Here is a 72089-nt window from a genome sequence, read left to right as displayed (position 1 = left end):
TATCTGTATGTAGGTAGGTAGAGATAACAGACTATCTGTATGTAGGTAGAGATAACAGACTATCTGTATGTAGGTAGAGATAACAGACTATCTGTATGTAGGTAGAGATAACAGACTATCTGTATGTAGGTAGAGATAACAGACTATCTGTATGTAGGTAGAGATAACAGACTATCTGTATGTAGGTAGAGAAAACAGACTATCTGTATGTAGGTAGAGATAACAGACTATAGTGTATGAAGGTAGAGATACAGTAACAGACTATGTGTATGTAGGTAGAGATAACAAACTATCTGTATGTAGGTAGAGATAACAGACTATGTGTATGTAGGTAGAGATAACAGACTATCTGTATGTAGGTAGAGATAACAGACTATGTGTATGTAGGTAGAGATAACAGACTATCTGTATGTAGGTAGAGATAACAGACTATCTGTATGTAGGTAGAGATAACAGACTATCTGTATGTAGGTAGAGATAACAGACTATGTGTATGTAGGTAGAGATAACAGACTATGTGTATGTAGGTAGAGATAACAGACTATGTGTATGTAGGTAGAGATAACAGACTATCTGTATGTAGGTAGAGATAACATACTATCTGTATGTAGGTAGGTAGAGATAACAGACTATGTGTAGGTAGGTAGAGATAACAGACTATCTGTATGTAGGTAGAGATAACAGACTATCTGTATGTAGGTAGGTAGAGATAACAGACTATGTGTAGGTAGGTAGAGATAACAGACTATCTGTATGTAGGTAGAGATAACAGACTATCTGCATGTAGGTAGGTAGAGATAACAGACTATCTGTATGTAGGTAGAGATAACAGACTATCTGCATGTAGGTAGGTAGAGATAACAGACTATGTGTAGGTAGGTAGAGATAACAGACTATCTGTATGTAGGTAGAGATAACAGACTATCTGTATGTAGGTAGAGATAACAGACTATGTGTATGTAGGTAGAGATAACAGACTATGTGTATGTAGGTAGAGATAACAGACTATGTGTATGTAGGTAGGTAGAGATAACAGACTATCTGTATGTAGGTAGAGATAACAGACTATAGTGTATGAAGGTAGAGATACAGTAACAGACTATGTGTATGTAGGTAGAGATAACAAACTATCTGTATGTAGGTAGAGATAACAGACTATGTGTATGTAGGTAGAGATAACAGACTATCTGTATGTAGGTAGAGATAACAGACTATGTGTATGTAGGTAGAGATAACAGACTATCTGTATGTAGGTAGAGATAACAGACTATCTGTATGTAGGTAGAGATAACAGACTATCTGTATGTAGGTAGGTAGAGATAACAGACTATCTGTATGTAGGTAGAGATAACAGACTATGTGTATGTAGGTAGAGATAACAGACTATGTGTATGTAGGTAGAGATAACAGACTATCTGTATGTAGGTAGAGATAACATACTATCTGTATGTAGGTAGGTAGAGATAACAGACTATGTGTAGGTAGGTAGAGATAACAGACTATCTGTATGTAGGTAGAGATAACAGACTATCTGTATGTAGGTAGGTAGAGATAACAGACTATGTGTAGGTAGGTAGAGATAACAGACTATCTGTATGTAGGTAGAGATAACAGACTATCTGCATGTAGGTAGGTAGAGATAACAGACTATCTGTATGTAGGTAGAGATAACAGACTATCTGCATGTAGGTAGGTAGAGATAACAGACTATGTGTATGTAGGTAGAGATAACAGACTGTGTGTATGTAGGTAGAGATAACAGACTATCTGTATGTAGGTAGAGATAACAGACTATCTGTATGTAGGTAGAGATAACAGACTATGTGTATGTAGGTAGAGATAACAGACTATCTGTATGTAGGTAGAGATAACAGACTATGTGTATGTAGGTAGAGATAACAGACTATCTGCATGTAGGTAGGTAGAGATAACAGACTATGTGTATGTAGGTAGAGATAACAGACTATGTGTATGTAGGTAGGTAGAGATAACAGACTATCTGTATGTAGGTAGAGATAACAGACTATGTGTATGTAGGTAGAGATAACAGACTATGTGTATGTAGGTAGAGATAACAGACTATGTGTATGTAGGTAGAGATAACAGACTATCTGTATGTAGGTAGAGATAACAGACTATGTGTATGTAGGTAGAGATAACAGACTATGTGTATGTAGGTAGAGATAACAGACTATGTGTATGTAGGTAGAGATAACAGACTATGTGTATGCAGGTAGAGATAACAGACTATGTGTATGTAGGTAGAGATAACAGACTATGTGTATGTAGGTAGAGATAACAGACTATGTGTATGTAGGTAGAGATAACAGACTATGTGTATGCAGGTAGAGATAACAGACTGTGTGTATGTAGGTAGAGATAACAGACTATCTGTATGTAGGTAGAGATAACAGACTATCTGTATGTAGGTAGAGATAACAGACTATGTGTATGTAGGTAGAGATAACAGACTATCTGTATGTAGGTAGAGATAACAGACTATGTGTATGTAGGTAGAGATAACAGACTATCTGCATGTAGGTAGGTAGAGATAACAGACTATGTGTATGTAGGTAGAGATAACAGACTATGTGTATGTAGGTAGGTAGAGATAACAGACTATCTGTATGTAGGTAGAGATAACAGACTATGTGTATGTAGGTAGAGATAACAGACTATGTGTATGTAGGTAGAGATAACAGACTATGTGTATGTAGGTAGAGATAACAGACTATCTGTATGTAGGTAGAGATAACAGACTATCTGTATGTAGGTAGAGATAACAGACTATCTGTATGTAGGTAGAGATAACAGACTATGTGTATGTAGGTAGAGATAACAGACTATGTGTATGTAGGTAGAGATAACAGACTATGTGTATGTAGGTAGAGATAACAGACTATGTGTATGCAGGTAGAGATAACAGACTATGTGTATGTAGGTAGAGATAACAGACTATGTGTATGTAGGTAGAGATAACAGACTATGTGTATGTAGGTAGAGATAACAGACTATGTGTATGCAGGTAGAGATAACAGACTATCTGTATGTAGGTAGAGATAACAGACTATGTGTATGTAGGTAGAGATAACAGACTATGTGTATGCAGGTAGAGATAACAGACTATCTGTATGTAGGTAGAGATAACAGACTATGTGTATGTAGGTAGAGATAACAGACTATGTGTATGTAGGTAGAGATAACAGACTATCTGTATGTAGGTAGAGATAACAGACTATGTGTATGTAGGTAGAGATAACAGACATGTAGGTAGAGATAACAGACTATGTGTATGTAGGTAGAGATAACAGACATGTAGGTAGAGATAACAGACTATCTGTATGTAGGTAGAGATAACAGACTATGTGTATGTAGGTAGAGATAACAGACTATGTGTATGTAGGTAGAGATAACAGACTATCTGTATGTAGGTAGAGATAACAGACTATGTGTATGTAGGTAGAGATAACAGACATGTAGGTAGAGATAACAGATAACAGACAGTATGTAGGTAGAGATAACAGACTATGTGTATGTAGGTAGAGATAACAGACTATATGTATGTAGGTAGAGATAACAGACTATATGTATGTAGGTAGAGATAACAGACTATGTGTATGTAGGTAGAGATAACAGACTATGTGTATGCAGGTAGAGATAACAGACTATCTGTATGTAGGTAGAGATAACAGACTATGTGTATGTAGGTAGAGATAACAGACTATCTGTATGTAGGTAGAGATAACAGACTATGTGTATGTAGGTAGAGATAACAGACTATCTGTATGTAGGTAGAGATAACAGACTATGTGTATGTAGGTAGAGATAACAGACTATCTGTATGTAGGTAGAGATAACAGACTATCTGTATGTAGGTAGAGATAACAGACTATGTGTATGCAGGTAGAGATAACAGACTATCTGTATGTAGGTAGGTAGGGATAACACACTACTCTATCTGTATGTATGTAGGTAGAGATAACAGACTATCTGTATGTAGGTAGAGATAACAGACTATCTGCATGTAGGTAGGTAGAGATAACAGACTATCTGTATGTAGGTAGAGATAACAGACTATCTGTATGTAGGTAGAGATAACAGACTATCTGTATGTAGGTAGAGATAACAGACTATGTGTATGTAGGTAGGTAGAGATAACAGACTATCTGTATGTAGGTAGAGATAACAGACTATCTGTATGTAGGTAGAGATAACAGACTATCTGTATGTAGGTAGAGATAACAGACTATCTGTATGTAGGTAGAGATAACAGACTATCTGCATGTATGTAGGTAGAGATAACAGACTATCTGTATGTAGGTAGAGATAACAGACTATCTGTATGTAGGTAGAGATAACAGACTATCTGTATGTAGGTAGAGATAACAGACTATCTGTATGTAGGTAGAGATAACAGACTATCTGTATGTATGTAGGTAGAGATAACACACTATGTGTATGTAGGTAGAGATAACAGACTATCTGTATGCAGGTAGAGATAACAGACTATCTGTATGTAGGTAGAGATAACAGACTATCTGTATGTAGGTAGGTAGAGATAACACACTACTCTATCTGTATGTAGGTAGAGATAACACACTCTATCTGTATGTAGGTAGAGATAACACACTCTATCTGTATGTAGGTAGAGATAACACACTATCTGTATGTAGGTAGAGATAACACACTACTCTATCTGTATGTAGGTAGAGATAACAGACTATCTGTATGTAGGTAGAGATAACAGACTATCTGCATGTAGGTAGGTAGAGATAACAGACTATCTGTATGCAGGTAGAGATAACAGACTATCTGTATGTAGGTAGAGATAACAGACTATCTGTATGTAGGTAGAGATAACAGACTATCTGTATGTAGGTAGAGATAACAGACTATGTGTATGTAGGTAGAGATAACAGACTATCTGTATGTAGGTAGAGATAACAGACTATGTGTATGTAGGTAGAGATAACAGACTATCTGTATGTAGGTAGAGATAACAGACTATCTGTATGTAGGTAGAGATAACAGACTATCTGTATGTAGGTAGAGATAACAGACTATCTGTATGTAGGTAGAGATAACAGACTATCTGTATGTAGGTAGAGATAACAGACTACTCTTTCCCGCCATGGACCCTGGCTGTCCGAGTTGGAACTACAGTCCGGCCTCGGTGGGACACATGTTTTGGGCATGTCACTCTCTCAACAGCTACCGGGAACAAATATTTGAGGTGGACAAACAGAATCCAGGAGGTCTTGCTTGATGTCAGTCCCCAGGTTTTGATGCAGACTACCATGGAATAAAACTAAGGCACTCCGTCTTCAAGTAGAAATATGTATTTAATCGAGCATAAGGCAAATAGACAGACCAACGCGTATTGACCTGCTAGGTATTTCAGGTGTTTTCACATATGTATAAACAAAACATAGCCCCAGATTTCCATACAGCCATTTTTGGTATACCAACCCCTGACTGCAACGTCACAACTTTACAGGCAAATGCTCTGGCCTTTGCCTCATGATAGCCCGTAGACTTATTCTCTTGAATTGGAAGTCAAAGAAAGCCCTGTCATTTCTACAGTGGTTGAGGGAGGTACTCTCTTTTTTACCCCTAGAAAAGCTCAGATATAAACAGAGCCCACGAAAACTTCACTTTAACCTGGAGTCCCTTTATAGACTTTATCGAGGAGTCTTCTTTTCAGTGAGGGTACTGCCTACCTAATTTATAGACTTTTATACAGCTCCATAATACTTGAAATCATGTGGTTGAACTGGGGGGGGGGGGTATTTTTTTTCTTTTTTTTCACTTGTCTTGTTTTGTATCTGTACTGTGTTTAATTGTTTTGTTAACTGAAATGCGAAAAATAAAGTATGTAAAAAAAGAGATAACAGACTATCTGTATTGTAGGTCGAGAGATAACAGTGAAACTATGATCAAAATATGAATTATTCTCTAACTGTGTTAACTTCTTGTAAATTAAATGACATGAAATGACAAGACGTTTATGCAACACAGAATACACCAGGATAGTCAGAGAATCTTTGAAACAGCTGGTCTGCGCTGGATGTGTACTGTACTGTACATCGCCCTGTGGTGAACAATACTCCCTGAAACCACCATTTCCTACTGTGCAGCAACACGGCGACTGCAGCAGCGTGCGACAGGGCCGCATACCAGAGCCGGAAGCCACAGCTGACTGCCCTGCCTCTCTCCCTCTCGCTCCCACTATCCCTCCTGTGTTTTCAGCTCCCTCTCTCCATCCTGTGTTTTCAGCTCCAACACTCCCTCTCCCTCCTGTGTTTTCAGCTCCCTCTCCATCCTGTGTTTTCAGCTCCCCCTCTCTCTCTCGATCCTGTGTTTTCAGCTCCCCCTCTCTCTCTCCCTCCTGTGTTTTCAGCTCCCTCTCCATCCTGTGTTTTCAGGTTACCCTCTCTCTCTCGATCCTGTGTTTTCAGCTCCCACTCTCCCTCTCCATCCTGTGTTTTCAGCTCCCACTCTCCATCCTGTGTTTTCAGCTCCCACTCTCTCGATCCTGTTTTCAGCTCCCACTGCCCCTCTCCATCCTGTGTTTTGAGCTCCCACTCTCTCTCTCCATCCTGTTTTCAGCTCCCACTCTCCCTCTCCATCCTGTTTTCAGCTCCCACTCTCCCTCTCCATCCTGTGTTTTCAGCTCCCACTCTCCCTCTCCATCCTGTTTTCAGCTCCCACTCTCCCTCTCCATCCTGTGTTTTCAGCTCCCACTCTCTCTCTCCATCCTGTGTTTTCAGCTCCCACTCTCTCTCTCCATCCTGTTTTCAGCTCCCACTCTCTCTCTCCATCCTGTTTTCAGCTCCCACTCTCTCTCTCCATCCTGTTTTCAGCTCCCACTCTCTCTCTCCATCCTGTTTTCAGCTCCCACTCTCTCTCTCCATCCTGTTTTCAGCTCCCACTCTCTCTCTCCATCCTGTTTTCAGCTCCCACTCTCCCTCTCCATCCTGTGTTTTCAGCTCCCACTCTCCCTCTCCATCCTGTGTTTTCAGCTCCCACTCTCCCTCTCCATCCTGTGTTTTCAGCTCCCACTCTCTCTCTCCATCCTGTTTTCAGCTCCCACTCTCCCTCTCCATCCTGTTCTCAGCTCCCACTCTCTCTCTCCATCCTGTTTTCAGCTCCCACTCTCCCTCTCCATCCTGTTTTCAGCTCCCACTCTCCCTTTCCATCCTGTTTTCAGCTCCCACTCTCCCTCTCCATCCTGTGTTTTCAGCTCCCACTCTCTCTCTCCATCCTGTTTTCAGCTCCCACTCTCTCTCTCCATCCTGTTTTCAGCTCCCACTCTCTCTCTCCATCCTGTTTTCAGCTCCCACTCTCCCTCTCCATCGTGTTTTCAGCTCCCACTCTCTCCATCCTGTGTTTTCAGCTCCCACTCTCTCTCTCCATCCTGTTTTCAGCTCCCACTCTCTCTCTCCATCCTGTTTTCAGCTCCCACTCTCTCTCTCCACCCTGTTTTTTCAGCTCCCACTCTCCCTCTCATCCTGTTTTCAGCTCCCACTCTCCCTCTCCATCCTGTGTTTTCAGCTCCCACTCTCCCTCTCCATCCTGTGTTTTCAGCTCCCACTCTCCCTCTCCATCCTGTGTTTTCAGCTCCCACTCTCCGTCCTGTGTTTTCAACTCCCACTCTCCCTCTCCATCCTGTGTTTTCAGCTCCCACTCTCCCTCTCCATCCTGTGTTTTCAGCTCCCACTCTCCATCCTGTGTGTTTTCAGCTCCCACTCCCTCTCTCTCGATCCTGTGTTTTCAGCTCCCACTCTCCCCCTCCATCCTGTGTTCAGCTCCCACTCCCTCTCCATGTGTTTTCAGCTCCCACTCTCCCTCTCCATCCTGTGTTTTCAGCTCCCACTCTCCCTCTCCATCCTATGTTTTCAGCTCCCATTCTCCCTCTCCATCCTGTATTTTCAGCTCCCACTCTCCCTCTCCATCCTGTGTTTTCAGCGGTCATTTCGATCGGCGATCAATGCGGCAACACATGATCAACACGGCCCCAGATCATGATATCCATCCCGTTCACTTAGGGCCAACCGGGTCTGTGGAGCCGATGAGCCCCTGGTTCAAAGCGGTTAGGAGTTCAATGCCCACCGCAGTCAGACAAGACAGAGATTGGGCGATCGTCTGGGTGTCAAGTTCTCCTCACAGTCTGTCTGGCTCGTTTTGATCTGCTGAGCGCGGGCAAGAAAGCTTGTGCTCTAGCCTTGGACTAACAGCGCCACTCCCTCCCGCCTCCTCTCTGTCTCCAGCCGACTATATTTCTCTGCTTCTGTCCCTACAGTTGCTCATGGTGAGCTAATGGCGAGCACATTGATCATGCTTGCTCGACCTCCAAATTGGGGTCAACCACAAAAGAGGCCCCTTCTCCAATGTCAGGAAACAACTGCCGATTTCAACCGTCATCTGTGCATGTTTTTCTTGAAAATATCTTTAAGAATGTCCCGCATTTTGCGCCGGCCGTGCCGTGCCGTGCCGTGCCGTGCCGTAGAGCGGTTTGCATCACTGCGTCCTTCAACCCACGCGGTGGAGGGGAGGTCACCGACCGAACACCCCCCCCCCCACTGAACCCCCTTCTTCCCCATTTTTCACCTCTCTTTTCTGCCGTGCAATTAACCTTTATGTAATTTCTTTAATTGTGGAAGTTGACGTAGGGCTAGAGCCCCCCGTCACCTTTGCATTCGTTTCCCTGACACTTTCATTATCACAATAGGTATATGAAATAGACAGGTGCAAAATGCATGGCAGCCCTCTGTCCTTGCTCGGCCGGTTGCCATGGAAACGGCTGATAGAGTAGGTTATCGATTGCTGTGTCCAGTCCCCCCCCCCACCCCCCACCCCCTGAACCGACTTTTTTTCTGCAGTGATGGGCGTGGATCAATAGCCTGTATATTGTATGCTTTTCTCGCCATCCGTCCTCCATAACAGCGAAAAGGGGAGAGAAAAAAATAATTGTAAAAATGGAAGAGATAGTATTTAAGGAGAAAGAAGACGATTTGAAAAGGGGAGAAGATGAAATAAAAGGAAAAATGCCTAGAGTCTGATGCCATTTAAATCCAGTAAAGGTGTTAATGTATTGTGAGTACTCTAGGGATCCTTTTACGTGAATGAGGAAAAAGAAAGAAAGAAAGAAAGAAAGAAAGAAAGAAAGAAAGAAAGAAAGAAAGAAAGAAAGAAAGAACGGACGAAAAATCAAATGTATATAATGGCTGGGGCCATCAGCATTCCTTCTGTTTCTGTCACAGCCGCTCGCATATCAAGCCTTTCCATCTGTCTGGCAACACTATTTACACATATCTGTCACGCCACATTTACCCATATATGTATGTTTTTTTATATCAATTTATCCAAATCTACTCTCTTTTATTCGTATAAATTTGATAATCAACCGTTAGAGAGGGCCAATTCATGTCTTTTGAGAGGCGACGGTGGAAAGGAGCCGCCGAGGACCTGGGGGAGCTCGTTTAAATCTGGCCTGAGGGATCCCTCCAGCGAGGGGTCATGGTTGAAGTCACGGAGCGGCGGATTTAAAGGTGGGCGCTCCTCAAGGTGTCTCTGTCGCCCCGAGGCATGTGTGTGTGTGTGTGTGTGTGTGTGTGTGTGTGTGCGTGTGTGCGTGTGTGTGTGTGTGCGTGTGAGGCATGGTCATCACAATTGCAAGAGAGGTGGAAATAAAAGTGCACGGAGGACACAAAGGCTTTTGGACACTTCTGGAGAAATTACGCGGCCGACTCCGTGATGGTCAACAACCTTGACTTGCCCAACAGTACAAACACAACCCCCCCGTTCCTGCCCTTTGAAAACACTTGAACCCCATACATCACAATTCACCATTCAAGCCATTTCTCCATACACTATTGATATTACACTGACAAATGATTGTGAGAAAGACAGTTTAGTCATACTGATTCCAGTGGAGCACTCTCAAAAGCAGGAGAGCTCAAGAGAAAAGGATATTGCGTACATTTTTTTACTCTGACCTGCCAGGTTCTCCATGCATGCATCACGTGCATGGGCCCTCACACACTCACATTGTAAAGCCACATTTACAGAGAAATGCGAGACACAACATGTGTAGATTGAAGTTATTTTTGTATTGGGTGTCACGCTGTTCATTTTTCTCCCTCAACAGCAGGCTGATATTATATACAGTCTCTTCCCCCTATACACACATATGTCAATATGTTTGGTCTTCACTAGGAGGAATGTGCCCTGAGGCTCCCATATGAAATTAGCGGACCATTCCCATGTTGGCTGCCTTTCATGCCCCCTACTTGCAACGCGGCCGACGCCACTGTATCAATAATTCAGCCACAATTTAGTTGTAGTTGGGCCACATGTTATGGGTCAATTGTAACGGGCACTCTTGCCCCTGTATGCCTGATCTGCTTGATGGGCTCGTTGGAGGTTTGCGGTCAAATCGCCTCATGTCCGACCATTGTGGTTTGTGTAATGTGCACACAGAGCTGACTGCGCTTTGGGAGCAGCTCGTCAACTTTTGTATAAAGTTTTCAGGCTCTGGCCGGCCTACATTGAAAGTGGTAATCCGCAATATTAAAATATCAGTTTTGCTACTCTCTTTTGTCAATTGATATATAAATAGTGGTTCAACCTATATCCAGTTCATGATGACAGCTTTTACACAGCTGGTGTCTGGTAGCGCTAGATCTGGTTTTAAGTTTCTGGTTTATTTGAAACATAGACCGTATATTAATAAATATGGATGTAGTTACCGTCAGGTCAACCATTGATTTGTGGACTCCCGTTTTAAAAGCCTTGAGTTTGGCATTTTCACCATCGCCATCTTGTTATTTGGAGCCAGAAGTGATGTAAATGGACAAGAACAGCAGCAGCGTAGCCTGCTATTGGTCCGCGATCGGTGAGCTGCGCGATAACTGGACATGTGAGCTGTCAATCACGCCCCCAAAGCATAGTCTGTTTTATCATCTATTTTACTCAAAATGCTGTATAGAGACAGTCGGCGTGTGTGGGAACGCCCACAAAATGTTAAACGGCTGGCGCGCGAGTGGGGTAAAACCGTCCATATATCTCAATGGGCTGACTCACCAAAGGAACGTGCTGCAGCTCTAACTACAGTTTTGGGGATTCTAGAGCAGAACACAAGACGTCTATTCAGATGTGCGTTTACTGCGGTGTTTGAATCCCTGATCGTGTCTGCCTGGGCTGGGCTAGCCGCTAAATTCTAACTTTGCTGAATGGATAGAACAGGGAATTTACCCCACCCTGACCCCGCCCCCAGCCAGGCTGAGCCAGCTAACCCAGCGTCTATGACGAGACATCGCCTCAACCTATTGGTTAAGGCTTGAAATGAATGATTGAGCCCATAAACTCGTTAGGAAAGTGTTTACTGAGGTCAAGTCAAGTGAGAAGTAAGGCCATTTTCCCATTGACTTCCATACAATTAGACTTGTTTTTGGAGCCAGTGGAATCGCTGACTGCTGACCATTAGGATGAACGCGGGTTTAAGTTACTTCCGCATTGGCCTACTTTTTCAGAAACTGAGGTTGCCCCTTGATTTTAAATAAATATAAGAACTGGGAAGCCAGCATGAGCAGTGGATGGCAACCATGGCTGAACAGACAAAGAACAAAGCGCCACCTACAGAAACTCCAACTTTACAAACAACAGAAAATCCAAGCAGAAAGAAGTGACAGTATCGGACACACTGATTGAAACATCTCGTTAAGTGCAGAGCTTAGACAGCAAAAAACATGACTGATCTCAAAGTACACTATGCTGCAATAATATTTTATTTGGTCAACAAAACAAAGACAATCCCCTTGGAATTAACAGCTTTCTCCAACAAAAACCTCCAATTACAATCAAGTCAGACTACAAATTGCCACTTCGCAAAGACAACCCATCCTCAACAACCACATGTCTGTTTTGAGGATTCATCCACAGGATCACCAGCGGTTTCAAACAAGTCTCAGAGGGTCTTCTCCCCCACATCCATCCCACCAACACTGCTGGATATCTGCCCTCCTGTCTTAAGCCAGCCTTGGGCTGCTGAAGCTGCTAATCTAGCACACTATAGCAGAAAATGGAAATGTGTGTTTATGTGCATGGCGGATGGGAGGAAGGGGCTGGGAGAGAAGAGAAGTGGCTGCCCTTGCACCTTGGTGAGATGAAAAGCCCTCACAGCCTGGAGAGGTGGAAAACACTAGCAGGGCAGAAGTCAAACTCCCAAGGCCTTGAGAGAGAGAGAGAGAGAGAGAGAGAGAGAGAGAGGGGGGGGGGGGGTCGACCAAACTTTTCTTCTCCCCCTCTGGCAGATTGTATATGAATCAGTGGTCAAAGTGAGAACGTGCAAAAACTTACTGTTACTGTATATGAAATGTACATGCAACACTGTGGCAAACTTCTGGCCAACTGATACTAATATAGAGTAGGCTGCCAGACTGCAGTTACCTTGTTTTGTTGTATAGTACAGTGATTCTCAATCTCTGACCCAAATCAGACAATATTTGTATTGTTAGATATGGTTTTGCCCAGAATTCCATGACTAATTGTTAGGGGTGTCACAATATATCGTCCCACGAAATTTCGCGATAGTAAAACGTCACGATATGTATCGTTGAGATGAAATCTCATATCGCAAAAAAAAAAAAAAAAAAAAAAAATTCAAAAAATAGACTAAGAAACGTCTTTGTTTGTTGAAGTTCAATGTGTGGAAAGTAGTTCAGTTGAACAAGTCTCTGAAGAGACACATGAGAAGTTATACAGGAGAGAAACCATTCAATTGAGTTTCTGGCAAAACTGTTTACTTGACAGGAAAAACTGAAGATGCATAAAAAATAGATTAAGAAAAGTCTTGTTGTTTGAGTTTGAAGAAAAACTGAAGATGCATAATGAGAATTTATACTGCTGAGAAACCTTTTAGTTCAAAGTAAATCTAAGTGACGGTGTAACTCATTCTATTTCAAGATAAGCCTTATCTCCAATCTCATGTTTTTTCTAGTTGTTATTGTAATAACAATTTCCCACAACAGCATGTTTTGTATTTGTGCATTTCAAATAAAATACTACTTTTCCAGTCATATATTGTCATTATTCAAGTTTAAAAAAATATTGTTAAAATCGTATCGTATCGTATCGTTATCGTGAACCCACTATCGTGATACGTATCGTATCGTGAACTGAGTGTATCGTGACACCCCTACTAATTGTAGGTAGAGAGTTAACAGTGATACTATGATGATCAAAATAGTCATTCTTCTGATTCTTCTAACTTCTAGTGAATTAAATAATGCTGAAGTTGAACAATTGATCAATCAGTCTGTCTCAGAGATCATTTAGGCATTTATTTTGCTTTTTTGTTCAACCATTTGCACTTTTCAATGGTTTGATGCTGACATGTTGCTGGGTGGGTGTTTGTATCTAGATCTACAGTGGGTGTTCCCTCTGTTATGTCTCTGTGTTTGTATATTGTTTGCACTGAGACAAATTCCCTACAATTATGGACAAGTTGTTACTGTGGCTGTGTAAACAGTAGTGACAAGTTGTTACTGTGGCTGTGTAGAACAGTAGTGACAAGTTGTTACTGTGGCTGTGTAGAACAGTGGTGACAAGTTGTTACTGTGGCTATGTAGAACAGTGGTGACAAGTTGTTACTGTGGCTGTGTAGAACAGTGGTGACAAGTTGTTACTGTGGCTGTGTAGAACAGTAGTGACAAGTTGTCACTGTTGCTATGTAGAACAGTAGTGACAAGTTGTTACTGTGGCTGTGTAGAACAGTGGTGACAAGTTGTTACTGTGGCTATGTAGAACAGTGGTGACAAGTTGTTACTGTGGCTGTGTAGAACAGTGGTGACAAGTTGTTACTGTGGCTATGTAGAACAGTAGTGACAAGTTGTTACTGTGGCTGTGTAGAACAGTGGTGACAAGTTGTTACTGTGGCTGTGTAGAACAGTGGTGACAAGTTGTTCCTGTGGCTGTGTAGAACAGTGGTGACAAGTTGTTACTGTGGCTGTGTAGAACAGTGGTGACAAGTTGTTACTGTGGCTGTGTTGAACAGTAGTGACAAGTTGTTACTGTGGCTGTGTTGAACAGTGGTGACAAGTTGTTACTGTGGCTGTGTTGAACAGTGGTGACAAGTTGTTACTGTGGCTGTGTTGAACAGTAGTGACAAGTTGTTACTGTGGCTGTGTAGAACAGTGGTGACAAGTTGTTACTGTGGCTGTGTAGAACAGTGGTGACAAGTTGTTACTGTGGCTGTGTAGAACAGTAGTGACAAGTTGTTACTGTGGCTGTGTAGAACAGTGGTGACAAGTTGTTACTGTGGCTGTGTAGAACAGTAGTGACAAGTTGTTACTGTGGCTGTGTAGAACAGTGGTGACAAGTTGTTACTGTGGCTATGTAGAACAGTAGTGACAAGTTGTTACTGTGGCTATGTAGAACAGTGGTGACAAGTTGTTAGTGTGGCTGTGTAGAACAGTAGTGACAAGTTGTTACTGTGACTATGTAGAACAGTAGTGACAAGTTGTTACTGTGGCTATGTAGAACAGTGGTGACAAGTTGTTACTGTGGCTATGTAGAACAGTGGTGACAAGTTGTTACTGTGGCTATGTAGAACAGTAGTGACAAGTTGTTACTGTGGCTATGTAGAACAGTGGTGACAAGTTGTTACTGTGGCTGTGTAGAACAGTAGTGACAAGTTGTTACTGTGGCTGTGTAGAACAGTAGTGACAAGTTGTTACTGTGGCTGTGTAGAACAGTAGTGACAAGTTGTTACTGTGGCTATGTATCTCTCTACAGATACTCATGGAATTCTGGACAAAAGCATAATCTAACAATAAAAAATATTCTCAGATTTGGGTCCTAGAGACAAAATCTGATAATCTTGTCTTGTGAGGCAGCTGGAATCACGAAATCACGATTTGTGCGAGAAATCCATCTTGTCATGCTCCAAGCTATTGGTTTAACTCCGTCCTAGCAGTGGGCCGAACCAATGTGAGAACAGAGCCTGTGATAGACTGACGCTTCATCCAATCACCTGCCAGGAATTTTTTGAAAAGGCCTGCCCTTTTTCCAAACAGTTTTCCATGGACAACAAGTTCCAGATGGTTCTGTGTAACAAACCATCTGGCAGGGTCAGGTTAAAAAAAATCTCATCAAATGTCGGCGACGTATAGCGGCAGGTATACGGCAGTCAGTAGTTCTTCATCATCCATAATGTTAACGATTACAGCATGTCGATAGCATACCCAGGAGTTAAATGAGTTTGTGCACTCAGCTACGCCTGCGCCTGGCCGGTTCAAGGTCACTCCCTCTCGTCCCTGACAGGAGGGATGATTCCCGGGCCGAGAGGCAGCCACACACATCTTGTCTCAAGGTCAAGTGTGCCACTATTTAGAACAAATAGATACATAAAACACTCAATCTTGTGGGTGGGTAAAGTGTGTGTGTGTGTGTGTGTGTGTGTGTGTGTGTGTGTGTGCGTGTGTGTGTGTGTGTGGGGCCAGGACCTTGGGCTGGGATAAAGTCGGCTGGCATGCTCGTATATTTGGTCCTGTACTTGTATTTCAGCTTGACACTTTGTCACCCCGCCCCTCCTTGTCCTCGTCTCCCTCGTCCTATACTTCCCCCCCCTGACCGTTAACGTTTTGAAGTCCCTCTTATGTGACTGAATGTAAAAAGTTTGCATTGATTTTTTTGTCGTGTAAGAACACACCGGAGTGCAATTGTGGGACGGGTCTCGGGGCGTCTCCGAATGACAAACTCTGTTTATCATTCAGCCCGGTGGCCAGCTGAATTTCGACTGTACATCCCCTTTAAGCTGTTCTGGCAAACATACCATGACCAAAACCTGCTATTCACCTATGGGTGGTTTCAAAGAGAAAAGAAAAAAAAGACGGGGCCATTGTGTTTGACCAAGAGCACAACAGGGCGAGGGCGCGTGGCGAGAGGATACACTTGATTTGGAGTCAGTTAGCAGCTCATGCTTATCGTTATGGACAATGGGGTGAGGGCAAGTGTCTCCCTCCCCTTGGCTTTGCTCCCTCCCCCTCTCTCTCTCTCTCTCTCTCTTGGCGTGCTTCCCCCCAGAGACACGAGCCTCTCTCTCTCTCTCTCTCTCTCTCTCTCTCTCTCTCTCTCTCTCTCGGCGTGCTTCCCCCCAGAGACACGAGCTGGGGGCCGGGGCGCTCTGATGGCCAAGCGTGACATTTAAACCCCTGCCCTCCGGTGGCTTTAGGGGGGCTTTGTGGAGAGGAGATGGGAGGGGTGCAGAGAGAAGCTGAGCACAGAGAAAGAAACAAGGGGGTACGGTCAGAGGCTCACCCTACTAAACCCCTTACAACCCAGCCCCCCCCCCCCCCCCCCCCCCCCCACACACACACACCATCCCACAATGCACACACGCCACCCCCCTCCCCTGCAGGAATCAGCAGTGTGTCAGTGCTGTGGGGGCCCCATTGTGAGCCGGCCTGCCGCTGAAGAAAAGGGCCCTTTGGTGGGTAGACAATTCAGCTGTCCACTCTGATCACAATGGGGGCACATCCCATTGCTTTGAGCATCTGTTTCGACTAGGTACTGGTCCCCCCTCAGCGCTCAACAGCACTGGCCATACATACCCGGTGAGAGAGGCTAAATCCCTGAATCTGGCCCACTACCACCTGCTCTCAGCCGCACCTCCTTTTATCATCTTTTATTCGGATCAATACTGCGACTCGGCGGCTCTCAAAAGACACGCTGAATAGGCTGGTGTTGGCTGTTAGGGAGGATCGCATGCTTTTTAAATTGTGGACAGTGTGTAGGCCAACTGCACACGCCTATTAACGTATGTAAGAGAAAAGAAGATGCTTCTTCTGCCATGACATAAAGCAGTTATCTATTGGAGGGTGTGGAGAGTGGGTGAGGGGGGTTTCTCCCCAACTCATTCCATGGCCACGTAACGCCCCCTTGTGGTCATTTTGGGTATTTCATCTCCCATGCGATTTCATGTACAGCCATTACATGTGAGGTTGACGGCTGTTCCCATCCTATTTTCTAGGTAGGCACACAAGGCTGTTGTGCACGTTAAATGTCCAACATGCTTCAAATGTAGGTGCGTAAATTCAAGGAATGTGTTGCTTCAACCAGCAATGAGGAGAATCCACAGACGAGAGGAAATAAATCCTTCTCACTGAGGGATCAAAAATATTGTATTATTCGATTTGATAACATGACACATAAGACAATGAAGTACAAAGTGCTGCACAAATGTGTGTCTACTGATGTGATCACATCTTCCTCAGTGACCCAAATAAGAAATAACTTCCTGGTATCTATTCACCCACATGAGTTATAACTACAGGAACAGGAAGTACATCACAGGACATACAACCATTAGGTGTGAAATGGCAAAATACTGTTAATGCATGGTAGGGATCTAACAATATGAAATTTGACAGTACGGTACAGAATTTACCAAAATATTGTGGTATACGGTATTTCATATATTGGATATGGTATTAATCCCCTTTTAATTAAACACACTGTATATGGCCCATCGAAAAAGCAAGTGTTTTGCCTTGAAAGAAATATTGCCTTACTGAACTGAAACTAACGTTTACACAAGGGTCCTCCAGTATGAACTTATTTGTAGTGGCATGTGGCGCCGTGCATATTGCACAACACATTGTGGGCACAGTATTACAGGGAAAGCTTACTATCATGTTGCTGTTATTGCGGTACAGTATAACTTAAAACGCTATATTGTTATATCCTGAATGAGGTTCAATGTTAGATCCTGAATGAGGTACAAAAAGAAAAGTTACAATCCACCACATCTAAGTCAAGAAAACATCCTCAAGGATCCATGAACAGAAGACAGCTAAAGAAACCATTGTAGACCTAGTTCCTCCTTCAGTTCTCTATGTAACATGTATGTGCTGCTACTGTATGTGATTACCTAGTTCCTCATTCAGTTCCCTAAGTAACATGTATGTGCTGCTCTGTGATTACCTAGTTCCTCCTTCAGTTCTCTATGTAACATGTAGCCTATGTGCTGCTACTGTATGTGATTACCTACTGTAGTTCCTCATTCAGTTCTCTATGTAACATGTATGTGCTGCTATGTGATTACCTAGTTCCTCATTCAGTTCCCTAAAGCCGTTTTCACACATGCGCTTTATACCGGGAAATGAGCGGAAAGTGGTCTATGCCTTTCATGTGTGAAAATTGTTTTGCGGCACAAGCGCGTCCCCGCGATCGCTGATCTTTTACTAGCTCCTCGGTAGTGACAGGACCGGTATGCTGGCAGAGCGACTCAAGTGTGAAACGTGTCAAGTCATTTGCCGGTCCTTCTCTCATGGCCGAGGTGTACACGCGTTGCTTAACGTTCACTTCCAGCGTGCATCATCTAATCATTCGCGCACATCAAAGCAAACTACTTCCACATTTAGCTTCGTGCATTTGCTTTCTCTACATACAAGCGTTGGGCGGCTTGCAAGCCGCTGCCATTTTCAATGTGTCTGTCCTGTGTCGGGCTGCTGCGAAGTGCGGAGGACTGAAGGACTGGCCTCTCTCGAGCAGAGAGGGGAGGGGGGAAATCGGCTGTGTTTATTACGCTGGCTTGACGCTGCCTGGATACTACTCTGCACTGCAGCCCATGAGCGACTGTGAAGGATACAACATAGGCTACATGCCCTCTTAAGTCAAACGAGTGTGATTTATTGTGTGACAAGCAAACTTATTTCACCATCGGAGTTTTGCCGACCCCCAAAATAAGGACGATTCCCCATCCAAGTGGACACGTCACTCCCCACCCGCTCTGCAGTGCCCCCCCGACCCCCCCCCCCGACCCCCCTCAAATACAGGTAATTTGACTGCTATATTCACACATGTGAGCCCTCAGGTGTGAAGGGAAATTCCGGGAAATGGCCGATATTGATTTACCGGCAATGTTCCTGTAGGCATGTGTGAAAACGGCATGTGATAACATGTATGTGCTGCTATGTGATTACCTAGTTCCTCCTTCAGTTCTCTATATGTAACATGTATGTGCTGCTACTGTATGTGATTACCTAGTTCCTCATTCAGTTCTCTATGTAACATGTATGTGCTGCTATGTGATTACCTAGTTCCTCATTCAGTTCTCTATGTAACATATATGTGCTGCTATGTGATTACCTAGTTCCTCATTCAGTTCTCTATGTAACATGTATGTGCTGCTATGTGATTACCTAGTTCCTCATTCAGTTCTCTATGTAACATGTATGTGCTGCTATGTGATTACCTAGTTCCTCATTCAGTTCTCTATGTAACATGTATGTGCTGCTATGTGATTACCTAGTTCCTCATTCAGTTCTCAACATGTATGTGCTGCTATGTGATTACCTAGTTCCTCCTTCAGTTCTCTATATGTAACATGTATGTGCTGCTACTGTATGTGATTGCCTAGTTCCTCATTCAGTTCCCTAAGTAACATGTATGTGCTGCTATGTGATTACCTAGTTCCTCCTTCAGTTCTCTGTGTGACATGCACAATGTGTGCTGCTATGTGATTACATGAACCAGTGGGTTCCCCATCATTACCTTCAACCCCTGTGTGTTCATTGTTTGAATTGACCTAATCCTTGTTCTGCCTGTTTTTTTTCCAGGTGTGAGAAAATATTTGAATGACACATGTGGTGGATTTCCTCCTACGCTCCCGCCCCGCTACCTGGTTCCAAAGGGTTAACACGGAGCGGGGTGCTGTGCTGGGGAGCCGCTAATCAGCTCGGAAACATTTGCTGCCCTTCTGGCAAGGTCAGAGGGGTCACGGTCCCTGGGCTGGACGTCCACTCCACCCCCTTCTGCTGTACAGCCCAACCCCCCCTGGGGCCTATAGGCCCTGCAGGCACAATCACCGCACCGCGGCTATAGGCTCACAGAAGCTGGCTTTAATCTATATGGAGCCCTGGGATGTGCCACGGCTGTCTGTCCATCAGTCTGTCAGTGCGTCTTGCCTTGACCGTAAGCAGACGGCCATGGACCCGCAATTGACATCAGGCGGGCTGAACCCCGACTTCTGATTGGTCCGCAGAGGCGTCCGGTGGGCCCGCCCGCTGTTTGACCAGCTGATTGATCTGTTAACACTGGCTGCACGACGTGTGTCCCTGAATTTAATTTCAGAATTCATTTCAGGGAGACATGTGTGCACAGAAATGATGTAGAGTCCCGGGATCCGGGTGAAAGATTGAGGGTGGAGGCGAAATAAAATTGCAATTTAGATTCCCTTTCCGCTCTAATGTTCGGTATTTGGAATGTGCTCTACTTTTAAAATATGTCCTCATGTTCTGTGCGTTTCAGATGAAAAAATGTGATGGCTTGGAAATGGTCCAGATTCACCCACATTATTGCCTTCAAGTGTCTTGATTCCCAATAGTTACTTAAAATGCTTTAGGTGCCAGAATGCTCTGTATCAGACAATCTTGCAATAACTGCATTGTTCAGTGCGATTCTTTATTTTCCATGTCACTGGATATATGTTTGCCTTTTGGGTGCTATCTGTCTGTTCATTTCATACGGCACTATATGATATAGTGTTTCTATAATGTTGACGACAGGGAACAGTATGACTTTGACTAGAGCTGCGAAGGCACCTTTACTGTCATTGCGTTTCATGACTTATCAATACCCAGAGAACCGTCCCTGCCGTCAAAATCATTTAAAAAAAGTGTGGATAAATGCCAGCGGAGTCGGGTGGGTGAGGTTTAGCAGACCCTGATTCATTTCACAGCTCATAAAGGCCGTCAATGCCTCGGTGTGTGTGGGTATTGTCCACCATGGATTTCCCAGTCCATTCTGCTTTACGCTTATCAGAAATAGCCATAAAAAGACACAGAGACAATGAAATAAAATATGGTGGCCAAGACAATGCCTGTGTTAGGAAGTGACGGCTGATTTGATGGAGTCTCTCTCCCCCCCTCTGGCCTGCTACAGAGAGGAGGGGGCTGCTTGGATATGCATCACAAAGGCTTCCTGCAGTATTGATCCGCAGTGGGTTAAGGCAGTCTATCAGCAAATGTCCCTCAGTCTCTCTGGGAAAAACAACAGGAGATTAAAAACACACAGCTTGCCGGGTGGGAGGCTGCTGATGGCCCCTTATCTGGGCCCTAAAGGTCACTGTGTACAGATATAATCCACTTTCACTTAACAGCTTCATTTAAGGCACCTCACATGCAAAGTAAGGCATTCTGTGGGTCTTTTCAAAGAGTGAGGCCTCTCTTCTTTTTTTTCAAGAAGCAGGTGAAGTTGAGTATCTTTCCGGAGGCCGACAGCAGGCTTTTAGATACAGGAAGCTGTTTAAACTGTAGCAGACGCCTGCGTTTCCTTTTTCCAACAGAGACACGAGTGCAGGTGTCTGACAGCGTCTGATGGAGGCAGCTGCCGCAGCGTTACGACTGTACAGCCCCTAGAGCTGTTTTTTTTTTATCTCCACTCACATCCTTTGTTGCTCCTAAGAGCACTTTGTGCCCAACCTGTTTTGTTAAAAGTGCTTTATAAATCAATTAGACTTGACTCGATAGCCGAGTGTGATGTACAAACTGAAACACCTCACTGAAAACACACGAGACGCTGATTTGAAACAATGCCAATATTTTATTCACTTTACAATTGAGAACGCTAACAGTAAAACGACGTAAACAGCCACACAACTTGTAATAAAAAAACGACATTCAAAAAACAATTCATCTAAATTGGCGTAGCAGTGCTGCTTTTTTGCAGTGGCTTTGGAGGTTAGTAGTGTTTTTGGGGTTTGCTGACTTTACATTTCTTCTTGAGCCGGAGCTCCTGGGACAGGACATCCTGGAACAGGAGCTCCTGGGACAGCGTCTCCAAGACCAAGGAGATCATTGTAGACTACAGGAGGGGGGGGGGGGCACCCCCCCCCCCAATCACCATCAACGGCACAGTGGTGGAAAGGGTGGACAGCTTCAAGTACCTGGGAGTCAACATCCACCAGGACCTGACTTGGGCCGGCCACACCGCCACTGTTGTCAAAAAGGCCCAACAGCGAATACATGGACTCAGGCGCCTGAAGAAATTTGGGCTAAGGCCAGAAATCCTCACGGACTTCTACAGAGGCACCATTGAAAGCCTGCTGACTGGCTGCTTCACCACCTGGTATGGGAACTGTACCACCATGGACCGCAGGGCGCTACGGAGAGTGAGACGCGTGGCCCACCACGTAACAGGATGTGAGTTGCCAGATCTGCATGAACTGTATAAACAGCGGTGCCTCAGGAGGTCCCTGAAGATCATCAAATACACAAACCATCCCCACAACAGCCTGTTCTCCCTGCTACCCAGGGAGAAGATACAGGGTTCCAAAAGCACGCACAAATCGCTTGAGGAACAGTTTCTTCCCGCAGGCCACGAGACTCCTTAACATACACAAATAGTGTAGTAGCCGTACTGTACCGTACTGTAGCTGCTACCATTACGTATGTCTAACGTTTAATTGTATGTTTAATAAGGAATATGCTATTTGCACCCGTATGTCAAATACACCGAATTTAAAACGCAGAGTTTAATTGTATGTTTAATAAGGAATATGCTATTTGCACCTATATGTCAAATACGCCGAATTTAAAATGTTTAAGCACGGCTAAAGTATGCACAGGACATGTGCACCTATGTGCAGTGAATATGCCACTGTCTCTGACTTGTCTTATCACTATACTGTCTTATTGCTTGTTGTGTCTCTTGTTGTTTTTGCACTCATATGCCTACATTTGTACTATGTTGTAAACGGAGTCCACAGCACAAGAATTTCACACGTGATACTTGTACCATGGAGTGACAATAAAAATCTTGAATCTTGAATCTTGAATCTTGACAGGACCTCCGGGCTGTCGCGGAACTCAAGCTTAGACATCTGAAAACAACAGAGGAAACAAAGAAGACACAACGTCACCACAGCGTGCCACAACTGACAGGCCGAGTCTGTCTCTGAGACACAGAGGTGATCAAAACTGATTACCGGTAATCTGTCATACAAGTCAGAGGTTCCAACTTCCTTCGCATTTTCCAGCTCAAAAGTCTTCCATTTTCCAGGCCTTAAAGAGGACATGAAACATTTGATCATGGTAAATGGTAAATGGCCTGCATTTGATCATATGACTCTAGTTCATTTGCATTTCACCTCAGACAAGACAGGACACTGCTTTCAAGTCTGAAATTGACCTAGATTTGCTGGAAAGATGACAACATTTCACCTTTTCGCCAACGAGGGCGCTGCTAGATGATGTCACTAGGTTGACTGTACAGTAGAGTACAGTAGGGCAGTGGTCTTCAACTGGTCTAGTCTCAGGACCGACATTTTTCCTTGCTCATTGTCGTGATCCAAATTTCAGATTTTTTAATATCACTCAAATTTATTTGACAAAAAATACTGCACGAATACACAATGTCTTCATGCAGTGTTAAAAACATGAAATAAACAAATAAGTGCAGCAAAATTGCAACTTTAACCAATCATCATCAGTATATAAAAGGGAGCTCGGGCTCTGTCTGTTCCTCTGTTTCTCTGTCTGTCTCACTGATGACTACATCAGTGATGTCATAAATTGTCATAAATTCACTCTCTCACACACACACACACACACGCACGCACGCACACACACACACACACACACACACACACACACACACAGCTATAGTTCAGTGATGATGTCACTGATGCCATCCTGATGATGTTATCAGTAATGATGTCATCAGTGATGATGTCATCAGTGAATAAAAGGGAGCTCGGGCTCTGTCTGTTTCTCTGTCTGTCCCGCTGATGACATCATCAGTGATGTCATAAATTGTCCACTGATGATGTCATCAGTGATGTCATACATAGGCATTGTGACATCATTGTGACACACACACACACAAGAGCGACTGTAGGAGAGTGAGAGAGACTGAGTGAGAGGAGAGAGTGGGGGGAGAGACTGAGGGAGAGAGAGGGGGGAGAGAGACCGAGGGAGAGAAAGAGGGAGACGAGAGCGACTGAGGGAGAGGGAGAGAGACTGAGGGTGAGGGAGAGACTGAGGGAGAGAGAGAGGGAGGGAGAGAGAGGGAGACATTGCACATGCGCCAATAGGGCAGGCAAGGGCACACAACAGCTGAGCTGCAAGCGAGGCCACGCAGCGGGGAGCTGCGTATGCGAGCTGCAGGGTGGGCGAGCCTAGGCATCGAGCGCACGTGATGCCTAGTGAGATAATAAGGCAGACTTATCTTGAATTACAGGCCTATATGTTTTTTTAAACAAGTTAAACTGGTGTGCTCACGTGGCACACGTGGTAGCACGCGTACGACGGAGGCTCGGTCCTTCGAGCGGCCGGCGCGGGTTCAAATCCGACCCGAGGTCCTTTGCCGCATGTCAATCCCTCTCTGTTTCCACCTCTCCTGTTTGCCTACTATCCTATCTGAATAAAGGCAAAAATGCCCCAAAAAGAATCTTTAAAAACACACACACAAAAAACAAGTTAAAGGTACATTCAGCGATGTTTTTGGGTTAAAATAAGTGTTAAATGGCTCCATATTCTGACAGTAATCACTGAAATAGAGTGTTTGGTGAGTGACATGAAATGTTGGGGTTGTCCTACAACCCAGGTTTTACGAGTGAGAACGAGGAATCTCTATGCCAAGCTGCTCCCTGTAGTGGACCAACTGGACAATGTCTATTTTCTCAAAATTGACCCCTATAAAACCATCCATTGCACCTGAATTGTGACCAGCACGTCACGTACGTGCCGTATTGCCCAGATCGTCACTCAAAAGCGTCCAGCAGCCCACTGTTCCGAAGAAGCAGCGAGGCTAGATATGTGAGATTTCTCGTTCTCACTCGTAAAACCTAGGTTGTAGGACAACCCCAACGTTTTACTTTGTTTCGAACTTCAGAATCTCACACTTTGAATCTCACCAAAGTGAGGCTGGACCTGACTCTGTCTTGAGTCTCATGATGCAGCAATACGAGCAGCTGCCCCCAGCCTGGCAACTGGGAGGAAATGGACTCCATCAGAGGCTGTACAGCAAACTACATCTGCTCTCAGGCATGGAGACATAGTAGGACACGTTCAACAGGGAAGAGCAGGGTTTGGATTTGGGACAAGTCGACCAACGTGGCACAAGGCTTCATCCACCCAGAGAAGAAAACTGGTGGTCGAGGAGGTTCGGCACCAAGAGGAGGCAGAAAGATGCACAAAGGCAGTCTCACAGTCCAAACAGGGACAGTGGACCAGCTGGGAAAACCTGGAACATCGCAAGCTCACCTGGAGGGATTTTTGGGAAATGTAAGGAAGCAGACTCAGCTTCATCATCAGAGCCACCTACGATGTTCTTCCAACTCCCAAAAACCTACACCAGTGGCTAGGAGAAGATCCCACATGTGCGCTCTGCCAAACACCTGCAACATTGAGGCACATCCTTACCGGGTGCAAAACCAGCCTGTCCCAAGGCCGCTACACCTGGAGGCACAACCTGGTCTTGCGTCAGCTGGGGATCACTCTAGAAGGAAGGAGAACCACCACCAATGCCCTCCCTCATCTGATGCATGGACTCCAAAACACCACTCCTTTTCTGAGAGCGGGCGAACGTCCGGTCAAAACATCGCCAAAAGCGAACATGACCCTCCTTGACCCGGCCCGTGACTGGGAAATGCGGGTTGACCTTGACCACAAACTTGTCTTTCCAGCAGAGATATTAACAACTACTCTCAGGCCAGACCTCATCCTGTGGTCAACTTCTAAGAAACTCCTGTACATCCTGGAACTAACCGTACCATGGGAAGCTGCTCCCGAAGAGGCGTACGAGCGGAAAAGCCTGAAGTACGCAGAAATAGCAGCCCAGGCAGAACAACGCAACTGACGTACGAGGGTGTTCCCTGTAGAAGTTGGATGCAGAGGGTTTGTTGCCAAGACCACAACCAGGCTCCTGAAGAGAATGGGGGTCAAAGGACAGGCCTTCCGACAAGCAGTGAAGTCACTCTCAGAGGCTGCGGAGCGAAGCAGCAACTGGCTGTGGATCAAGAGGAAGGACTCCAGCTGGGCTGCGAGATGACCATTGAGGGTAAAAACAGAGGGGGGCACACCTGGGACGTGGGCCTAAATCAGCGAAACACTGAGGATGGAGGGTGCCCATCTGATGACCCCAATGAAGTTTTTACCTCTCTCCCACCCAAAACACCAAGCAAGAAGCAGTGCTGATTATTCAAGGGATTGTACCATCAAGTCCTATAAGCTCTACTCTACTATCTATACACCCAACCTCGCTGCAAGGAAGCACCTCGTGTGACCCTGAGACGCGAGGCTGGCAACGGAGCACATGGCCTCAGCCCATGGCAATCCATAGGCATAAGAGTGACTTAATTAACTACCGCCTGGCGGCTGACAACACAGCATGCGCAAAGGGCGCGCTGGCCACATCAAGGCTATAGAACCTAACAAAGGTGTGGTGGGTAGACCATGAGGCAGCCGCACACATGTCTTCCACTGACACACCACGCAACAACGCCCAGGATGTCGCGACACCTCACGTAGAGTGGGCCTTAATACCCTCCGGGGAAGCCTTCCCCACGGCAGAGTAGGCCAAAGCAATGGCCTCCACTATCCAGTGTGACAAGCGCTCCTTGGACAGTGACCCACCCAGGGCCCAAAGCAAACCAGTAGCTGGTTACAGATGCGCAGCGTGTGTGTCCTGCCCACGTAGGCCAGGATCACACGCACCGGGCAAAGCGTGTTCAAGCGTCGCTCCTCTGCCGAGCTGGAGGGGGAAAAAAGGCAGCCAGGTTCATGACCATAGATCTGAAGCTGGTGTTGATATTCTTAGGCTGGTAGGCGGGGTTGGGCCGGAGCGTAACCCTTCACTCGTCATCAGCAAATACCAAGCAAGACTGCTGGACCGACAGGGCAATCAAGTCACCAACCCTCTTGCCTGAAGACAAGGCTAACAGCAGTGCAGTCTTCAAGGACAGGAACTTTATATCCACAGTTTCCAAGGGCTCGAACGGGGGACCTGAGAGACCCTCCAACACTGTGACCAAGTCCCATTTAAGGAAGACATTACGCACCCGGGGTCGCAGTCTGCGCGCCCCTTTCATAAACCGGGAGACGAGTAGGAGGCTCCCCACCGGGTTCCCTTCTATCTCCATGTGACAGGCCGATATGGCCGCCACATAGACCTTAAGGGACTGAGGGGACTGGCCCTCATCATACAGGCTCTGCAGGAAACAGAGGATGGGCTGAACACCACAACACACTGGATCCTCATTACGATCCGCACACCAGTGGGAGAAGACTCGCCACTTGTAGGCATACTGAGAGCGCGTGGAAGTGGCCCTAGTGCTCTGAATGGTGTGCACCACGCTCATGGGCAACCCCTGAGCTAACAGGCACTCCCGTTCAGGGACCAGGCCGCCAACTTCCATCTGGAAGGGGCGGGGTGGAGTATTTCGCCCTTCGCTTGCGACAGGAGGTCCTTCCGGCATGGCAGCGGCCACGGCGGCCCTACAGACAGCAAGATGAGGTCCGCAAACCAGATCTGCTGTGGCCACTGCGACGCCACCAGGGTAAGTCGCAGGCCCTGCTCCCTCACTCTGTCCAGGAGGAGGGGGGGAAAGGGGGATGCGTAAAGGCTCTCCCTGGGCCACACGTGCGCTAACGCGTCGTGGCCTAAGGGGGATCGTCATTTTCGACAGAGAACCACAGGGGGCAGGACGTTGCGAGCCGCGATGCGAAGAGATCGACGTGGGCGCGGCCAAATCTGGCCCAATCTGCTCCACCACTTGAGGGTGTAAGCGCCACTCCGTCTGCCGGGGTTGCCCCGCGACAGTAAGTCCGCCCCGAAGTTCAGCCGGCCGGGTAAGTGTGCCGCTGACAAGGAGAGCAGGCGGAGTGCGCCCAAAGGTGTATCTCCGCCGCCACTTGGTTCAAGGTTCTCGACCGTACACGCCCTGCTTGTTCAAGTAGGCGATGGTGGCCATGTCGTCTGAGCGAATCAGGACGTGGCAACCACGTATCTGATGCCGGAAGTGGCGTAGAGCTAGGCGAACAGCTGACACCGAGTGCACTGGCGAGGGGGCCCGTACCTGACCATAGCTTAGAGAGGCGGGTTCGCAAACAGTCTGACTAGCAACAGGGGAAAGGAAAAACTTGCTAACCCGTCCGTGAAGCGAGCGAGGCAAGCCGCAAGCGAGCCGACTAACCGTGCCCAAGCAACAGCTAGCAGGCCTAGCGTAATGTCAGCTAACCTAAGCTTAACGGTGCACACAAGCAACAGTCACAGTAAGCATAACAATTCCACCCCGATTAACAAGGGGAAGCTGCCTCAGCACGGCACTGGCCACACTGATGGCACGTTCTTGTCCATAGCTGGGCAAGGCGGGTCCGAAGACACAGCCTGACTAGCACAGGGACGAAGAAAGAAGAAAGCCGTGAACAAGCCGGCTAACAGCACAGTTAGCAACCCAGCGAATAGCTAGCTAACCACAGCTAACGGTGCACAGCAACAGTTTAAATGAGGCTAGCGTGACAATCCTACCCTGTCAGGGGAGCTACACGCTCCGTGGCATGAGCGAGGGCTCAGCCCACGGTGGGCAAGCCACTGGGAGGCATCTCATCGCGAACGGCAGCGGCGGCGCGCCGACATGAGGAGTGCACCACACTTGCAACAGATGTGTGGGTCCACCAAAGCGCGTTTGGCATGCTCCCGCCCCAGACAGAACATGCACAGGGCATGCGAGTCGTCCATAGCCATCTCAGCACGGCATCGGCTGCACTGATGGAACGGTGTGTTTGCATCCATAGCTGGGCGAGGGGGGTCCGTGGACACAGCCTGGTTAGCAAGGACGAAGGAAAAAAGACGCGAACGATTTCGACTAACAAGAACCTAGCGAAGCAGGCTAACAAGCTACGGTGCAAAGCAACAGTACAAGCTAGTGCTAGGCAGGCAGTGCTAAGCTAGCTAATACACAGCCCCGGCCGGGGAACGAGTTTAGCTTAGGCTATCGTAACTCAACAGCTAACACCTAGCCACAGGCTGGCTAGCAAGATAGACTACCAAGCTAGCAGTTAAGCACGAGAGAAACACTCTTAGCTTTTTGCGGTGGGTCCCGCCGTTCCTGGTAAAGAGGGCCGGTTCGACAAAGTCGCGCAGTCCTCGTCCGCCGCTCCCGTTACGGTTGATGGAACACAAGGAGACAGGTGTCACTACTGGCTAAGAGCTAACCGCAAGCTAGCGAGGGTCAAGAGAAGACAAGACGCATCTGTATGGGCTGCTGGACAAAAGCAGAGTGACGATCTGGGCAATATGGCGCGGACGTGACGTGGTGGTCACGGTGCGGAGCGGGTGGCCGCGTCATAGCCAGATGCCAATGACGCCTTCAGGCGCAATGGATGGTTTTATAGCGGTCAATTTTGAGAAAATAGACATTGTCCACACTATATGCCAAGCTGCAGGGAGCAGCTTGGCATATAGTGTGAGATTCCGAAGTTTGAAACGAAGTAAAACCCCAAACCCCCGCTGTCCTCTATCTCTCTCCTGTAGTCCTGCAGGCAGAGCGGACGTATCTCCGCAACCGTAACTCGTAGAAACCTTGTTTCCCAGAAAATGTCAACTTTTCTCTGTTTGGATCAAAATTGGCGCCGACCTCGAACTATCCAATCAGAGAAAAGTTGACATTCTCTGGGAAACGGAAGGTCAGATTGCGATGCCTATAAAGAACTATATGTATTTTTTCACCCTGAATCCAATCCCTGAGTCTCTCCGAGTTACAGTTGCGGAGTTACGTCCGCCGCTGCCTGCAGGCCTACAGGAGAGAAATAGAGGACAGCGGGGGGTTGGGGGTTTCAAGTCACTGACCAAACACTCTATTTCAGTTATTGCTGTCAGAATCGAGCCATTTAACTTATTTGAACACAAAAACATCGCTGAATGTACCTTTAAACTGGTGATGTTCATCAAGTTTCAAGAATCTGAATTATTTCACTAAAACAAGTCGAGAGTACTTATTTATGCCCGAGGGGAATATTTGAATTTTGTTCCCCCACGGGCATCCGCGACCCACTCAAAACGCCCCCATGACCCACGTTTGGGTCCTAACCCACCAGTTGAGAAACCCTGCATAGAGTACAGTCGTTGAGTACAGGCTAGCTAAGTGTTGGTAGTTAGGATTTTGAATTCTAACAGGCTCACAGCACATGCTGTTGTGATTCTGACTTGGATTTTAGTTGTTTTGATTCATCAAAACGTTCACTGTACTGTACAGTCAACCTACGTAGTGACATCATCTAGTAGTGCCCTAGGGCGTGTGTCCATATGGCGTCTTAGGGCGTGTGTCCATATAGCTCCTTTTCCTGGCAGTTAAACGCTGGAAGTACACTGGGGAGCAATGATCCCAGCGCACTTCCAAGGAAGCAGATTGACATTAACGTTAGCTTAGCAGCAATAGCTAGCTTGATGCACATTGCCATAGCTGACAGCTAACAACAAGCTGACAACACGTATGGTGATTTAGCACAACACTCACCAGAAATATTAAATGTCTAGCCAATCTTCTCCCACAATTGAGCCTTTCTGACTCTGTTGTGATAGTTTCTCCATATGATTAGTAGTTGCCTGAAAAGGAGTGCTCGACACCAGCGCCTTTCTGCAAAGTTCAGATATTTTCACCTGGAAACGCTGGAGCAGACGCACAAAAAGCCGGAGTGCTCTGAAAAAAGACGGGCGAAGCGCACTTTTATACGCCTGCATACGCTCTCTCCTCATTGGAAACAACTGAAAAAAGATGCTGGAGCTTAGCAAAAGAAGCTATATGGACACAAAAAGCTGTAATTTTGTTCATCTTTCTGGCAAATGTAGGTAAAAGTCAGACTTGAAAGCAGTGTCCTCCTGTCTTGTCTGGAGTGAAATGCAAATGAACTAAATGTTTCATCTCCTCTTGGCTGCACTCTGCAAGATTTTTTATGTTAAACAGGGTTCCCACACCTTCTTAAACATCAAATTCAAGGACTTTTCAGGCCCAATTCCCTCAAATTCACAGAGCCAACACAGCATAGTTTGAGACATGGATCAAGGTTAATTACTAATATGGAGACTAACAAAGAGGACAAACTCTTATATGTAGTCTAACAAAGAGGATCAACTCTTATTGTTTGCAGGCTGCATTTAGTCAATTAGGGACAGGAGGCTGGACTACATTAATGACAGCAGGATGAGTGCATCACCTTTTTGTCCTGGCTGATGGGGCTGGGCGATGGCTTCTTGCTGATCTTGGTGGTCAATTTCCTCTCCTGCACATGCACACAAAGTAATGTGCGCATACACATACACACGGTACATTTGAAGAACTGTCTTCAAGACATCAGATCAGATAACTGAAATTGTTGTTTTTATTTTTTAAACCAGGTAAAATATAAATTGTGAGTTAGATTTCTACTAAAAGAAAACATCACAGTCCTCAAACAATAGACAATACAGTATATTGCTGAAGTTTTGTACTACACTGATTTTTCATGCTTGTTTTCTATCTTTAACCACACTGGCTGTGTTTACATGCACAGATGCACAGATCATACATAGGCTACTTATGTCAATCTTATACTGGATGCCTGGCTTACTGCCATATTAAACGCTTACTGTAGCATGGAAACATTCAACTCCTTTCACTTTTGCTTTTTGCAAATCTACGCAAACTCAAACTCACAGTATGCATGCATTTTGATGTCAACAACAAACAAACAAAACATGTCAGCAAGCAGTACTTATTATTTCTATTCTAAAGTAACCTATTGCTCAGTCAAAGAGGGACGGGAGGAAATTAATCACAGGGTATGAATGGTTCATGTAAAAAGATGAACCTGAATAAGACATTAAAGGGACAGCTCACCCTAAAATCCAAAATACATATTTTTCCTCTCACCTGTGGTGCTATTTATCCATCTATATCGTTTTGGGATAGTTGCCTGAGTTTTGGAGATATCGGCCGCAGAGATGTCTGCCTTCTCTTGAATACAATGGAACTGGATGGCACTCGGCTTGTAGTGCTCGAAGCACCAAAAAATAAATACATTTGAAAAACTCGACATTAGGGATGGGCATTTCTAGCAAAAACACTATTCGAAATTCGCTGGCCAAAGTCGACTTTTAATCGAAATTCGAAAAAAAAACAAAAAAATGTAAAAAAAAAAAAACTTTTTTTTTTTTTTTACATTGACATTTTCGAAAATAAAAAAACAGTTTTGACAATCATGAGTGGTTCATTAAATATTTAGTAGGCTCAGGTCTGAGCCTACCCGTCCCTCTTCATGGGATTTCATCCACCATTCATTTTTCCAGAAACCTTGCTTAAAATGCTTATAAAAATTGTTTTACTTGCTCAAACCAAGCGATTCGACTATACTTAGAATCAGGGGAGACAATGCAACATGTCACTCAAAAAACAAAAAAAACAAAAAATTACATTTTTTATTTTTTTTCGAATTTCGACTTTCAATAATAAAAGTCGACCTTGATAATAACAACGATTATTCGAAAATTCGAAATTCGATGCCCATCCCTACTCGACATGAGTCGACAGTAGCTATTGTCTCTTTCCAGAAATCATGACCCGGTTACTCAATGCACTAATGCACAGACTTTGTTGTGAGCAGTTTCATGTAGGAACTATTTTCTTTTGCAGTCTCATGTAGGAACTAGGTAGCAGCTAGCGGGTGTAGTTCGGTCAAAAGAAAATAGTTCCTCCATGAAACTGCTCATAACAAGGTCTGTGGATTATCTTGAGTAACAGGGTCATGATTTCTGGGGAGAGAAATTGCTGTTGAGTTTTTCAAATGTATTTCTTTGGCACTTTGAGCACCACAAGCCGAGTGCCATCCAGTTCCATTGTATTGGAGAGAAAATGCTACATATCTGTAGCATTTTAAAGAAGCATAATTTCTTTGATTTTGACCATTTTAAAACCTTTAGACGGGGCTGCTTTGTTTTTAAGTGTCTCCATGGACTTGCCCCACCCCCTCTGGGAGAGTTTTTTAAGCGGAGGTCCGTGGAGGGCATGACCACCAGGGCATGTCAAAGAGGAGACTGTGAGTTGGGCCTCAGACGCACTGCATTTGGGAAAAACGTTTTGTCCATCGTGGGTGGTAAGGTATGGAACGGTCTCCCGGCCGCAGTAAGGGAATGCCCCACATACTCCACCTTCAAAGCTAAACTTAAGGAATGGTTCCAAACTAACCAACACTGCACCCATAACCAATAGCCCTCTCATAATTTCCTTGATTTTGCACTTTATTGTACTGTATCAGCACTTTATTGTACGGATCTTGTCTCCCGTGCACTTTAACTGTATTGTTTTTATCTTGTTTGTGTGTATTGTCTTTATCCTGTGTATGTATTGTTATCCCTTGTGCATTTTTATTTTATTATATTGCTTTTATTCCCGTATTGCTTTTTATTCCCGTATTGTTTTTATTCCTGTAGTTACCTTGTAGTTTTTAGTTCTTTATGTCCCGAGGACTGCGGGTGAAAACTAGCTTCGGCTAATCCCGTCACATTTACTGTTGACATGTATGGATGATTCTATATGTGTAAACTGTTTTATTAATGTGCACTGTCCTGTCCAACTAAACAATAAAGTAAGTAAGCCAGAAACTCTGTGGCCGGTATCTCCAAAACTCAGGGAACTAACACAAAATGATATAGATGGATAAATAGCACTACAGGTGAGAGGGAATATATGTATTTTGGATTTTAGGGTGAGCTGTTCCTTTAAGAGCCAGTGTGGCCAATAGCCTGGTGCATGTAAATATAGCCATTAGCCAGTGTTTTCAGTGTGAAGGCCTTTCAAGCCAGCCCTCTAGCTGTAAGCAACAGTTTAAGCAGAGGATTGGCAGATGTTGAGGTTTGGATGGTGGAGTGATCGTGGAGGACCTGTTGACCCTTCCACTCCTGGTCCTCTTGAGGGCCACCTCCATGTCAGACATGTTCTTCACCAGAGTGTCCATTTGAAACATATAGGGGAAATATAGTAACAAAAAAATACTTTCAAGTTAAAGGAACAGCTCACCCTAAAATCCAAATTACATAATTTACTTCTTACCTGTAGTAGTGCTATTCATCCATCTACATCGTTTTGTGTTAGTTGCCTGAGTTTTGGAGATATCGGCGCTAGTGATGTCTGCCTTCTCTCCAATACAATGGGGCTGGATGGCACTCTGCTTCTGGTGGCAAAAACATACATTAGAAAAACTCAACAGCAATGTCTCTTTCCAGAAATAATGGCCCGGTTACTCAAGCTAATCTACAGACCTAGTTATGAGCAGCTTCCTGTAGGAACTATTTTCTTTCAACTAAACTGCTCCCACAGCTGCTAGCTAGCTGCAGTTTCATGTAGGGGTGTCCCGATACCGATACTGGTATCGGAGCCGATACTGGCCTATTTTGCTGTACTCGTACTCGCCCGATACTGACACGGCCGCGCGCCCGATACCACTTTACACCTACGGCATGCTAAGTGACATTAACCTCAAAGTAGCAAGCCAGCGTCAGGCTCACACAGCTGTTAATGCATGCAGAGAAGCTTCACTATAACAGCCTGTTTGTTTGCATCTCTACCTGGAGCACTTTGTGACGAGAAATAAAAAGCTATCAGGTCAGTAATCAGCTGATGGGGCTACAGCCTGCACCACATCGCTTACCCATTCACTGTCTGACTGCGTTAGCTCTGCAGTTAGCCGCGTAGCCTGCAACAAGCTAGAAAACTTTCTGTTCAACTTACAGGTTAACATTAGTTGCTCTTCTAGCAGACAACACAGTGCTGTGGAACAAGCAAAGGCTTACCAGACCATTGTAATATGTGCTACGTGTCCCGTAATCCATATTGCCTTAAAGTTTAACGTATTAAAATTGGAACATAATGTTAATGTACGTGAATTTAGCAGCAATTGTCACAATTTCACTTCCGGTTGATTGGTTTTGCCTCCAAAATAAAAGCACAATAGAGTTTGTTTTTTACAATAAACATTAAACTAGTAATCTAACTATGAGACCCAAAATAATGAACATAAGAACACGAGGAACCTCTATTTTAATGTTTTAATGAAAATAGACCAGCAGAACAAATACAAAGGAGATGCACAGATATGTGGTTGATTCATAGCATACTTCTTTATTTAATGGGAAACCTTATTTCCTTATTTAATGGGAAACTTTTGTTTCATAAGGCATCAAGAGAAGAGACTATCAATCAAGTATAGGTGATACCCATTATGTGAAATGTGTGTGGTCTTGCGAAAACTAGGTACTTCTGCAGATAATATATACTAAAGAAAATGACTAAATGTTTAACCATACTCTTGAAAAGTTATCTTTTAATTAACCATAAGGAGTAACAAAAACACATTGTGGACCCCTAATTAAATACTCGGTATCGGTATTCGGTATCGGCAAGTACCCAGATGTCAGTACTCGTACTCGTATATAACTACAGTGTGGTACCCCGTAGTTATACTATAACTACAGATCTTGTTACCCTCTAGTTAAAGTCTAAATTCACTCCTTGTACCCCGTAGTTATACTATAAGTACAGTGTGGTACCCCGTAATTAGCCTATAAGTACAGAATTGGTCCCCTGCTTTAGAATACAGCCTGCACCCCCGTAGTTATACTACAAGTACAGATCTTGTTACCCTCTAGTTACATGCTTATTTGCGGGCTGTATTCTAAAGCGTTACCCAAAATTGTCTTTCAGAATTGCACCATGGCTGTCCTTTGTCTTCGTCTCTACATTTCCATATAAGTATATAAAATATACTGATATGTATAGACACACATAACTAGAGCAGTGGTTCCCTAAACTGACACAAATTAGACCACTGGACCCCATTTTGATTTTTGGTTTTAGATGAGATGATGACCAAAATAGTCATACATTCTGTGTTAGAAGGATTATGAATGGAAATTCCCTGTTTTGCTGGGGACCCTCTGGAACCCTGATAAGGACTTCTGGAGGACCCCAATTTGAGAACCACTGCACTACAAAACAATCTCCAGTTTATACACAGATTGGAATCAACTGGTACTGAAAATAGGCCATCTCCTCATTTTACAACAAAGTTACTTACACAGAAGGACATCGTCAAAAGCGTGGAACACTGCCACTTTGTGTGGATGGCTCAATCTGTGAACACAAATTAAATAGATCAGATAATGTATTTATTTACTTTTATACAGCACAATGTATAGCACACTTTTGTTATGAAGAACAGTCGTACCCATGCTGTGCGTCATACTTGATGTTATTTGCTTCAGAGTTGTGCAGCAGGCGTACTCTTGCCTAGAGAGAGGAAACATGGAACACATGTTATATCGGTTTTTATGGGGGAATATCAAGCTAAAATGTTGATATATTTAGTTTCTACCAACGTCCATGGCGTCTGCCATTTTGGGAAAATACCACAAGCAACAGAGGGTGCTGTGAAGCCAAGCAGTAGCCTATTTGAATGTACAACCATTCATTTATTTTACGTAATCATTATTATTCTTACCGAAAGTTTGGTATTGTGAGGGCATCGTCTTTTCCTTGGATTTTCCTTCTCCACACTGCAATTTGCTTCCAGCGCCGCCACTCTCTCCTCAAGAGAATCAAATCTGTTGATCTTGCTGGATAGGTTGAGGCGATGTCTCGTCATAGACGCTGGGTTATGGCTCAGCCTGGCTGGGGGCGTGGTCAGGGTGGGGTAAATCCCCCGTTCGATCCAGTCAGCAAAGTTAGAATTTAACTGATAGCCCAGCCCAGGCAGACACGATCGGGGATTTAACCACCGCAGTACACGTACATCTGAATAGACGTCTTGTGTTCTGCTCTAGAATCCCCAAAACTGTAGTTAGAGCCGCAACACCTTCCTTTGGTGAGTCAGCCTATTGAGATATATGGGCGGTTTTACCCCACTCGCGCGCATAGCCGTATAACATTTTTGTGGGCGTTCCCAGACATGCCGACTGTCTCTATAGCTCTTCAAACTGCAGTGTGATTTTGTGTCAAAGTTCACTGAATTGAGAGAGCACTCTCTTTTCCAGGGAAAGGTCTCTGTCTGGCCCCACCCCCTCATCCACCAGCCATAGACCAGACCGCACATCCGGGTAATTTGCAAAACATGAAGGCCATGCCCCTTTTTAGGGGACACCACAAGCCACTCGCGTTGACTTCAATGTAAAATAGCAGTAGCCTACCAAAAAAAATCGATAGAAAAATAACTGCATTAATTTAGTTTATAAATGACCCAAAGACACCATGACATGACAATATATTTCAACTCGGCCGGGCCATAGAATGTGCAAGATACGACACGAGGTACTTGCCTTATATGAACGCTGTATCCAGTTTCCACCAGGTCACATGCATCGTCCACATTGACGGTGTCACCCCTACTCTATCGCAGACTTTTTTTTGTATTATTGTTACTGAAACTATAACAACACAGCAACTCTTCGGCATATCTCTATCAAATTAAACCGTTTTAAATAGTTTGTTTGAAGTGGTTTCGGCTTCTTGTACCGTCTTTTACTATGGTGTCCCCTAAAAAGGGGCGTACCTTGGCGCTGGACGCTTGAAGACGCAGCGCAGTTCTGGTCTATTGTCCTGAGGTGTTACCATAGAGACAGTTTGCATGTCTGGGAACGCCCATACAGGCTCTAGGAACGCCCACAATAGACGCTGGGTTAGCCTGGGGGCGGGGTCAGGGTGGTGTCAATTCCCCCGTTCTATCCATTCAGCAAAGTTAGAATTTAGCTGATTGCCCAGCCCAGGCAGACACGATCGGGGATTTAACCACCGCACTAAACGCACATCTGAGCAGACGTCTTGTGTTCTGCTCTAGAACCCCCAAACATGTAGTTTAGAGCCGCAGCACCGTCTTTTGGTGAGTCAGCCCAAGAGATATATGGGCGGTTTTACCCCACTCGCGCGCCAGCCGTTTAACATTTTGTGGGCGTTCCCAGACATACGGACTGTCTATGACGAGACGTGGCCTCAACCTATGGACACTGCATGAAATAGGCCATGCCCATCACGGGGGAAAAGCTCCGTTCATTTCCACACACCAGCGTCATTTACCTTGAATTAAACATAGCTAAAAGCTGTTGGTGGGCTGCGAAGACAACAAATGTAAAAAATCACCAGTTAAAGTTTTTTTGTACTCCTGAGCAAAACAAGGAAGCCATTGAGAATTGGCGAGAAGAAAAATGTGGATCTAGCTGTCAAGAAGTAAGTTGGAGTGTTCGTCTTCTGTATATACAATCTTTTTGTGCAACACGCAACGTGACATAGGAGAACGCCAGGATTGGAGGGTGGGTTTCCGTTTCCCCCGTCTTGGGCGTGGTTTCTGAATGATGACGCGTTACGCAGACAGAGTCTCTATGGGGTGTTACCATGACATATAAGGTGTTACCTATTCAGTCAAGCCCTCCCCCCCATCCTGGACCAGGATTGTCATTGGCATGTAAAAGCCTCCCACAGTCTAGGGGGCTGGGGGGGGTCAACTGCCGACCTATTTGTGGTAAAATGTGGGATTTTTTTGTGATGGCTGCAATGTGCCACAAATACCTGCAAAGTGGAAGTATTTGCAGTTTTGCAAAGTCCCGGAAAGTAGCGTCACCGTCGCCAAACCTGACCATTTTTTTGACAATATTCTATCAAAATTCTGTTTCAACGCCTGCTACAAATGATCAAGTGGTGTTCCTCTTGGATAATGCCTGAAACCACAAGTTAAACTTCTTATCTTTCTAGAGACATCTTGTTTTAATCATTCACTATAGCCGTTTCCTTACCAGAGTCTGGGAAGTGACGTTATTGCTGGTGTCCTATCTGAACGTTAGCCTGCGCTAGTTTTACAGGGCCTTTCTTCTTCATGGTATATTCTTCTTCTGTGGTACCGTCGCCCAAGCGGCTCACTGCTACTTTCTCTTATCAAAGGCACTTTCATAAGGTATTTGGACCTTTTATCATGCACATTTTAATATGAAACTTTACACATAGACCGTCAGATATCTGCGAATAAAAGGGACTTGCGACAGCGGACAATTAACCTCTTGAATAGCCCGCAAAGAAGGAGGAAGTACGTCACTCGGTCCGCAAACAAAGGGGGGCGGGTTTGGGTAAAGGTGACAGCTATGGCGTTAGTTCCGTTAGGTTTTTCATGCAGTGTGTGGCCCAGAGCAATCTAGTAAATCATCTAGCGTTAGTAATCTACTAAATAGTAGTAATCTATCTACATGGCTCTGGTGTGGCCTATGTATGTGGTTTGTGTTCATGCAGTGCGGCCCCCGCACCGCCCCTTCTCTCTCCTCACGCTACAATCATTGGACGACAGACTGTCAATCACGGTGGCTGCGCAGTTTATGCAATTTCATTGGCTGCATTGACAGGCTATCTAATCTGCTATTGGTTACTGTATATGTCCATCACACCATAGGAAATCCCTAGTGATGATGTCACAAATCGTTTCGCCATTTTTTCTGAGGAGCAGTTCGTGTTCTGATTAGTACAGGTAACGCTACAACAACGGTACTTCGCGTATCATCCGTCTGAGTTTTCTGGCACACGGGCCATCTACGTGTCCAGCACAGCCGCACCATGTCGTCAGAAAACCTCGACTCAGACACGCAGATGGACTACGAGGACGAAAAACAGGTGGGTTTCTGCTGGCTGTCAAGATGTTGTTGGGCTAGCCACTGAGCATGCTAGCTAGAAGTGGCTAACACCAGCTAGCGAGCACAAGTGAAGTGTTTGCAATGTTCGTTGAGGCAGGGAAGGAGTCGTGGAAAACAAATGGAGCATTGGTAAGTCGTTCAGTGACACAGGAGACGTGTGTCATTGCTCTCCAACCACACAGTGTATCTCTGTGACTGTGTGACTCCGCTGTGTCCCTTGGCTTGGCTTGTGTCATTGGCTCGCCAGTCCATAGCAGCTCGGGCCTCATTGGTCTATCCCAGGGGTCTCAAACCATGTGCCATGCAGGGTCGAGGGTCTGCAGACTGGGCTTCAGTCCAGCCAAGCACCACAACTGATTTCTCTGATGGGAGAGGGGTGAAGTGATCTGTGATCTTTGGTTGGGTTAGGGCAGCCTCTAGGCCTCGCATGGCACATGGATTGAGATTCTGACAACAACTGCAGTGGTGGCAGACAGTGCTTCCGCATCCCCACATACTGCCACAACAACAGCAATGATGCGCACATAGTTTTCGGATTTCTTATTCAGAAGCTAATGACTGATACTGAATGACCAATCTCGGTCAGGCCAGACAGCCTATCATTTTGCTGTTGTTAGCGGTCACCTCTTGCTATTTGTAAATTGTTTCCGCTGTCTAATGTTACTCAATAATGATCAAGGAGTATGCTGATTGGTTGGAGAGGTTGGAGTTCAGGCTCTTGTTGACAAAGCTACTGGCCAATATGAATCAACGAACTTGGATGCAGCCTGTGCATAACTGCAAGAGATGGAATGGGTAATGTAAAGTGCACAATGTAACTGCAGTGCATTTGTTTTTTTTTTACTTTCAAAGTTGTGCACCTTCAAGGCTGAATGACCACAACAAAAACCTCGTGTGAAATGAGGGGCAGCAGGGCATGGCTTATTCAAAAGTGTCTCGAGGGAGGGAGCACAAAGTATCTAGTGGGCTCTGCAGTTTCCCTGCATGGGGCCGAATATAGCATCTCATAAATTTCTCGTCATGGGCCCAAGTGAATCAGCACACTCAGTGGCACATGCCCCCCTCCTCCTGTGGGTATCTGTTCATCATCTTCTGTGTCCTCTCACATTTTATCCCTGCCCCAGCAAGCTTTGCATTCTTAGTGCCCTGTCTCATCTGCATAGGGGAAGTAGGTCTATGCTGTGTAGTGTGTACTGCTCACTCCAGGTATACCTGGGAGGCTTGAATATTAACAGTCTCTGGAGTATGTTGGCTGTACTCCCACATGTTGTTTTTTTCCTAAAGCTGATGTACACCAGATGCGTTACGACTCCGTGCGGCTCCGGGAAAACTGCCGGAACAGACTCTCGCCCATGTTAATAGATGGGCAATACATGCGGTATGGAAAAAATACGTACCCATTCTATTTTTGTCGGATCCCGCATGCGTCTGACAGATTACATGAATGTGGGTCTGTATTACTATGTAAACACTGAACACGCACAAAGAACGAGGAGACTCTATTGTATCATCAGTAGGGGTCGACCGATTATCGGTTTGGCCGATTATTATGGCCGATATTCATCATTTTGCCGATTATCTGTATCGGCATTTTCATTGGCTGTTTGCCGATATCATAATTTAATAAAAAAATGCGCTAATTTGCGGCTGCTGCACCTGGAAGAATCCTCTCCTACAGTAATTCCCTCTGTGTGTGATCTGGAGCAATGTCCCGCCCACAGCGCTATCTGATTGGTTACACATCAAGCAATAGCCTATCAGAGCGCTCAGAGATGAAATCTGACACCTCACCTCAGTGCTCCCTGTTCAGCGCAGCCTGTGCGCTGGAGAGGGGGACAGTGCGAGGCTGCCTGAAGCGAGAGCAGCGGACTAGTTGGCTGTTGTGACTGTAACAGTCACTTGTGTTAAGGAAAAGCAGCAGATATTGCCATGCCAAAGTTGTAATAAAGTGAATATACATAATAATTACATACGCTGACATTGCAAAAACACCACAATCTTATGAGCGATTCGTATGAAGCGCTGCCTCACAAAGTGTGGAGTGTGGAGAGGTCTGTCTATCAGTGAGAGAGATGAAGCAGTTTAATTGAAAATGCGCGCATGCACTTTGTTGCAGTGATAACGATAACAAGATAACAGAGATTATTTGTGTACTGATAGCATAATATATCTTTGAGTAACGTTGGTGCCTGCAGAAGTGCAACTCAAACTTATCACCACCGCTGTTGAAAAGGCAATAGCCTAGTAGCCTACAGTAACCTCAAAAAGCATTGGGGCACTAGTTTTTAATTCCATAAACCATAGTAGCGTGTCCACGGTGTAGCGTCGCTCTTTTTGAATCAAATGGCCATTGTTGTCAGTAGCGAAGCTGTTTTATTGATCCAGTCTGCAAAGCGGACTTTTTTTCTGTTCTCTGCCTGGAACAAGGAACCGAATAAACCAGGACGAGACATTTCGTCAGCGGAGCGGACTCTGTTTGTTTGGAATGAAACAAGGAACCGAATAAACGAGGATGAGACATTTCGTCAGCAGACTCTGTTTGTTTGGAGGATGCACGGATGAACATGTTTGTTTCAGTATTCTCCTTTGAGAGCCTGGGGATGAGGTTATCAGGTGTAAGCGGAGGGAAACCCTCTATTATCTTGTTACTGTAGTGAGTCGGTGTTAGTTTGTTAAAAGTATAAGTCCACAGCTTTATCTTGATAATATGCCCAAGTCTCCACTAGATTGAGCACACACACACACACACACACACACACACACACACACACACACACACACACACACACACTTTCTTCATATCAATATTAATAGAGTGAATATTTTCAAATAATATTGTAGTTGGATAAACTGAAGAAAATGAATTTCAACAACGGGTCGTGTTATTCTAAATTTTGACACCAAGATTTAAATTTTTACTGCAAACATATATCGGTTCCAAAATATCGGTTATCGGTGTCTTTCATTGCCGATAATCGATATCGATATCGGCCCTGAAAAACCCATAAAATCTGCCCGGAAATGGCCGATTTCCACATGATCGGCCTCGACCGGTGATCTGCGCCGGTCACTCTATATAGCCGATTCTGTGAGCCGATTTTCACTTGACGTGCGTGCACCCGAAAGCAGTGAGACCGAGATGGATGAGTTGCAGCCAAAACAAAAGCAGCCACTACACACATGCCGCAGCATGTCTTCATCGGTGTGGAAATTTGTCAGTGAAGACGATGCAAAGCTTGCAGTTTGTCACACATGCAAGTCGAAAATAAGCCGCGGAGGGGCAGGGTAGGTTGGAGTCCACTCCAGTCTGAGCAGCTTGCTTCACCTCACTGGCCCCTCTTCCCCGACCAGCTGCAGTCCACATCACTGCTACCTGCTGCTGCTATCTGTCAGTCATTTTGTAACGTGGATACAGGAGAGGACTGCGACATTATTATTTTTTCGAATGGCGGATTAAAAAAAACTGACTCTGTGTGTAAACTACGATATTCAAACTGAGTCAACTCAAACTAATTTCCTCATCTACTCAATAACAGCCAAACCCACAACTGTAGAGTGGGCATGGCTTCGAAGGTCTGGGCTCCAGACCTATAGGCTATAAACTCCTTGTCCATGGATAACATTTTGACGTTTATTTATTTTATTTTATTAGTTTATTTGGCAGGGACATATACAAAAAAAAACATTAAACCCCATAGGGGAAGAGATGCTTTGTAACAGATTTAGCCATAGGCTACTTTCCATCTGGAGCCCCTGTTCTGTTCCACCTTTTTTCTTTTGGAAAAGTAAATGCATGATAGCTGTGTGATATACTGGTTGAACTTGGTACATGAATCTTAATTTTCTATTAAAGCAAAGTAAAAAAAAAAAAACGTCAAAAAATAACCCGTCAATTATTGTTCTTAGAAAAAAAATCAGAATCGGCCAAAATCGGTATCGGCAAGTCAGACTATTCAAAAATCGGAAATCGGAGCCGGCCAAGAAAATGGCAATCGGTGCATCTCTATTTGGAATACATCATAAGCAGAGAGTTCCCCAAACTTTTGAGTATCCAGTCAGATTGAAAAAGTAGCCGGCTCATGTTCGCGCCGTTTGTTCCAGTGGTCCTTTTCCCAATTAATAATTAACAAACCTCAAATATGTATCCATGAGTGTGACAATTTAAATAATACAAATAAACATTCTTATAAAAGGCTCAATTTAATTATAAATAAAACAATATAAAACACAAACAGGCAATGTACAGTATATTTTTAAGAACAAAGAAAATAATAATAACTGTTGGTTTCCCACAGGATCTGGAGAGATTCTGGTGGCTGGACCTTGCTAGGACCCCTTTGGGTGATCCGGGGGGCCATGCCCCCTGTAAGAAAAATGTGTACATTTTAAATTAAAATGCATGAATCTGGTTCACTTTGAGAACAAATTTAACTCATTCATGGCCAGTTTAGGACTGCCAATATTTAGCACAGGCCAAAGATTTTCATAATTGTTGGTCATCTTTCAAGACCCACAGTAAATTATCTATTAGCACCAAAGTGATTTGCAATACCTCAAAATGAAGATGTACGTCTCTGGGTTCACCAGGGAAAAAAAAGTGAGCTTTTAGCATGTTCTGTACTCTACTTATAGCCATTTATATACACCCTGTTTTCACCCAGCAGGTCTCCCTGAGAAAATAAACAGGAGAAAAGGCAATTTTTGTAAAAGGGCACAATCTCAGGCAGAACTCACTCTCAATTCTTTTATTTTGAACTGTATTGACATCAGACATGTAAATATTATTCGTTAGGACACAAATGACAAAAAATAAATAAATATATATATATATATATATACACATGAAGTGCTTTTTTTTTACATTCAACAATACAGTTTACTCGGTGTGAGTGAGTGTGCAGACAGACAGACAGACAGACAGACAGACAGACAGACAGACAGACAGACACACTTTCTAAACTAAGATTTCTAACCCCACATAGGATAAGCAATAACCACGCCCTGTGGCGCTGGGATTGGCCAGGAGCAACACTGGAGGGCACGCAGCCCAGCGATTTCATGAACCAACTGAATAGCTCTTGAGAAGGACAGCGGGCTGCTGTGACTGCCGCTTCTGCCTTGTTAGCTGTTTGTGTGTTTATTTTGTTTTGTTCTGGTCCACGTCTCCCTGTCATATCCTCCCTGCTATTTGATCGTTCCCGTTTTCCCCTCGGCTATTCAACACGTCCTCACCGCCCTCGCAAACTGATCGATCATTTCCTCATTCCTCCGATGATCAAACACATCTCTTGATTACTTTCTCCCGTTTTCTCCCGGCTGGCACAGAGGAAGGCGACTCCAGCTCGTGCAGGGCGCCGAGCGGCGTTTCAATGGCGTTTCTCCTGTCTGCACAAGGAAGCGTTACCCGTTTTCTGCTTTTCCTCTTGCTCAATTTCAAAACAACAGCTGCGGTATGTGTTTGTTCACGTGTTGTCTTAGATGCTAGGGACCTGATACTATGTCAGAGGCTGGGGAAGTGTTTGAAATACGCGCTGCAGTAATAAAAACAAAAACACGTCAAACACGTCATTGGCGGGGAGGGCTATTTCTGATAACACGTCAAAGACGTCTTTGGCGGTGAATGAGTTAAGAGGCTAGATGTATGAAGAAAACACATCAAATTACACAGCCTCTCTTTACTGTGCTGTGGTTTTTACAATGATGAAAAAATAAATGTCTCCCTTTCTTGCTGAAGTACAGTGGTTCATTATAAATATTATATGAAAAGAGATAAAAGTGGCCCTTAAATAAATGCATACATTTCTAAATCAAACTTTGAAAACATCCACAAATTAGAATCAGCCTGCTCCTGAAGAGATCCAAAATAGTTAAATGGCCTACCAAGCCCTTAATTGTGTTGTTTGCAATTGCAAACACAAATAGTTGCTCCGTGGTGGCTTGACCACCAGATGTCCATAAACAACAGCTAACATTTAGCCGACAGGAGTGGTGATGCTGCCAAAAAGTGAACCATTGGCGATTAATTCCACTCAAAAGTTGACCGCAACCTGCCAGATAGTAGTCACTAGTCACAGTAGCGTTAATCGCTGGAAAGGCAATAAGCAGAGAGAGAGAGAGAGATAAAATGCCAGCGTTCAAAGTCTTGTTCACTCGTATTCAGCAAGCTAGCTAGTTAATCATTTTAACTTAGCCCAACTCATAAAAGCTGTGGTTTGAAGGGTCTAATATTGGAAATGCATGATGGAACTGATGCTGACATGGACGAGTGGGACTGGGAGAGTGAAAGTTAATCCGAGCCGACAGGAGACCGCACATGAAGCGCTTGGTAGGTCATTTTTGTCAAGTCAATGTAACGTTAGTTAGGAGGACCAAAGAACATTATTAACCGTGTAATCGCTAATTAAGTTATTTAATCTCAAAAGCTGAATCAGAGCATGTTAATTATGTAGCTTGCTTACCTTAGCCTTCATGTTTTCACAGTGAAGGTGGGATGACACAGGCGTGAGTTGAAGGGTGAAAACTGAAAAGCATGCGGAAATATGGCCGTGCTCTGCGCGCATACATGATGATGACTGATTGTGTGTGTGTGTGACTGGCTCCGATGACCGAGTCCCGCAGATTCGTGCAGTTAACTCATTCATGGCCAGTTTAGGACTGCCAATATTTAGCACAGGCCAAAGATTTTCATAATTGTTGGTCATCTTTCAAGACCCACAGTAAATTATCTATTAGTACCAAAGTGATTTGCAATACCTCAAAATGAAGATGTACGTCTCTGGGTTCACCAGGGAAAAAAAGTGAGCTTTTAGCATGTTCTGTACTCTACTTATAGCCATTTATATACACCCTGTTTTCACCCAAAAGGTCTCTCTGAGAAGAAAAACAGGAGAAAGGGCGATTTTTGTAAATCACACAATCTCAGGCAGAACCCGCTCTCAATTCTTTTATTTTGAACTGTATTGACATCAGACATGTAAATATTATTCGTTATGACACAAATGACAAAAAAATATATATATATACCGTATATATATATATATATATATACATGTACATACATATACAAGTGCTTTTTTTACATTCAACAATACAGTTTACTCAGTGTGAGTGAGTGTGCAGACAGACAGACAGACAGACAGACACACAGACAGACAGACAGACAGACACACAGACAGACAGACAGACACACACACACACACACACACGATCCCCCTTTTATCTTCGTTACGTTGTTTCCGGGTCTGAGTACTGCTGGCGTCTGCTGCTGTGACTGCCACTTCTGCCTCGTTAGCTGTTCGTGTGTTTATTTTGTTTTGTTCTGGTCCACCCGTCCTCGTCCATGTCTCCCTGTCCTATACTCCCTGCTGTTTGATCGTTCCCGTTTTCCCCTCGGCTATTCAACACGTCCTCACCGCCCTCTGGATTACCCGTCAAACTGATCGATCATTTCCTCATTCCTCCGATGATCAAACACATCTCTGGATTACTTTCTCCCGTTTTCTCCCGGCTGGCACACAGGAAGGCGACCAGCTCGTGCAGCGCGCCGAGGGGCGTTTCAATGGCGTTTCTCCTCTCTGCACAAAGAAGCGTTTATCCGTTTTCTGTTTTTCCTCCTGCTCAATTTCAAAACAACAGCTGCGGTATGTGTTTGTTCACGTGTTGTCGGCTTGTCTTAGATGCCAGGGACCTCTGATAACATGTCACAGGCTGGGGAAGTGTTTGAACTACGCGCTGCACTAATAAAAACAAAAACACGTCAAACACGTCATTGGCCCTGAGGGCTATTCCTGATAACACGTCAAAGACGTCTTTGGCCATGAATGAGTTAATACAGCCTGCCTCAACTCACTAAAAATGAAAGGCCCAATCCGTCAAAACTCACTATTACTGACGCCGGTGGCCGTTAGTGTAACTGCAGGCAGCGTGTGAACGAGCTGACGCGCGGGCACCATACTCGCACGCGCACAAGCAGTTGCCTGGCAACAGCAGAGCTGTTCGTTGCTTTGTAACGTTAACTCATAAAAGCCACTTGAAAACGGCAACCTGGACAATTTATCGGTCAGATCAGCCTCGAGATGCCCAGGAAGGATTCTGGATGAATTAGGGGACGTTATTGTGGCATGTTTGGCCGTGTTTTGGCTTGCGTTGGCTGCGGGCAAGTCGATACTCATGTTAGCAAAAGCAAGGAAATAGCCTGCTCCCCCTGTATGTACGGTACCGTGTAATGCCTGGAGTTGACCAAACTGAACAATCAAACAATGTTTCATAAGCATAACAGTAACGTTAGGCATATTTAGGACTGTTAAATTCATTACCCACACAAGACGGTAACGTTATTAGTGGGGCTGGTGGTAATTTCTATAAATGTAAATTAATATTAGTTAGCCGCGATTAGCATCAAGCTAACATTACTAGTATGTGCAGTCCCACTGCAGTCAGAGCCTGCTGGCTGCGGATACTCATGTTAGCACAAGCCAGGAAATAGCCTGCTCCCCCTGTATGTACGGTAGCCTACCGTCAAACAATGTACCGTAAGCATAACAGACAGTAGGCTAACGTTAGGCATATTTCCGACTGTTAGATTCATTATCAACACAAGACAGTAACGTTATTAGTGGGGCTGGTGGTAATTTCTATAAATATAGCTAAATCTATTAGTTAGCCGCGTATAGCATCAAGCTAACGAATCACCACCGCAGCTAAATGCAGTCAAACAATAATGTTCCATGACCATAAGCATAACGGTAGTAACGTTAGGGTTGCATTACTTCACACAAGACGGTAATGTTAGCAGAGTTTCTGACCAGGTGGTCAGATACTTGTACTACGGAGTGACAGTACAAATCTTGAATCTTGAAAATCCATTAGCAAGCAGCTAACGTTATCTGGTCAAAACCACATTACAGTAGCTACAAGCAGCAAGTTCCCTTCATGAACCGAAAACACAGTCCTGACTCTAGTTTCCCCCCGATGTCGGTCACATTGCTGCTGTCTGGCCAGACGGGCTTCATTAGATAAATATTTATTTATTTAGTCTGGACTTTTTCTGGAGTCTGTGTTTTGTTGTTTCCTTTAGCTAGCAGCTAGCGACGAGCGTAACGTTAAAAGCTACTTCAGCCATTTCCTGTTAGCGTCTAGGACAAGAGACAAGCTCGACGTGAACGCGCGAGACGTCACATCCTCTAGCTGTGGCGGGAGATGCTCTCCACTTCGAAACAGGTTTTCCAATGTATCTTCTGAACGGCTGGTCTGAGAGAAACGCCCCTGGTCGGCATTTTTAAGTGACGTCAAGGCGCATTCACTCAGTGCCAATAATAAACACTTTGTGCACATTTATTTCTCGCCAAAACCAACGGAATGGGCCTTTAAGTTACCAGCCTGTGGTGGAAAAATTGAAGTTCCATTGGCATTTCATAATCAATAAGCTATAATTGCATAACACATCATGAATTGGTATGAGTTATTAGTCGTATGCATTACACACAGGCTGACACATCAAGGATTTCTTCCCTGGATGAGGAGTGGTAAATTCCATTCTATAACACAGCCAATTAGAATTTCCACTAGCCAAAATGTTTTTCTTGAAATAAACCAGAATATGAGTGGGTTAATTTAAGCATAAGTATCAGTAAGTGGCCGGGATTCTCAAAGCCTGTGTTGAGGGTCACACAAACAAAAATGCACTCTTGAAGCTAAATAAATCCAAAACTAACAAGTTAATTATTTACATTTTTACTTCAATGTAGAACAGTCATTTCTTACACATGAGATTACTTTTAGCCTTTTAGTCATAAAGATTATTGAAAGATATTCCATATTCCAGACTGAAATGTTATAACGGAGTATTGGCCAGAATGACATGAACATTTGGACACTTATTCAGCGGGTATCTTGTATGTTGCGTTCAGGTGCACTGTTTTTTTTTTTTTTTTTTTTAATCTATAAAGTAGCCAGTAGGCGGAGAAATAGCCGGCTGCCAGGGCTTGGGGAACTCCCTGCATAGGATTATATAATAATAGTTACTTAACACATTCACTGCCAACAGTTTTTTTTTTACTGTAGGTAGCTTCTGCCAAGGTTTTTTTTGAGGATTCTGGCTCATCTTTCAAGAGCCGAGGATTATTTTCTGCTAGGAATTTGTGAACACAAAATATCTCAAAAGAACTAATAGAATGTGTGCTTTCTCTGTCTAAAAGAGTTAGTTTGTAGAGTTAGTAGTTATGTAGGCATTAGCAGTTGAATACAGCATGGTTTCAGCGTCTGAAAAGGAAAGTTGAGATAAATGCCTTTTTGTGAAATTCGATAGAACAGTCACTTTAACCATTTATTTTTGGCATCAGTAACACATCAGACATCTAAACGTTCTGAACAGTAATTTCCTCCATAACACCACCCCCACCACCCTCTCCTTCAAACTCCTCCCTCCGTGTGTGTTCTCCTCCTCCCTCCGTGGCTCTGCAGCGGGCGTGTCACAAGCGAGTTTCTGCTGTCTGTGCTGCCTGGCTGCTGGCGGCTGCTCTTTGGGCGAGTCTGGATGGGGCTCGTTCGTTTTCGGTTGTGAGCTCAGCTGGAATGAAGCTGCGTGCGATTCTGGGCTTTCTGCTGGTGTTTCAAAGTGTGTTGCACCCATAATCTATTATGCAAATTTGCAATCCCCCACCCTCAGCGCGAAAGCGAAAGTGTTTTCGCCAATCCATTTTCATGAGAATGGCTTCCTCACGCTGCTGTCTTTGCTTGGCTTTCTCTTGTCTGGAGAGCACTGTCGCCACTTAGTGGGTCGGTAAAATAGGTTAAAGACATTCAATAGCTCCCATATTTTTCTAGGAGATGTAAAAGGGTTTGATCCACGTCCCACCGCTTGACGAGATATCTCGTCCACGGCAGTGAACGTGTTAATAGTAATAAGTTATATAAGTGTTTGAAAAATACAATTGCAAGGGTCATAGCATCACATTCCATAGACTAGCGCAGCATTAATGTGTGGTTGGTGCCACTTCATCAGAAGCACACAAAAAAAGAGAGAAAAAAGGAAAATCCTTATGAAGACTTTTCCCTGAGAGGGACTTGGCTATTAGTGAACAATACAGGCTACAGGTACTTTACTCTCTCCGTAATTAGAAACATGTAATTTCAGTTGTAAAAAAAATAAGTCCAAACTTATCAATTTCAACATTGTTATTTATGTATAACATTTTACACACCGCTGCTCTCTCAGAAGGTACCGAAAATTTGGTACCGATAGATTTGACTTGAATCAATACTTGGTAGTACCGATCTAATTCGGTCGGTACCCTTAAAAGTGCCAATTTCGGCACCCAACCCGACTCCAGCTCCATTATTTCCAACCAAGCTTGGCCTTGTCCTCCCAGGTTGTTTCCTTACAGCCATGAGGGCGGTAAGAGGCTGTTGTAGAGAAACATTCAGGTTGTGACTCATATAGTATACATATATATATATACCGTATATATACCGTATATATATATATATATATATATATATATATATATATATATATATATATATATATATATATATATATATATATATATGTATACTATATACTATCACCAACAATCTTCAATTCCCACAACTCATTGCCATGGTTTTTAAGCCCACTTCACAGCAGAGCGTTTCAAGAGCTTTTGCACAAGCAATTTTGGTTAATTTAAAGAGGGAAATTGCCCGGCGCTCCACATTAGACATTACTGCAGGAATTGTTGTGTGTTCGTACTAGCAGCAGCATTTTTGGGGAATTACAATGCGAGCGTAAATGAGTACCTGTCACATAAACAGCTGTTCAGGTTGTGCGTAAACTTCTAAAGGTCTGGGAAAAGTTTCTCTTCCCTTCCCAGATGTATTGACTGACACTAGTGGCCCTGTTGAGTTTGTCTATGTCCATTTGTTCTTGTCTCCACAGGACTCCCAGGAGAAGAATGCTAACCCGGTGAAAGCTGAGGAGGCCAAGCTGAAGGCCAAGTACCCCAGCCTGGGCCAGAAGCCTGGAGGCTCAGACTTCCTCATGAAGAGACTACAGAAAGGGGTAGGTGGACTGGGTAGCAGATAAGGACCCGCGTCCTGGTTAAAGACCATCTTCTAGGTCCCAGGTTTGATCCCCCATAGCAGCCTTGAGTCAAAGTGTCCTGAAGCACCAAACAAAACTGAGAATATTCAAGCTTTTGGTCCAGTTGAATGTTGACACATATACAGCGATCAATCTTGCTCCTGTGCATCATTTAAATAAGTAAAATTGTATATAGCACAGTGTGCTATATAAATACACAATGTGCCTCACTTGAAAAAACAAAACAACTTGAACAAGGAAAACACAAATTGTACACAATGAAGGGAAAATTGGGCCTAAACACGTTGCTATTGGTGATGTAGGCTAGCGTATCTTGTATTTTTTGGCCCATTTTTTGGTGTGTGTTTCTTGTATTTCATTGGGCTGGGCAAACATAAGACAACATCACAGTAGAACATTTCCAGTTTGGCTACAATGGAGTTTTATACAATCACACAGGGAGAAATCCATTGTAGAAGATGCTGAGATACCAATCTTTCCACCGACAGCATCCTCAATGGACTATAATGCAAATTGAAATATGAAGGCCTCTTCCAGGCACTGGCACACAACGGCATTGTTCTCACTGCTCTAACTTTTTTCTTCACTGGAAAAAACGTATTATGCTATTACATTATTGCTAGTTGCTCTCTTCACCTACACTATATATACTGTGTGTGTGTGTGTGTGTGTGTGTGTGTGTGTGTGTGTGTGTGTGTGACATTCAGGCCAAAAGCGTTTTTGGAGCTGCAAGCGTCTTCTCTATGTAAAGACGCGCTAAACGTGCTCCTCTTTTAATGAACGCACCTGGGCCAGGTTGCACCATCTGGTCTTACGACTGGTCTTAAGCTAAGTCGGTCGTAACTTTACGACCTAACAGCTATGCCGGTTGCACCAACAGGGCGTAAGCCTTTTTCTCACTAAGACCGGTCGTAAATATTACGCCTAGTCAGGAGGAGGCGTAAAGTGCCTGCGCCTGTAACAGAGATCTCCGTGGTAGTCTATCAGCGGAGACCTGCTGTGATTGAGTCCTCACCGTCCTCATCGTCGTCAAGTCGCCTTCGAAGCATGACGTGCGATTATAACGAACTAGTTGTGTGGCTTAGCCTTCCCAAATGTTGAGGGTCGTTTTTTAGAATTTAATACATAGAATTGGGAACGTTACATTCAATTTCATTCAGACTGCCTGGCACTCAATCGCCGCCATTTTCCCCCAGAGCTTCCACAGGAGGAGGGAGGGTGGGAGGAGGGAGGGTGTAGTGACGCACATACAGTAGTGGCCATATGGCACAGTGACGCTCCAAGCAGGTCGCGAGGCACATTTTTGGGCCAATCAGGGGGCATTCCCCGGCAATTCACATGGACGCGCATTGCTACGACCGGCGTAGTTAAGACCAGACGTAAGCCCTGTTCGTGCAACAGGCGTAAATCCACTCTAAAGACTGGTCTTAACTAAGACCGACGTAGGAGTTACAACCAGGCATAGTTAAGACCAGTCGGTGCAACTGGCCCCCTGGCGTTTAGCGCTGGTGGCGTCTTTTGTTTTTGGAGGAGCGCTATGGGTGTTTTTAAGCTGAAAAAAGTTAGAGGAACATTAGAGGAAAAGCGCGCTGCTCGTCTTTTCCACTCCTACCTTCTCTCCTCCCGAGGGATTCTCGACCTCCGCTGCTGCCAGAATTGGCAATAATCTGGCTTTCATGTTGACAGTGAACAACATCAAACAGACAAAACCAGCTGGCTACCGTCCTTGTTGTCATTGTGCTGCTATCTGTACTGCGCGCGACTGCAGGTGAAAACAAAACGGAGTACGGTACAAAAAAAACGCTGCGTGCGCTGTGTTTTGTGCACAATGGAAGCGCTCTCGGCATGATTTTCATAGCGTTCTGACTGAAAAAAACGTTTTTGGTGTGAATGTCCCCTTAGGGCTGTCAATCTTCCTCTATAATCCAATTCGATTTTCAGTGCTTTATCATTTTAATATTCGACTTTTATTAGATTTTTTTAATGAATTTGTAATGCTCCGATTTTGCCTAGTTCTTGCTTATATAAAGCCTAATAATCAGCATGTGGTTGTTATGTACCGTTCTGTCCACTCAAACAATGAGCTCTCATGGCTACTAACCGAAGCTAGACGATTTTATTTTCAACAAAATAAAAGCGCTAATGTATTACTGCTAGGGCTGACCCAAATGCTTCGAAGCTTTGAAGCTTCAATCGATGCCATTGGTAATCGATGATCAAAACAGTATTCGAATGCTTAGTTTTTCTTCTTAAATACATTTTTAAATAGTAATTTCAACATTATTCATTATGCATCAACATTAGTTATCAGTGTTTCCCCTACCATTCTACAGGCCTTTTCTTTCCTGCTCTCCCCAAATAAATATAAATCAATCAATAAACCTTTATGGCATATTATTAGAATACAGCAATACTGGTGTTGACAGTGTTGACAGTAATAGAAGATGCCAAATCATTCAAAACAATTACCGTAAGCATTTTGCTTTTAGGAGCATTGTGCCAGCGTGCAGCGCTGTTCCAAAACATGTCAACGTGTCGTTGCCTGCGAAACGCACATCCCATAATACAACTGTTCGCATCGCATCCCATAATAGTATGATGATACTTGGGATGCCATTGCCCACCGTTGCGGTCGAGGTACGTTTCGAAATCCCTCCAGGTCTGAAAGTTTTTCTAGGGGAAACACTGGTATTATTACTTAATCTCTCAAACAAGGACATTGTGCCTCACAGCTCTCATCTAATGTTATTTACCAGCACTGAAACTGTGACAGTTTGACCATGCAGCCAGCTACTTTACATATGAGCACATTTGTTTTTATGGTCTATGGCTGTAATTGATTTGACGTGCTTATTGCACATTTTTATCCATTTTCGTTTCAATGAAAAGGAAAATCCTTGAAGTCAGATTTTTCACCTTGCCTCTCATTGTCGCTACGTGCCCCACACCCCCGTCGAAGCTTCCAATCCATTCCAATACTTGTCAGTGAAGCTTCCCAAAAATGGTATTCGGGGACAGGCCTAACTACTGCATGACTAATCTCTCGAGACAGACATTGGAGTTGCATGGAAAATGCATTGTATTTGCAATGTATTTCTCTAATCCTACTGTCCCATTTCTACCTAACAGCGCTGGCCTAACACACAGACAGACACGGGTAACTCAGACAGACAGACAGACAGACAGACAGACACGGGTAACTCAGACAGACAGACAGACAGACAGACAGACACGGGTAACTCAGACAGACAGACAGACAGACAGACAGACACGGGTAACTCAGACAGACAGACAGACAGACAGACAGACACGGGTAACTCAGACAGACAGACAGACAGACAGACAGACACGGGTAACTCAGACAGACAGACAGACAGACAGACAGACACGGGTAACTCAGACAGACAGACAGACAGACAGACACGGGTAACTCAGACAGACAGACAGACAGACAGACAGACACGGGTAACTCAGACAGACAGACAGACAGACAGACAGACAGACACGGGTAACTCAGACAGACAGACAGACAGACAGACAGACACGGGTAACTCAGACAGACAGACAGACAGACAGACAGACACGGGTAACTCAGACAGACAGACAGACAGACAGACAGACACGGGTAACTCAGACAGACAGACAGACAGACAGAGGCTGCTGATGTACATTACACAGCGAGAAGCTGTTCATTGGTCCCACATGCTGTTTTGTTGTGATAATGTGTTTTAAGCACAACGTTCGATCATAAAGTGTGCGATCATAAAGTGTGCGATCATAAAGTTGTTTGTGTTCGTGAAACGCATGTGTGTCTGACTCCTGTAGCTGAGCTACAAGTAGCTACCTGCATGTTCCACATCTAACGTTATGTAATAAAAGTGGCTTTGTCAATGATAACGTGTTCCACATCTAACATCATGATAATGTCAATGATAACGTTAAAACTAAACTCAACGTTTCACCGTGCGATCATAACGTTGTGTGTGCGTGAAACGCATGTGTGTCTGACTCCTGCTGTCAGCTGAGCTCATGAGCTACAAGTAGCCACCTGCATGTTCCACAGTACGTTATGTAATAAAAATGTTTCACTGTGCGATCATAACTAGGGATGCACCGATCGATCGGCACGTGACCGGAAATGGCCGATTTCCACATGATCGGCCTCGATCGGTGATCTGCGCCGGTCACTCTAAAATGCCGATTCTGTGAGCCGATTTTCAAGTGACGTGCGCGCACTCAAAAGCAGCGAGACCGAGACGGATGAGTTGCTGCGAAAACGAAAGCTGCCACTACACACATGTCACAGCATGTCTTCGTCAGTGTGGAGCCGCGGACTGGAGGGGCCGGGTAGGTTGTTTGGAGTCCACTGCAGTCTGAGCGGCTCGCTTCACCTCACCCCTCTTCCGCGACCAGCTGCACTCCACATCACCGCTGCCTGCTGCTGCTGCTGCTATCTGCCAGTCACGTTGTAACGTGCATACAGGAGAGGACTTTTGTTTCGTATTGTGAATAGAACGACGAACATAATAATAAAACGCATCGGACCAGTGTGCAAGGTTTACTGTGCGAGATGATTTTTTTTCGAATGGCGGATTTAAAAAAACGGACTGTGTGTAAACTACGATATTCAAACTGAGTCAACTCAAACTCATTTCCTCATCTAGGCTACTCAATAACAGCCAAATCCACAACTGTAGAGTGGGCATGGCTTCGAAGGTCTCTGGGCTCCACATAGGCTATAAACTCCTTGTCCATGGATAACATTTTGACGTTTATTTATTTTATTTTATTAGTTTATTTGGCAGGGACATATACAAAAAAAACATTAAACCCCATAGGGGAAGATATGCTTTGTAACAGATTTAGCCATAGGCTACTTTTCATCTGAAGCCCCTGTTCTGTTGCACGTTTTTTCTTTTGGAAAAGTAAATGCATGTTAGCTGTGGGATATACTGGAATTAATTGTTTTATATTCATTGTATTTACACAAAAAAGAACAGCTCTGTCCAGTAACCTGGAACACTTTTATTTTGAGATGTTTTTGAGTGAGATCGTCCTACCTCATGCAAATGATAAGAAATGTGACATGAATGTTAATTTTCTATTAAAGCAAAGTAAAAAAAAAAAAAAAACGTCAAAAAAGAACCCGTCAATTATTGTTCTTAGAAAGAAAATCGGAATCGGCAAAAATCGGTATCGGCAAGTCAGACTATTCAAAAATCGGAAATCGGAATCGGCCAACAAAATCGCAATCGGTGCATCCCTAATCATAACCTTTGTGTGTTCGTGAAATACGTGTATGCTCCAAAATACGTTATAACGAGAGGAGGGTGAGATGTGCACCGCGCACTGAGTTGAGTTGTTTTGGAGTGGAGAATATAAACGGGTCACTAGTCACCACTCACCTGGCTAAGATTGGTGTCCAAAACAGTCTTTAAAATCCATGCCAAATCCATACAATCGATCCCCAGGTAATTATCCAAAGTTGCTATACTTGCTATGCCTGAACTGTAGCCTAAGGGCCTGTGTCCATCTAGCATCTATTTTCAGTTGTTTCCAATGGGGGGAGAGCGTATGCGGGCGCACACGGACGTCTAGAGAAAGTGCGGTGCACCCAGCGTCTATTTTCAGAGCGCTCCGGTGTTTTTGTGCGCCCGACTCCCAGCGCTTCCAGCTGAAAATATTTAAACTTTTCAGAAAGACGCTGGTGTCGGATGCTGCTTTTCTGGCAACTTAATCATGGAGAAACTATCGCAACAGAGACAGAAAGGCTCAATTGTGGGAGCAGATTGGCTAGACACTTGATATTTCTGGTGAGTGTTGAGCTAAATCACTGTATGTGTGTTGTTTGCTAATGTTAGCTGTCAGCTATCAAGCTACTACCGCACTGAGCTAACGTTAGTTTCAGACTGCTTCCTTGTTATATTGTGCGCCGAGATCAGCGCTTCCCACCGTACTTCCAGCGTTAGGTGGACCAGGTTAAAAGTATTTCTCTAAAGTTGGCATCATACAACAAACTGAGAAAAACGCGGTCAGTGATACGAGGGCCATAACTTCGCGCTGACGGACATGTGGTCAAGTATCATCATTCATTCATTACACTATATGTGACACTTCCTGGCGCTAGGGACCGCAACTCGGGGGTACAGCCATAAGGCTGTATTGGGCTAGTCTCGCTGGCCAGCCTCCTCTCCCTTCCATCCGAGGAGTCTGGCGCCGCAGGTCTCCATAGTGGGATTGCGATGTGTGGTGCTTATCGGCAGTGCCCTTGGAAAATAGTTTCAAACAATCCAACTTGCCGTTTTCAGCGTGCAGCAACGAGCTAGCGTGTAGGTTTTTGCCGTTAGCTTGCTAACTAGTTAGCATTGTTGTTTTCACTGCGGCGTCAGGGCACTATTTACAGCGACACACAGGGAGGAGGGAGCGGAAGCCGCTCTGATTGACATGGTCGGAGACAATGACAGAGTTTGTAATAAGCCAGGAGCGAACATCCGGCTGTTTCGGTGCCGCTCAAATGGGAGAGCAGAGTAGAGCAGGGGAGGGTTTATCCCAGTTATGGAGACCTGCGGCGCCAGACTCCTCGGACGGAAGGGAGAGGAGGCTGGCCAGCAAGACTAGTATTGGGCTAATGCTCCTGTTGTCTCCCGGTGCAGGGAGATAGTCTCCCCAGACAATTATATAATTTTTAAACAGTTACTTTTCCGTATAAATCATTACAATATGCTCCCGGAAGGTGGGGATGCAATTCTCGGCAGGCATGCAAAACTCCCCAGATGTGGAGTGTACCACTTGGTAGTTTCTGGAGGGGGTTCCCGGGCGGTCAGACCAAGTGCGTAAAGTGGCAGGGGTGTTTCATTGTTGATTTATTGAAACGTTAGAAGAACGAAAGAAGTTGAAAGCAGTGATTATAATCAATGAAATCTAATGTTTTTCTGCAAATAGCATCATTGGGAGGTAGATTCTGGCACTCAATATTAGGGGTGGGCAATATATCAATTGTATATCAATATTGTGATATCATATGAGACTATATGGTCTTAGATGTTGGATATGGTAATATGGTGATACGGCATACATGTTGTCTTTCCCTGGTTTTAAAGGCTGCATTACACTAAGTGAAGTGTAGGCTAGTGACATTTTAAAGTAGAATGTCGTAACTCACTCACTTTTTCATGTATGTAAGTCATGGAAATCCATTGGTCAAAATGTGTATGAACCCTGATAGATGACGCTCTGAGGCCTACCAGTAGGCCACAGCCCAGTGGTTGAGAAACATTAAAATACCTAATTTCCCCTCCAAAATCAGATGGACTCCTCTACAAAATCACCCCAATCATTCTAGAAGTATTATTTTCTTTAGAATAGAGCTATTCTGGTAATCTGGTGAAAATAGAAATAGGAAATATCGCAATGTCAGTTTTTTCCAATATCGTGCAGCCCTAGTGCATGTGTGAGTGAGTGAGCGAGCATGTTATTGTTATAAATATACTTTATATATATTTTTAAGTTTAAATAAACCTTGCCTTTGGGTTAGTCACTCAATTTATTCTCTTGAGCTTGATTCCTTCCCGGCCTATCTGAATTCTGTATTGATACAGTGCAACTCAAACTCAAAATGTATAGTAAGTGTTAGTTAAAGGTGTGTCGCTGATGTAATCGGTCACAGCTCGAAGTGGCGATGGGGTCTTGAAATGTATTGGAAGGGTCTTGAAAAAGTCTTGAATTTAACCTCAGGATTGCTGCATATACCCTGTAATCACATATATTATTCTGCAGGGAAGCGCCAACATTCAACTGTAGAATATATATATATATTTTTACTTCAGGGTCTTTAAAATTGCTTGAATGTAGAGATTCTCTGAGTTTGAGCTTTGTGCGCCCCTATTCAAGTGCAATATGTTCAATAAAAGCGTGTTTGAATAGAAATAATTGTTAAATTTCTTTATTTAATGGACATAGGCTATTCAATGTTTGGGGTCTATATTAGCTGTGTATCTTTTAAAGCAGAAATACATGCTACTGTAGCTAATATATAGCCTACCCTTTAATATTTGTTTATTTATAGCAAGTATTTGTTTTTATCGCAGATCATATCGTCATCGCAATATTGAACAGTGTTATCGCACATGGCAGATTTTCCTCATATCGTGCAGCCCTAGAACACAGTCATCTGTGTGTATCTGTGCTGAGAAGCTGCAGACCGCCTGCATTGCTTTCTTGGGCCAAAAAATAAAGTCATCACTCTCAGGTCAGTCATCAGCTCCTAAGCCTCATTTATACTTATTGGAAAGTGTCGCTCATGTTGCTGCATTTATGCTTCTCTCCTCGGCTCAACGGTCATGTGACACTCGAACCCTATAGACGGTTTTAACTTGACAACAAAAACATTCTAAATTGAACCCCCGCTCACTTCCTGTTGCAGTGTTTGCTATGGACATAAAAGCAAAAAAAACATTCAAGTGCAGGACTGACCATTCCGTGAAAACCGTCTATACCAGGGGTGTCAGACTCATATTAGGTAGAGGGCCGGATTTGTTCAACTGAGACCTCATGGGGGCCGGATTTTTTTTTTTACTAAAATCAAATCGACTCATTTACCCATTTACTTCACAAAAGAAATACTGCTCTTTCCATTTCTCTTGAAACTGCCTGCATTCCGTGTCAACCTTTCTCTTTTTCGACAGCATCTTGTTCAGGGGCGGACTGGGATCATAATTCAGGCCGGGCATTAGATACCAAGCAGGCCAGGCTGATACGGGCCGACGCGCGTGCCGGCGTCCGAAAAACTTGGGCCGTTTAAAGCTCAATTTGGGCCGTTTGAAGCCAGATTTGGGCCGTTTGAAGCCCAGGTGTAAAGGCAGGTTAATGCCAGGTGTAAAGGCATGTTAATGCCAGGTGTAAAGGCAGGTTAATGCCAGGTGTAAAGGCAGGTTAATGCCAGGTGTAAAGGCAGGTTAATGCCAGGTGTAAAGGCAGGTTAATGCCAGGTGTAAAGGCAGGTTAATGCCAGGTGTAAAGGCAGGTTAATGCCAGGTGTAAAGGCATGTTAATGCCAGGTGTAAAGGCAGGTTAATGCCAGGTGTAAAGGCAGGTTAATGCCAGGTGTAAAGGCAGGTTAATGCCAGGTGTAAATGGCATGTTAATGCCAGGTGTAAAGGCAGGTTAATGCCAGGTGTAAAGGCAGGTTAATGCCAGGTGTAAATGGCATGTTAATGCCAGGTGTAAAGGCAGGTTAATGCCAGGTGTAAAGGCAGGTTAATGCCAGGTGTAAAGGCATGTTAATGCCAGGTGTAAAGGCATGGGCATGTTAATGCCAGGTGTAAAGGCATGTTAATGCCAGGTGTAAAGGCATGTTAATGCCAGGTGTAAAGGCATGTTAATGCCAGGTGTAAAGGCAGGTTAATGCCAGGTGTAAAGGCAGGTTAATGCCAGGTGTAAATGACATGTTAATGCCAGGTGTAAAGGCATGTTAATGCCAGGTGTAAAGGCAGGTTAATGCCAGGTGTAAAGGCAGGTTAATGCCAGGTGTAAAGGCAGGTTAATGCCAGGTGTAAATGGCATGTTAATGCCAGGTGTAAAGGCAGGTTAATGCCAGGTGTAAAGGCAGGTTAATGCCAGGTGTAAAGGCAGGTTAATGCCAGGTGTAAAGGCATGTTAATGCCAGGTGTAAATGGCCTGTTAATGCCAGGTGTAAATGGCATGTTAATGCCAGGTGTAAAGGCATGTTAATGCCAGGTGTAAAGGCAGGTTAATGCCAGGTGGAAAGGCAGGTTAATGCCAGGTGTAAAGGCATGTTAATGCCAGGTGTAAATGGCATGTTAATGCCAGGTGTAAAGGCATGTTAATGCCAGGTGTAAATGGCATGTTAATGCCAGGTGTAAAGGCAGGTTAATGCCAGGTGTAAAGGCATGTTAATGCCAGGTGTAAATGGCATGTTAATGCCAGGTGTAAAGGCAGGTTAATGCCAGGTGTAAAGGCATGTTAATGCCAGGTGTAAATGGCATGTTAATGCCAGGTGTAAAGGCAGGTTAATGCCAGGTGTAAATGGCATGTTAATGCCAGGTGTAAAGGCAGGTTAATGCCAGGTGTAAAGGCAGGTTAATGCCAGGTGTAAAGGCAGGTTAATGCCAGGTGTAAAGGCAGGTTAATGCCAGGTGTAAATGGCCTGTCAGTCAGTCAGACAGCCCTTGAGAAACCCCAATCCCACCCTTCATCGTGTAACCGCATCCCCTACTCAAAAACACGACACAATTATTTGAACACAAAGACACAATAAAAAACTTGACAAAAACATATAAATACACTCAAATAAAAGCAGACAATCACAATAACAATAGAGGATTTACAATAGCATCTCAGTATGAGAACACTAACACATTGCATTCAGGCCATATCTCGTCACACACATGGTCTATGGGTCAGCTTGGGGGAAAACGTGGTCCTGGTGGAGATCTTCTTTCCACACATCAAATCTGTGTTGTCTTTGAAAGAAAACTTGTGAGATCACAAAACAGCAGCTCTCTAAAAGCAAGCGAGTCTTTTCTCTTCTCTTATCTTCTCTTCTCTTCTCTTCTCTCTTCTCTTCTCTCTTTCTTCTCATGCAGCAAAAGTACTTTGACTCGGGCGACTACAACATGGCCAAGGCCAAGATGAAGAACAAGCAGCTTCCCGTGGCAGGGCCCGACAAGAACCTGGTGACCGGGGACCACATTCCCACGCCGCAGGACCTGCCGCAAAGGAAGTCCTCCTTGGTGACCAGCAAGCTAGCCGGCTAGCCTCCTCCGCCACCCACCAGAAAGACCCCCACACCACACACCCGCGACCTGGGGCTCCCGGCAAGCGTCTCTTCCTCCTCACCCATCACCCCAAGAAGTCCACCTCCACCCCTCTCTCTCCCCCCACCCTTCTCATCCCCAGGCACCACTTGGCTTTACACATATCGGGCAGAGTTGTATAAGTTTAACTCCATTTGCTTGTATGTGGGTGGGGTGGGGTGGGGTGGGGCGAGAGGAACGGAGGACCTTCTCTGCCTGCTCGCCGCCGCACATGGCTCCGCCCCCCTCTGCGCACTCCGCTCTACCGCCTCCCTTATGTCTTGGTTTTCTGCTGCTCCAAGATGCATCCCAGTAGATGTGTGTGGATGGGCGAGGGGGTTGGATGGGGCGAGTGGTGAGTTAATGCACTTTGTATTCTGTACAGTATGTTTTTCTTTGCATCCTGAATGACACCAAAATAATGTCGTGTGTGTAAGGGAGTTAGGAACCATGGTCGCACTGCACCACGTTCTTTGATGTTGTGTTCCCCCGTCCATGCTGGCTGCTGGTTTGGGGGTGGGGTTAGATATTTGTGAATAATTGCTTGCATACCAAATCTCCAGGGGGGGTGTTTCCTTTTATCTCGTCCTTTGGTCATCTGTTGTTGGACAAACCCTGAGGTTGTTTTGCAGCAGCTCAGCCTAAAGGGGGTGTGAACACTGCACACTTTGAGTTTTCTCTCTGCTCACGTTACTTTCATGCTGAACTCCCTTTGCAGTCCTGTTCTCTCTCTAAATATGCTGCATGATTGTAACATGTAACAAAAACAAATGTCTTAACACGTCGTTTGAAAGGGAGCGAGGCATCTGCTTAGATTTAGAAAGTATCGGGAACAACCACACGGTGGCGAGGAATGTCCACGCTCACTTCCTTCCAGGGCTGGAAGATGGTTGAACTCAATATTATGATCATCATAAGGATTTTTCTCTTATCAATATGTATCACAATATGGTTCTTGTATGCATTGAATGTTCATCTCATTGAACTGGATGGTAATGGTAGGCGTGATGTCAAACAAAACTGCAATTTTCAAATAATAGTCCGACCATACCCGATTGATCAGTTTTTGAGTCAAATCTGCTTGTTGTAATTAATTTAAGACAGCAGAAATGTGTGTCACGATAGTAAGATATCTTCAAATCGCCACGATAAGATTCTACTGGAAGACGATAAACGATAATATTGAATTATCATTCAGCCCTACTTCCTTCCTTTTCTCATTTTGCTGCCCTGACAATCCATACACATGCACCCCTGTTCACGGCCCAGGGCCAGAGCATCCATACACACGCACCCCTGTTCACGGCCCAGGGCCAGAGCCTCCATACACACGCACCCCTGTTCACGGCCCAGGGCCAGAGCCTCCATACACACGCACCCCTGTTCACGGCCCAGAGCCTCCATACACACGCACCCCTGTTCACGGCCCAGGGTCAGAGCCTCCATACACACGCACCCCTGTTCACGGCCCAGGGCCAGAGCCTCCATACACACGCACCCCTGTTCACGGCCCAGGGTCAGAGCCTCCATACACACGCACCCCTGTTCACGGCCCAGGGCCAGAGCCTCCATACACACGCACCCCTGTTCACGGCCCAGGGCCAGAGCATCCATACACACGCACCCCTGTTCACGGCCCAGGGCCAGAGCCTCCATACACACGCACCCCTGTTCACGGCCCAGGGCCAGAGCCTCCATACACACGCACCCCTGTTCACGGCCCAGGGCCAGAGCCTCCATACACACGCACCCCTGTTCACGGCCCAGGGCCAGAGCCTCCATACACACGCACCCCTGTTCACGGCCCAGGGCCAGAGCCTCCATACACACGCACCCCTGTTCACGGCCCAGGGCCAGAGCCTCCATACACACGCACCCCTGTTCACGGCCCAGGGCCAGAGCCTCCATACACACGCACCCCTGTTCACGGCCCAGGGCCAGAGCCGGCCCAATATATCCCTGTATGGTTTTTAAAGGCTGGGAACCACGCCAGTGTCGGTGTTAAATCTTAGTTTGGTGGCTGTTGAGTTGCATCAAGATGTGTGTTTACTTATGAGCCTAAAAGATTTGTAGGGGGGGGCTTAAAACACCCTGCGTAAGACTGTATGCTTCTGTAAATAATACTCTGAAAAACATGGGCGTTTAGTTTTTGTCTTTTGAGACTGTTTTCTTCTGCTTCACTTTCAAGATATAGATATATATCACATTCACAATCAGGCCTAGTTGGTTTCCTGTCTGTGGCAGTTCATGTTGTGAAACACTAATTCTAGAGAAGACAGCCACTTAGGTCCCTAATACACTAGAGAAGACAGCCACTTAGGTCCCTAATACACTAGAGAAGACAGCCACTTAGGTCCCTAATACACTAGAGAAGACAGCCACTTAGGTCCCTAATACACTAGGTGGATTTCAGACTTGACTTGTCTTCACATCAGATAGGAGCCCCCACAACGCCTTGCTGAACGCTTCCCTCCTCCCATATTGACAGACTAAACAGACTCATCTTTGATCCCAGTGGTGTCATGGGGTAAACAGCAGGCAACCTGATAACCACAGGTGTCAACCCAGCAGCTCCTAAGATCATCATTGCGGGCTTAAAATGGGACACTGCATGCTTGCAGGATATGTTCACTCAGACGCTTGGCAAAGCAGAGAGAGATTTGATAAGAGACAGAGAGAGGGCAAAGCAGAGAGAGATTTGATAAGAGACAGAGAGAGGGGGGCAAAGCAGAGAGAGATTTGATAAGAGACAGAGAGAGGGCAAAGCAGAGAGAGATTTGATAAGACACAGAGAGAGGGGGGCAAAGCAGAGAGAGATTTGATAAGACACAGAAGGGTCTTTCACACCGGCCATGAAAGCCGAAAAATGCGCGGAAATTAGGATTCGCGGCTCCGATGTGAAAGGCATAAACGCGCGTTGGTGGGTAATTCTTGTACGCCTTTTGTCCCGGCACCAAAGGTTGTCACATCGCCGTATTGGCGGACAACCCGCCTCCACTTGAAAGGTCGTCGCAGCGAGCCGGAAAAGGTGCGAATGGTCAGCTCATTCATAAAAAAAATTACAGGGGAAATCACCTCCTGTATCAAGAAAGTGACGAGTGAAAGTAAAAAAAGTAGACTGATAGACAGACCTATCTACACACACCACACTGTGCGAGGCAGCGCTTCATACGAATCGCTCATAAGATCGTGGTGTTTTTGCAATGTCAGCGTAGGTAATTATTATGTATATTAACTTTATTACAACTTTGGCATGACAATATCTGCTGCTTTACCTTAACACAGTGTGAGTGTTACAGTTACAACAGCCAACTAGTCTGCTGCTCTCGCTTCAGGCAGCCTCGCACTGTCCCCCTGTCTAGTGCAGGCTGCGGCTGAACAGAAAGCACTGAGGTGAGGTGTCAAGATTTCATCTCTGAGCTCTCTGATAGGCTATTGCTTGATGTGTAACCAATCAGATAGCGCTGTGGGCGGGACATTGCTCCAGACACAGAACTACTGTAGGAGGGGATTCTTCCAGGTGCAGCAGCCGCAAATTAGCGCATTTTTTTATTAAGTTATGATATCGGCAAACAGCCAATGAAAATGCCGATACAGATCTCCTCAGCGGACTAGGAGAAGGAGGAAAGTCTGTTGTTGAATTGAATTCGTTCATCATACAGTAGCCTAGGCTACACTAACCTATGAAAATATTAATTTGGGCTAAGAGGAGCTGGAAATCCCTCTGCTCGCCTTTCAATGCGGGAGCGGGGGATTTCACCTGAAAGTACAGAGCAGCACGGTAATGTGGCCGTGCTGCTTGGCTCTGTGTGAAAGCAATTTCTGTGGCGAGGCGGCTGGCTTTACGGGACTCCTAAACGGCTATTTTTCCGCGATCTGTGTATGAAAGAGCCTAGAGAGAGGGGGGCAAAGCAGAGAGGGGGCAAAGCAGAGAGAGATTTGATAAGACACAGAAGCCCTTTTCCCACATGCGCTTTGTACCGCAAAATGACCGGAACGTGGTGTAATGCCTGCATGTGAGAAAGGCGCCGTGCCGGTATAAACGCGACCCCGTCGTCCCCGACATTTCACCACTTTCGACCCAGTCTGAAGAGCGGTATGCGCTTTAGCGGATACTAGTGAGAAACGGGTGCAGTCATTTTCCGCGACACTCTCATGGGCGAGGTGTACACACGTTGCTTAATGTTCCAGCGGGCATAATCTAATCATCTCATCAAACTGGCGAAATGATCTTGTGATAATAAGAGCAGTAGCCTATGTCAGCTTCATGTGTGGGTGTGCTGCTTTTCCCCTCTCCTCTCTGCTCGCTCTCTGGCCACAGTCCGTCCTCCTCCTTCAGTCACAGCCCGACGGGGACTAAGCAAATGCACAAAGCGAATTGTGGAAGTATTTTGCTTACGTTGCCGACAGCGAAGGCAAGCCCGGACACATCAAACGAAGCCAGTCTGTAAAAAGTGCTTCAACGCGACGCAGGTGAACGGATAAACAAGCAAACTTATTTCACCATTCGGAGTTTTGCCGACACGTCACTCCCCACTCGCTCTGCAGTGCCGCCCCCCCCCCCCCCCCACATACAGGCAATTTCGCTGGTAGATTCCGACATGCGAGAGGAGAGGTGTGAAGGGAAATGTCCGATATTGACTTACAGGTAATTTTCCGGTATGCATGTGGGAAAACGGCTAGAGAGAGGGGGCAAAGCAGAGAGAGATTTGATAAGACACAGAGAGGGGGCAAAGCAGAGAGAGATTTGATAAGACAGAGAGGGGGCAAAGCAGAGAGAGATTTGATAAGACACAGAGAGGGGGCAAAGCAGAGAGAGATTTGATAAGACACAGAGAGGGGGCAAAGCAGAGAGAGATTTGAAAAAGAGGTTTGAAAAGACAGAGAGGGCAAAGTGTGAGCGGCTGTCTGCTCCACTCCCACCTGTTGACGTGCTTCAGAGTCTGAAAAAGAGGTCAGAGGTGCGACCGACGAATCGAGCGAACTGGAGAATCCTCCTCCTTGTGTAATACTGCTTCAAACGCACACTCCACCACTAGATGATAGGGTCACCATCACATTCTCAACCTCATGTGTTCCTCATTGAGACTTTGAAATGTGTCAAACTGAATTGAACAGAACTGATCTATAAAGCCACTGTGACACTGATCTGTCAGAAAATGGACAGAATTATCGATGGATAGACTTTGGTCTATTTTAGAACATCCACCTTTGCCGATTAAAACAAAAACAAAACGGGAACGTCTTGAATTTGCTAAACGGACGATGACAAATCCGTCCAGAAAAAGTTCAATTGGGTTGAACTTTCTGCCCGTCAAAAATGGACGTAAATCTGATGGAGGCTGACACGTCGTCAGCAGCACTGCCCTAACAACAGACGGCTCTCATTGAAAATGAATCGAAATGAAGAGATGGCCAAACACAACGGATCAGTGTGGCCGTGGCCTAAGTATGCTTGTTATGGTGGGTGTATGAATGCGCTGCTTTTCTCTGTTCCAGCCATTGTAAATGGACTTTAACATGGACGTTTTTTGTGTTTCTCATCTGCTTTTCACTCGTCTGGGCCTGAGCTATTTCTCTGATTCAATGGTTCCTCTCTTCTCTCAGTTAAAAACACTACTTCTGCTCTATCTATGTGTACTGCAGAGGCTCTGTGAATCCCTATCATGCGGATCTGTGTGTAAATGCTGCCGATTCAGTCGATGACAAATCTTGAGAGACGATGCCCTGTAAAGAACACCTGTCCTCGATGATTCTACAAATCAGACTCTCATCCTACCCGAGGATCTCTGATCCAGAGTCCCGGCTCCTGTGGCGAGGTCAATTCACTTTCTGACTTAATTTGGTCACCATAAATGGCAATTCTACCCTTGAATTTTGAACTTGCACTGTTCAATTCCAGCTGTGGGTCTAGCCAGAGTTGAAATTAATTGACCGCATGTCTCTTTGAATGATAAGGCCATTAAGCATCTGATTGTGTGTAAAAGCCTAACATTGAGCTTTAAGAAGTAAACTTGTGGGGGGAAAAAGGTACAACATTGGACGGGGATTCTTGAATGCTACTTGATGTCTGGCTTTGCACGGAGCAGTTCAATGAGAGGATATAGCAGCAGGGTATGTTTAAATACCAAGTCACAGGGTGTCTCTCGTTCAGCTATGATAAACACGTGCCAGAATGTATAAAGAAATGACAGGATGTGTGTGCTCTGAAGTACTTTGTGCTACTTTTATCTGTTCTCTTGTTTTTTCAAGTAAATGATGTTTCTTTATTCATGTGTTCTCTTACTGCATATATATTTCATCCTTGCCCAAAATACCTGCAGGGATATCAGAGGCACCCTTGCTTCCGAGGGAAAAAAAAGGGGGGTTTACACGGTAAGGAAGATGCCCGGAGAACACAGGAATGATTTTAAGACTTCAGAAAGTACAGCAGTACTTGGAATGATTCAGTTGTGTGGGAGTAGGTGAGAGGATTTTTGTCAGTATTTGAAATAAACTTTTACATTAATAAGAGTTCCTTGTTGATGTTTTTCTGGCCTCTTCTGGTTGTTTGTATCATCGGTGGACTCGGCAGCCTGTGACAGCCCTCAGACATGGAGGCTGGTGGGAAGATAAGAAGGTCCCAGTGTTTTTATCTTGTGGGTAAAAGGTGGAGCTGCGTATGGGGTACAACCTACCTCTGACCACTAGGGGGCGGCAGACTCCTATTTTCAGAGGCTAAGGAAGTTTGGAAACTTCACTGAAATGTGTCAAACTGCCACTGAAGAATGCAGCAGAGCTGAAACGTCTGGCTTTCTTTTGTCCCCGTTATTCATCTTCAATATGTCAATCAACATTGTATAGAAGAACTATGCTTGTAGCCTCGTCTAACCTGCTGTAAGAAGGAGTTCCACACCCCTTTGCTCTAGTTTTTCAATTCCAATCAGATGTTCTATTATTGCCCCTGTCAAGTGACATCTCTATTCACTGCACTACCACCACTACTACTACCAAAGACGATGGGATTTATTTGAAATCAGTACTTATTATAATATCGATGCTACTATTAAGCAGCATAGTCTTGAATGATGTCAGAACTCAGAGTTTGCAACAGTCTAAAGCCAAAAGGGTGAAAGTCTTTTTTATAATGCCAGAACACAATTTGCTGGCAATTCCCTTCATTAAATCTACAATGTAACTTGAGGGTGGAAAACATTTGGAACAAAAATGTGGTTTACCAGATCAAATTATTATTATTATCATAATCATCATATTGTTATTTACATTTATTTTTAGCTTAGCTTATTATTGTTTGTTTGTATTCGTATTTTATAAGAAAGATTCCTCGGAGGCATATTTTAATCTTTGATGTCATGGAAAAATACAGAAAGTGCGCCCACAGGTCGATATCTGTTTCATATTGATCTATCGGGTAAACCGGAGTGAGGCGCCCCCTCCGATTAAAAAAACTGTGGTTTTCCATTCATTAGAGAAGTATTTGATTGTGTTGTTTATTTTCATTTCAATATAGTAGTAAAGGAAAGGGTTTGGTTTGTTTGAGAAAGCTGCTTTTGAATATGTTGACGTCACCTATCAACACGTCACCACGTTTTCGAAGAAGAAGTTACCGCCCACTTCCAAGCTTTTAAGACTACGTAGTCAGCGGCTTCGTTTCCGTTGCACTTCAGCCCGCAATGGAGGTCGTGTGAACATCAGGGACAAGGCTAGCTTTTTTGTTTGATTCAAGCTAGCAAACCTAAATTCAATCTAATTTTATTTAAAGTTTAAGCTTAACTCAAAGTAAATATCAAGATGAATATTATGTCTACAAGACGGTCGAGTCAGCTCGTCGGAACAATTGGGAGCTGTATTTGTCTTCCTCAAAATGGAGTCGTCGAGTCATCCCTGCACTACGGCTCTGGAAATAATTCCTCCCCGCAGGTCGCCGTGGCCTCAACCATAGACTCTCTCAACGGGAATGCTGTCTCCAGCGACACCCAGAAGAGGCCGAAGATATTGGGAGTAAACAAACAGCTTCTTGCGATTAAAACAAAAGACATTGGGGAGGACCACGACGAGGACGGCTCTCTGCCGTGCACGCCGGAGCTGCAGTCGGACAGTGAGCTCGACATGAGCTGCCCGGCGGGGGACGCGGTGCTGGAGAACGACACGAGGCAACTCATCAGCAGCTTCCTCAGAGACTTTACTGGGCTTTCCAAACCCCGCTGGATGGAAGAGAAGGCGCTATCCACCATGAAAAGAGTCGTGGGGGATGTTCTGGATAAACATAGATACGCATACAACGGTAGGTAACGTTACATTCCAGTTTGCGGATTCACACGCCACATATTTAGTTACTCCAATAACGTAACTTGGTTACTAAAGTCTTAACACACTACATATTTTTAATTACTCTTTTGGCTGCTGAATTTCGTAAGTGGGTTGAAACCTGTTAACCAATAAGTAGGTTATAGCTGACGTTGGCAGCATAACAGGAATACTGAGCTTAGCTAAACCCACAAACGAGAGAGGTTTCTGACCCCATGGCGTTCTCTTTCCCCCCAGGCATGGTCAACAAGCTCGACCTGGATAAACCAGGAGATGACATGGCCGTGGTCACGTCAGTAGCCAAGACTCTGTTCGGGGACGGGACCACCAACTGGGGGCGCATGGCCAGCCTAATGGCCTTCGGGGCAGTAGTGTGCCAGGGCCTGAAGGAGAAGCGCAGGGAGCACTGCGTGGAGCTGGTGGCCCGGGAGATCTCCACATATCTGCTGACTGACCAGCGGGACTGGCTGGTCAAAAACAATGCCTGGGTGAGTTGAGTTGTGACTAATTATTGCATGACAGGATGTCGGCTATTGAAATGTGCCTGTTGCATAACCAGTCCATTGTGCAACATGTCTGTCCTTCCTTGCTATTGTGCGTTACCCCGAAGGCTTTCTTCTAACATTGTTTTTGTCGATTTTTATTCTTTTAGGATGGGTTTGTTGAATTCTTCCGGGTATCCGACCCAGAGTCCACAGTGAGGACGACGCTCATGGCCTTTGCTGGATTTGCTGGTATCGGGGCAACGCTGGCCCTGTTGATCAGGTGAATTTGGACACTCACAGAGACTTTCTTTGTTCCTGAGCAAGATATAACACGTTCATGCTGGAGGCAGCCCCCCACTTTTAGTTAACCTTTTCAACAGTTTGTTTCCCCAAAGAAGATTCTTGGACTGTACCTGATGGAAACGATGATCACTTTTTTTTCTTGCTCTGAAGTTTGGAAGATGGATTCAGCTATCTGCATTTTGGCCACTGGTTTATTCACCCAAATAGGGCTTATTTAATTTCCATAAATTTTATTTTTCTAATGACAGTATGTTTCTATTTCTAGTCAAATTTAAATTGGTGCCGACCATCAGTTGATGTGATATTCTGGCTTCTTTAGTTTACTTTATGATTCATACAATAATACAGTTCTTTTGTTTTTAATGGTGTTCTATTTTTGGGAATGTTGTACTGAAATGCTCA

General features: G+C 44.8%; 3 protein-coding genes across 3 annotated transcripts in view; all 3 read left to right on the top strand.

Moving 5' to 3' along the window:
- Window positions 1-39517: 39517 nt before the first annotated feature.
- On the top strand, window positions 39518-69096 carry ensab (endosulfine alpha b). Its single transcript, XM_083650375.1, has 4 exons — window positions 39518-39676; window positions 51614-51736; window positions 62383-62729; window positions 68239-69096. The coding sequence occupies exons 1-3, from the start codon at window positions 39620-39622 to the stop codon at window positions 62551-62553; spliced, it is 351 nt and encodes a 116-aa protein (XP_083506501.1). The 5' UTR covers window positions 39518-39619; the 3' UTR covers window positions 62554-62729; window positions 68239-69096.
- Window positions 62964-68243, top strand: LOC310788790 (uncharacterized protein). The gene is made up of 2 exons (XM_083650364.1): window positions 62964-65428; window positions 67280-68243. Exon 1 carries the CDS (start codon window positions 63702-63704, stop codon window positions 64602-64604), a length of 903 nt encoding a protein of 300 aa, XP_083506490.1. The 5' UTR covers window positions 62964-63701; the 3' UTR covers window positions 64605-65428; window positions 67280-68243.
- A 1163-nt stretch (window positions 69097-70259) lies between the features above and the next one.
- Window positions 70260-72089, top strand: part of mcl1b (MCL1 apoptosis regulator, BCL2 family member b) — a 2346-nt gene continuing 516 nt past the window's right edge. Inside the window, exons 1-3 of the mRNA XM_083647337.1 lie at window positions 70260-70876; window positions 71137-71387; window positions 71552-72089. The exon at window positions 71552-72089 is cut by the window's right edge and continues 516 nt beyond it. Coding sequence (XP_083503463.1) covers window positions 70384-70876; window positions 71137-71387; window positions 71552-71668 — 861 coding nt within the window. The 5' untranslated portion in view covers window positions 70260-70383 and the 3' untranslated portion in view covers window positions 71669-72089. The remainder of the gene's footprint in view (window positions 70877-71136; window positions 71388-71551) is intronic.

The sequence above is a fragment of the Poromitra crassiceps genome (assembly GCF_964638095.1).
Source record: "Poromitra crassiceps genome assembly, chromosome: 1".
Taxonomy (NCBI): Eukaryota; Metazoa; Chordata; class Actinopteri; order Beryciformes; family Melamphaidae; genus Poromitra; species Poromitra crassiceps.
Note: the sequence above shows the minus strand (reverse complement) of the source record. Positions and strands in the feature narration are given on the sequence as shown.

What these genes read in the sequence shown, in the direction of transcription:
- ensab (XM_083650375.1), top strand. Translation starts at nt 39,620, where the DNA reads ATGTCGTCAGAAAACCTCGACTCAGACACGCAGATGGACTACGAGGAC. An exon ending in ACTACGAGGACGAAAAACAG is followed by an intron (nt 39,677 to 51,613) that starts GTGGGTTTCTGC and finishes TTGTCTCCACAG; the next exon opens with GACTCCCAGGAGAAGAATGC. An exon ending in TGAAGAGACTACAGAAAGGG is followed by an intron (nt 51,737 to 62,382) that starts GTAGGTGGACTG and finishes CTTCTCATGCAG; the next exon opens with CAAAAGTACTTTGACTCGGG.
- LOC310788790 (XM_083650364.1), top strand. Translation starts at nt 63,702, where the DNA reads ATGTGTGTCACGATAGTAAGATATCTTCAAATCGCCACGATAAGATTC.